The following is a 51,842-nucleotide window of genomic DNA, read 5'->3' on the forward strand; positions in this document are numbered from 1 at the left end:
ATATATATATATATATATATAATACTTTTTTTTATAAAGAATTATAAATTCATTCTTTTTTATTTTAAAATTTTGTCTCCTTTAGAATTTAAGTTTTGATATAAATATATAAAAAAATGATTTTAAAATACATTATACGTGTGGTTTGAATTATGTATACATAGCTCCATTAAACTAGTTAATTTGAGTTTAATCCAATCAATTTAAATTTAACTCAAACTTAGAAAAATAAGATTAGATTAGACTTGATTGAATACATCAATTTTAAGATCAAATTGGGTTAAACTCAAATAATTTATTTTTAATTTGAATTGAACTCAAGTTTGCCATCAATCCAACTAAATCCAATCAAGTTGTATTTCTGCTTTGATGCAAAAATTGAATTTTGTTTATAGACGTGTTGGATAAAATTATTATAGTTAAATAAAATAAAGCACATATAGAAATATTGGCTCAACAAAATGACAAAGAGGTATAATTTCACTCACTTTTTTTTCTTTTTATTTTCAAAATTTGGCTTGATATACTTTAATCTCATTTATTATTTTGACTTTTGAGTGGAAAAAGGATAGGTAATAAAAAATTTAAAAAAAATGATAAAAGAGGTATTTGATAAAATTATAAACTAATGAGAGTCAGATATATTTAGTTAATAGGAAAAATGAATGAAATTAACCATTTTATTCTAACAATTACAATATATCGAGGATGGTAACTAAGTACATAGAAAATGAAATGAAAAACAAAATATGGTATCTAAATCATTTAATTGATATAGTGCATAAATCTTATATTCCGACTTTATACCTTAAATGTTGTATTTTATTGTTGAAAATTTTTTAGGAAAAAAAGAGGGTAAAAAATAGAAAAATGAAAAAATAATAAAAATAAAAAATATATATGTAAAATTAGTAAATAATTTTTATCCATTATTTCAAACATATTTAATTTATTTTAAGTCCTTTATATATATATAAAAGTAAAGAATTTAAAAATATAACAAATTTTCATTCATTTTAATTATTTTTCTTTTATTTTTTTCATTATAAAATTAAATACAGAAAAACAATTTTTTTTAACCATTTTTTAAATACTTTTCTGGACCCCATCATAACCAAAGAGTCACCCTTGCGTATATTTTTGAAGGTGTGACGTGATCAACAGCTTCTCAGGATTCCCATCAAGCGGTCGCAATGTTGAAAAAAATCAACACCGTCAATTTTAACTTGGTGGTTGACGACCGGAAATGGGAAACGTCATAACTTTTTGGCTCCACCAGTCTAGGTGAGACACCACCGAATTCTAGTACCACATAAAGAAACATCAAACATCAACCTTTACCACATTAGACAAACCTTTCGTACCTTCTCTTTTCCCACTGGGGAGATGCCCAACTTTGAGCATGATTCTAGATGAGGATCAATTTAAACATCCTATACTTAAAATTTAGAAATTCAATGGTTCCAACTCAGAAATACAGCAGTAGAGGGTGCAGAACAGGTGACAAAATTATATAGGCCTACTTAATTATTTGTTCACGTTTTGCATGATTTTTGGTCCCCAACCCCATGCGTTCCGATTTGTGGCAAGGAGCTACGCAACTTTTAGATGAAAACAGCCCAATATACCCGGAACATGACTGGAGGAACCCAACTATTTCAGACTGCTTCAAGGAACTGAAGCCACATTATAAACGCAAATGCTTTATTCCTAACTAGATGTTACTAGAATCTCATGGTCCCCCCATGCATTGCTGATAGTTGGTCCATCCAAACAATCCCTTGTGAACTGGGAAAGGCAGCTAGCTACGAGGTACATCATGGACCCCTTTGGAAAAGGAAATTAAGAGGAGTTGAACAATGAAGTTCAACCTGGATTTGCTTGGAGATCCCAAAACCTTTTTTCTGTCAGTTAAATGAGTTTCATGGTGTTAGATGGATTGCTTGTATCTATATATTCTCATCCGGAAGTCATCAACTGTCAAATAATACGTTGTTTGGTGGAATGATTTCTACTGAACCCAGGAAGGCCAGCTGCACCCAGATAGAGTAGTGCTCACTAACTCAAATATTTTCGCTATTTTCACCATTTCCTCTCAAACTCGACCTAATTACGCCTAGTTCCCTTGTTTTACAAAATTATACGTAGGTTTTTGTCAAGTCCTACCAGCCTCCCAAGCTAACCTTAACCTTCATCTGTTGTTCGTTTATGAATATTCCTCCAAGGGAAATATAAGCCAACTCTGGGTAACCTTTATGAGCATGCACCAAGAAAAGAAAAATCTTGAACTATATCCTCCATCAGTTTAGAAGGGTTTGGTGCAACCAGTTAGGAGCTCATAAACCTTTCTAACTTCATGTATGCCCGTGGATTCGTGGGTTCATATTTGGATCATATGAAATTTACAGGTGATGTTGCTATCTCTGAGTTGCGTTTATGAAATTTGTAACCATTTTCCACTGTATCAACTTTTGGGTTAATCGCTTGGTAGCAGTTAATCAATTGATTCCATGATGCCTGACCACCAGATATATTTTGATGGTCTCCTGCAGATAAAACCCTATGTCCCAGGTGTCAGCTACCAAAATCTATCAAACCAGCAACCTTGGCCCATGGAGTGTCTTGAATTGGTCAAAAGAGCAGTACAAGGAACGTGGTAGGGCATGAATTTTAAAGCACAGCCAATTGTGGAGGAATGCTAAGGACGAGATCACATGTGAGCATTTGACAACTCCAAGGTGTTTGCTTGCTTAGTTTGCACTGTGGGTTTTGAATGCTTTTGGAATAGTGACGTACGTTGTGGTACAACTGGGTATTCCTGTCGACTCACCAGCTGGTTCTGATTAAATAACCGTGATTTTGTGGTTGGGCCCGTTGGGGCGTGATGTCATTGGCCGATTCTTCTTGGAAATTGAACAGAATTGTAAGTAATGTGCCTTTTTTCACCCTTCACTTTACAGGGTTCCTTCTACATGACTGCGATATCGAAAATACTCGATCCCACTAACCGATCGATAAGACATCCCAAATTCAAGCACCGTTGTATCCCACGTTATCAGAACTTTTCTTTTGTCTTTTTTTTTTTTATATAAAAAAACAAGAAAGATGAGTAGAATGGAAAAGTTTGATACCATTTTCCAATACTAAAACCAAACACACTTTTTGTAAGTATTGATGGAATATAATAGGATTTAGATCAAATTTAGATCAGACCAAACACACTTTTTATGTTTGACTCATTTTAAATTTATTTTTAAATAAATAAATCCATTGAGTTATAAACATATTTAATTAAAATATTAATCATATAGAGTTATATAAAATTTAATTTAATTTAATTATTAAATAGAATGACCTAATTATTAAATGAGTTACATGATATGAACTTGTTTAATAATTAAATAGTATTTGAGTTTATATTTTTTATATGATTTTATTTGTATTGGGTTTATATTGATTTATGTAGTAAAATATTTGGAATTTGATATGATACACACACGACCTCTCAACATGAATCGTTACCCCTACATGGTAGTTTGTTAACCCACGATAAATAATACTATGACCAAGTTTTAAGTATGAAGGGAATTTCTCAGTAAGAAATGCAGCGGCCAGAGTACATAACAGCTAAGAAAATGAAATTTTATGTTGGCAGGCTGGAGAGACTATCCTCAATTCTTCCTCAGGGGTCGATTTCATGTGTACCAGTGTGTGTCAAGAAAGGTTGAAAAAATAGGAGAAGATCCACCAATTTTGGGCCAATGTTTCAGATATGCACGATCTCTAGCATGAAATAAGGGGTGGTCGACGTCCTCTGGCGTGAAAAAAGGCAAGGAAAGTCAGACCAGCAGTTATCACTCTGATGTTTCGTGAAACACCATCGACATGGGCAAAAATTTGCTAGAAGAGATTGATGATTTTTTAGCCTTTTTTAGATGAAATTGCGAGAGAATATAGGGGGAAAATTGTGGATTTTTGGTCCGACACCAACTTTATTAGTGCTATTTTTCACCAACCTTAGATACATTCATGTATTGATAAGGATTTATCACAAAAATAAATAAATAAAAATAGAAATAAAAAAATAGTGAAAATCTTTAGGGAAGAATTACTATTTTGAATTTAGAAAATATTTTTTTCTATTAAAGAGTTTAAAAATAATATTTAAGATTTTTAAAAATAATTAATTTTTTGAAGGAAAATATTTTATAAATGTTAGGTGTAATATGTTTTTTAAAAAACATACCGATCAAGGTGTAAATACAAAAAATAGAGAAATATAGGATGTTTCTAGATCTAATAATTGTATTTGTTTTTTTATCGTTTATAATACATTTTATGATATAATTATGGAATATTCTTTTTAATATAAAGATCAAGGATGAAAATATCGGTGATAATGTAAAAATTAATGAATATTGTAAAAAAAATTAAGAAAAACTCTAAAAAATTTCTTAGTAGTAAAAATAGATATTTAAAATAAAATTTCTTAAAAAATCATATATATCCTCTAGGTTGATAAAAATATAAATTTTATAAGTACATATTTATTAGTAAGCTACATTATATATTATTTTACAATAATATCATGATAACATGTCTAATTTTAAAATATATTTAACATTAAAATTATGATTTATTTTAACTTAAATGTGTTCAATGATATTAAATAATATATATATATATATATAATTTTTATTATTTATATTTAATAAATATATAGATTATATAAAAAAGATATATTAAGAAAATTATATTTTTATATTTTGGTAATAAATTAAATCAAATCTAAAGATAAAATAATTAGAATTAATTTATTTAATAATAAAAAAATCAGTTAAATATTGATAAAATATTCAAAAATATTATAGAAATAGGGGTTGATAGATATTTCTACCAAAATTTGTATGGGGACCCACCACTATTGGATATATCCCAAACATGGTCCCCATGTGTGCATGATCCTCAGGTGTGGCTTTAGTTTCACGTCTTTTTTAAGGAAAAATGTGTCCAACACATTCCAAGCCGAGCAGATAACAAAACCATGAATTTGACGGTGTTAATATTGGTAGCTCACAAACTTCTAAATTTTGTTACCTATAAGTCTTCGACGGTGAAATAGTTGGTTGTTTGGTGGAATGTGCAATTGCCGTGGGAAGGGCAGCTGAAGAGAGAGCTAGCCCAGCTACTAAATTATTTTCAGATCTCTACCAACCATTAGTATGTGGACCAGGTTACGGCCTTGTATTTCAACTTTCTAAGTCAGATTTCGTAGGATGGGGGACCATTCATCAATATTATAGTTAGTTGTTGCTTTCATAGATGGGCTCATTTAGGATGGCAATGGGACGGGTTCGGGACGAATCACCCCATTTCAATCCTGTCCCTTTTGTTCAAAATAATTTTTATCTCTGTTCCATTTTAAAAAATAAAACAGGGCAGGGCGGGTATGAGAAATTATCATACCCTCCCGCCCATTTAACTTGTTTTTTGAAATTTTTTAATTTTTTTAAAAAATTTAAATTACATTAAAATAAATATATTTTATAAATAATTAAATTATTATATTTTTTATAACTTATTTTATTAAAAAATATTTTTTTATTATCAATATATTAAAAAGAGTAAAATAAAAATTAAATTAAATTAATTTTAAAAATTAATTTTATATATAATCGGAGCGGAGCGAGACGAGACAAGGTAATACCCGAACCCGTCCCGAGTTTTAAAAAAATTCTCAAACTCGTTCCATTAGGGACGGGGCGAGACAGGTACTCGAAAAAACTCACCCCATGGTCATTCTTAGGCTCATTCTAAAGACGTTTTGGAGTTTCATTAAATTGATGAGTGGTATGGCTTGATTCTTATTCATCTCTCATAAAATGATACAATATTATAGTCTACAATCCTATAAAAACCAGAAAAATTAAGATTGCCATTAGGAAATAGAAAGTCATTATATAAAATATTAGACCATGTTTGTTTATGTTGTTTTATGTTTTTATTTTTAAGAAATTGGGTCGAAAACCATGTGTTCATGGTATTTTTTTGTTTTCATTTTTTTTAAAAAAAATTAAGTTTTAAAAAATTACTTTTAAAAAAGGCGAAGACATTCTTGTGATTTCAAATTTCTCTTAAAAAAAACCTAAAAAATTAAAACATCACATAGGATATTTTGTTTCGGCCCATAATACAATAAGATATTAATATTAAATTTATAAAAAAATTTAATAAGACTTTTTGTCTATGATTACATCTTCTAATGTTGTTTCAAGCTCATGATTTTGTTCTATAAATGGTTAGTAAGCTTGCACCCGAGCATTCGGGCTTTTTTTGGGAAAATAAGAACTACTTTTATTCAGAAACAAAAATACTATTTATTGAATAAGTCATTCACTTTAATTTCTAAGAAATTAAAACTTTTTTGTCGAAATCTTTTATCTCATATTCTTTGGCCTTATAGATCATATAATGTCTTTTATGGTCCATGCTTCTTTAGTCCTAAATCCACCACTATATATATCTTGGAGATGCTTCCATGTTAAACTTTTCTTCTAGGTCAAGGAGTGCAAATGAATGTTTTACTGTAAACTTTATTGGATGAAAAACTTGAAAGATGAGATAAAATTAAGTATGCAACTATTACCATTGTCACTCCTACCGTCAAGATAGTAAAGCCCCTCCTAGTCCATGATATGGCCAATCCGTCCTAAAAGACACAATGGGATGAGAAAAAGATTTCTTCATAGTTTAGATCTTTAGTAACTGAAATTGAGAAGAGATTTACCGAGAGTTGCAACATTTAGGGAACAAGTTGTAAGGTTAATAATCTCTTATCCAACCATAATACTAAACTATTTTGATTTTTTTGGTTGAAAAACAAGAAATGATGAGAGTTATCAGTACTCGTGTGGTCGGTAGCATGCACTCAACTTTAGAACCCAATTTTCATGCCTCAAAAGAACTAGTCACGGGTTACTTATAACCTGATTTGGCCAAGGAGCATGATGCGTTGGCTTATTTAGAAATGTGAGGGAACTTCGTAAGTCTCTCAATTCCTTCCTTTTCAAGCTGCTCAAACTCTAGGATGTTTGATTCTCATGCCTAAGTTTCTCCTTCGAAAGTGTCATATTTACAAAGCTTTCTTACTTACCTGATTGATGCTACTTCTATTAAAAAGAACTTTAAGGGATGACATAATGATTAATTCTTTCTAAGGAACAAATTCAAAGAAGACCATTCCAGGCCACACTTATTTTTGACAATCCAATGATCTCTCCATAATATGAAGTTGAAGCTAGTCCATGTTTATGGTGGTTGTATTTTTGTTATTTTACTATTTGTTTAGATTTTGAGTTAATTCTTTTCTTGTGTTATGTTGTATTTGAAGGCTAAGGACCTTAAAGTTCATCACTTGGATGAGAATAGGCCAAAGAGAGAACCATTGGACACTTGAGGAGGAAGAGACAAATTATGATTTGGAAGTTTGAACTAAAAATGTCAGCTTCTCTTCCCATCACCAGAGTGCATAAGGAAACAGCAAGCTTTTCGGTAAATTCCATTCCAAAGAATCCACCAATTTCAATTAAGGTGCCACGTACAAAATATAAAAACTCTTATATTAAAGGCATAAATTTAAAACTTTTTCCCAAGTTAAAAAGCTTAATAGAAGTAAAAAAAAACTTTCTATTTTATAGATGAACGAGTAAACACAGGTTGCGGAATTAAAAAGAAAAGAATATATCCAAAACGGAGGCCGTCGTGGAGGATGTCCCATGAGGAAGAATATTCTAGAGAGGTCTGAATTGTGGCGTTGGTTATGGAGTAAAACTCGGGTGTACGTTGACCATATGCATGTAAGTAATAAATGGGGCTGCGGTGTGGTGATGGTGAGGGTGGAGGCCGTGGGTGATTCCGTCAACGATGAGAATGCGGGTTAGTGAGCGTGGGCAATGAGATGGTGCCTGCGGTGTGATGCCGTGAGTGTGTCTAGGTGTTGTGACAGAATATGAGACGAAAGGAAGGCTAACAGCTGTCCAAAGTAGAGGATTGAGGAAAATAAAAAGAAAGATGTTGATCGAGGCTCTATCTTACCTATTCAACACGCTATAAATGATGCAATTCTGCCTAGAATTACGGGTTCGGAAAGAAGATTGGGAATTGCTGACAAACGAATACAGAGAGGATCAAATAAAGTAATCATCTTAAGACTGCAAATTCTAAGTCGTGAATTTGTAACCTTGACGAAAACTTCCGAGTCAATAGATGATTATCTGTCTAGAATTGCTCTTTCTGTAAATCAGATAAGGTCTTTGGGTGAAAAATTATCTAATAAAAAAGTTAGTGGAAAAAGTGTTGATCAGGAGTTTAAATCCCAAGTTCAATGAAGGGTTGAGGAATCCAAGGATTTAGAACAATTATCTTTTACTAATCTAAAGGGCTCTTTGAAAATACACGAACAAAGATTGAATGGGTTTGTTGAAACCCTAGATGAGCAAGCATTCCAGTGCAGGATTGATTTTAAAGAGGGCACCGGACAACAAAATTAATCAAGATGAAAGTATGAAGGTGAAGGCATAGGGAAATGACCTCGATTCCCAAAAAACCCCTCCTTTACACTTGCATGGACTGATATTTATACAAGTGGCTTATTTGTCCACGTGGTGGGTTTGTCAGGTGCTTTTCAGCCTTTTTACAATAGTATAAAAATGTCTTTTGACATAAAGATAGTTTTTTTGCGGATACCAGGTGTGTCATGTGATTGTCTATCTAGATGTGTCAGATGTCATATTGGTCGTATTGGGCTAGAACTTAACATACTACAAATTTAGAGTATTTTGATACTTTGTGCTCTAAGTAGTTGCATCGCTTCTAACCCATGAAGTAGGGCTTCATACTTTACCTTCTAGTTAGAGGCTTCGAATCCAAGTGCCACACTTTTTTCAATATTTCCAAATGGAGCCTCCAGTGTACTCCCAAGCCTACATTTTTTTTACTAGAAGCACCATCCACATAGAGGTAAAAGACTTCATACTAAGGTCGGGTCGGTTCCACATCTTCCCTTAGTTGATTAGTTTTTGGCACCTCTTTAGTGAATCCAGCTACAAAATCTGCTAATACCTGCCCCTTGAGCACTATTTGTGGCTTGCAATTTATATCATACTCACTCAATTTAATAGACCATCGCAGCATCCGACAAAAGAGGTCGAGTTTGCAAAGCACATTCTTGATTGGGTAAGAAGTTAGGACAACAATCGTGTGTGCCTGAAAATAAGGTTAAAGCTTCCAAATTGTCACTCATTTCTAATTGGGTAATGTTAGGGTTCCAGTAAACATCAAAAATTTTCTACCATTTATTTGTGCAAAATTGAATAGGTAATAGCAACTAGCAGCAATAAATAAATAAATTCATGCAACAAAAATAAATCAGACATCAGAATTTTTACGTGGAAACCCTCCCAATGCGAAAAGAAAAACCACGGGACCTAGTCCAGTTCAAGCTTCCACTATCAACAATAATGGGTTATACTTGTCTTTTCTAGAATAATCTCTAGAGGCAGCCAAATACATCAAGAGTACATATAGTCTTGGATTATACAATCTCTCTTGGCAAAAGAAACAAAAAAAAAATTAGAGAAAGTATACCCCAAAAACGTCATTATTGTTCACAGGCAATAACACCATGACATACATCAAGCTACGCACGACTGATACATAGGGCACCTTTCTTTTTTTTTTTTCTCACTTGAAGGACTTTGTTTGGAACTTAGCTTTAGATGAATTCCAAATGGAGAACTCACTGGTTTTGCCTTGCCCATGTTGAACTTGTCTAAAACCTTCTCAATATAGTTTTCTTAAGATAGCCACAATTTTCCATTTGTCTTATCTCGAGAGATATTTATACTAAGAATCTGACTTGCAAGCCCCAAGTCATTCATTTCAAAGGACTTGCTCAATTCCTTTTTCAGTTTATCAATTTTACCAGTATCACGACCAACAATCAGCATGTCATCCACGTATAGCAAGAGAATAATAAATTCTCCATCAAAGAATTTCTTCACAAACACACAATGGTCAAAAGCAATTCTATCATACCCATACTCAACCATGAAGGAATCAAACTTCTTGTACCACTATCTCGATGCTTGCTTGAGACCATATAAGCTTTCTTCAATTGACACACTAAGTGTTCCTTGCCTTTGATTGTAAACCCTTCTGGTTGCTCCATATATATTTCTTCCTCTAAGTCACCATGGAGGAAAACAATCTTTACATTAAGTTGTTCAATCTCTAGATTCATATTGGCATCCAAGCCTAACACAACTCGGATCGAAGACATCTTAACCACGAGCGAGAAAATCTCTTCAAAGTCAATGCCTTTCTTCTGACTAAAACCCTTTACAACTAATCTTGCCTTGTACCTTGGTTGTGAACTATTTGGTCCAGGCTTCCTTTTCAGTACACATTTGTTCTTCAATGCTCTCTTACCCTTAGGCAACTCCATCAATTCATAAGTGTTGTTCTTATGCAAAGATTTCATCTCTTCATGCATAACTCTCAACCACTATTTTTTCTCATCATGCAATAGAACCTCTTGATAACTTTATGGCACCCCTCCATCAGAAAGCAACAAATATTCATCACTAGTATACCTTCTGGAAGGTTGACGCTCTTTAGTAGATCTTTTTAACTGTGTTTCAGTAGGCAACTCTAAAGTAGCTTGTTTTTGTTGCTGTTCTAGGTCATCATTCTCAACTGTAGGATTTTCTTCTACATTGTCAACTGCATACTCATCATTTTTGTCAATTGTATCAACCTGTTCTTCTTGCACAACTTTCTTGTGTTCATTATGTCCTATAGAGTTAGGAGAGACTAGACCCAAATCAACTTATTCTTCACTGAAACGCTTTGGCTTCTTAATGGTTTGATTTTCAAATAAAACAACATTTCTGCTTCTTATAATCTTTTTGGTAGTTGGATCCCATAACCTCTACCCAAACTCTTCATTTGAATAACCCAAGAAGATACATTGTTTAGTCTTGCTATCAAGCTTGGACTGCTCGTCTCTGGGAACATGAACAAATGCCCTACAGCCAAACACTCTCAAGTGCCCAAAGGAAACAAATTTTACTGTCCAAGTTCTCTCTAGAATATCACCCTCTAAAGGACATGATGGAGACAGATTAATCAAATCAACAGTTGTCCTCATGGTCTCACCCCAAAAAGACTTAGCCAATTTTGCATGAGAGAACATACACCTGATTCTATCATTGATGGTTTTATTCATCATCTCAACTACATTTTTTTGTGGGGTCTTAGGAACCGTCTTCTCAAGTATGATGTCATGACTTTTGCAGTATTGCTCAAATGGCCCCCTATACTCATCACCATTGTCTGCTCTGACATATTTTAATTGCTTGTCAGTTTGCCTCTCAACCTTCACATGAAAATCTTTAGATACATCAAGTACCTGGTCTTTGGATTTCAAAGCATATGCCCACACATTTTTTGAATGATCATCAATAAAAGTCACATAATAAAGTGCACCACCAAGAGTATTACTTTGCATAGTACAAACATCAATGTGAACTAAATCAAGAATATCTAGTTTTCTACGTGAATGAAATCTACGAAATGCAACTGTACTTTGCTTTCCAGACAGACAATATGTACAAGATAATAGTGACGTACCTTTAACTGGTAGAAGTTTCTTTTTGGAAAGAACTTGAAGTCCATTTTCACTTATGTGACCAAACCGCTTATGTCATAGCTCAGTAGAGGCTTCATTCTCAACAATGTTCGCATCTCCCTTGACTAGCCTCGCTTCTGTCTTGTAAAAAGTATTATTTTTCTTTCCCCTAGCTAAAATAAGAGAACCTTTAGTAAGCTTCCACTTACCCTCTCCAAGGTAACTATGGTAGCCCTCATCATCAAACTTCCTAACAGAGATCAAACTAAAGTGCATTTCAGGAACATGTCTAACATCTTTCAGAGCCAATTTGCACCCAATGCTAGTTTTTAGTTCTATATCTCTCATGCCAACAATTTCACATTTTGCTTCATTTCTCATCCTAACCCAACCAAAACTGTCACTAGTGTAGGAAGAGAAGAAATCTCTACGTGCATTGATATGAAATGACGCTGCTGTATCAACCACCCAAGTGGAATCCTGGCATGCAAGGTTTACACACGCATCACCATAAAGAATGATCATATCACCATTAGATACAATTGTTGCAATGTCTTTATCATTTTTCTGTTCTCACTTTTTCCTTTAAACTGTTCTCTTCTGAATTTTCTCCATTCTCTCTTAATGTGCCCTAGCTTGCCACAGTAAAAACACTTTATATCTTTTCAGGACTTTGACTTGTCACGATTATAATCACTGGAAGGTTTTCTGCTTTTACTTTCCCTGCATCTCTATAACAAGTGTTTCTATATTAAAGGAAATACGTAACTCTTTTCTTCTTGCCTTTTCATTAAGCATGTTGTCTTTTACCATGTTGACAGTTATTACACCATTTGAGGCTGAATTACTCAAGGATATCATCAAAGTTTCCCAATTGTCTAATAAGGAACTCAACAAAAGTAAAACATGTACCTCATCATCTAGCTCAAGCTTCATGGTAGACAACTCATTCAATAGTTCCTGAATATTACCGAGATGCTCTACAACACTATTAGCATCCTTGTACTTTAAATTCACAAGTCTTCTTATCATAAAAGTTTTGTTTTGTGCAGTCTTTCTCTCATAAAGACTCTCTAATTTCTACCAAAGGCTATATGCATCAACTTCCTTGGCTACATAATGGAAAACACTTTGATCAACCTACTACCTAATATGTCCAATGGTTTTCCTATTTAATTTCTTCCACTCATCCTCAGTTGTAGTAAGTGGCTTATAACTCATGCATTCAATTGGCTCAAACAACTCTTTGCAATATAGAATATCCTCTATCCTAGTCTTCCAAATTGAATAATTGAAAGTTGTGAGTTTAATCATTCCACTGCCAGCATACTCCATTTAATTCACATAAGAGATCCCACTACTAATCAATTTGGCTCTAATACAACTTATTAGGGTGAATTCACAATATTTCAACAAACACTAAAAATTTTTTTATCATTTCTTTGTGCAAAATTAAATAGGTAATAACAACTAATAGCAATAAATAAATAAACTCATGCAACAAAAAAATAAATCAGACACTAGAATTTTTACGTTAAAAACCCCCAATGCGAAGGGAAAAACCACAGGACCTAGTCCAATTCAAACTTCCACTATCAACAATAATGGGTTACACTTGTCTTTTCTAGAATAATCTTTAGAGACTGCCAAATATATCAAGAACACATATAACCTTGGATTATATAATCTCTCTTGGCAAAAGAAACAAAGAAAATTTGGAGAAAGTATACCCCAAAAATATTGTTACTATTCACGAGCAGTAACACTAGTTCTCAAGCTCAAAATTTTGATCTCCACCATTCAGATTGTAGCTACTTGAGTTTCAAACCTCTCCTCCAAATTTCAACTCGATCGAACCACAGATGAAGCAGGATCAGTTTGTTGATGAAATCTGGGCAAATGCGTTTTTCCTCTCTCTTTTTTCGATATATATTTTTTTTTTAATGTAACTGACTTGGACCCCAAGCATATGGGGCCCACTCACTCACATACAAGGGAGCCCAACAGGTAAGAAGTTAGGATAACAATCGTGTGTGCTTAAAAATAAAGTTTAAGTTTTTGGGTTGTCACCATGAGTGCCAAGGTAAGTTGTTCCAATGAAGCATACCTTCACTCTACTTCCAGCAATGCTTTACTTACATAATAAACAGTTTTTTCATCATTTTTTTCACTTCGAAACAAAACGACTCTAACTGTATGCTTGGAGACTGCTAAGTAGATATAAAGAATCTCACCAGGTTGTTGGGTCAAAAAGATTAGGGGATGCACCAAGTGTTCCTTAAGTTACTCGAAGGCATGGGCGCATTTTTTATCCTACTTCACGTTCTTCTTCTTTTTTAACAAGGTAAAGATAGGTTTACACTGATACGTTGAATGAGATATAAAGCGAAACAAAGCCGCCAACCCACCCGCTAACTTTTGCATCTCTTTTTGGGTAGTTGGTGTCTTCATGTTTTGTATGGCTTGAATTTGATTAGGGTTAGCTTCAATGCCCCTTCTAGTAACAAGATGCCCTAAGAATTTCCCACAAGTCTGTGTTAAAGGTACATTTGGTTGGATTTAACTTGATCCTGAACTTACATAATGTGGTGAACACCTCTATCAAATGCTGAGGATATTGGTTCTCTTTCTTGCTTTTAACTACCAGATCATCCACATAGACCTCAACTTGTCTTCTAATATGCTCCTCAAGTACACAAATCATCATCCATTGGAAAGTAGCCCGTGTTTTTTAATTCAAAGTGTATTACCTTGTAGCAGTACATTCCTTGCGTAGTGATGAAAACCATTTTTTTCCCATATCATCAAGGTGCATAAGGATTTGGTTATACCCATTGTAGGCATCCAAAAAAAAAAAACAACACTTCATGCCCAAAGATTGAATCCACCAACTGGTCTATTCGTGGCAAATGATAGTTGTCTTTGGGGTAGGCCTTGTCGAGGTCGGTGTAGTCTACACACATTCTCCACTTCTCATTCTTCTTTGGCACTATTGCCACATTGGCTAACCAGGTAGGGTACCTTACCTCCCGTATGAATCTTGTTGTAAGTATCTTATTCAATTCCTTCCGTATAATTTGTTTTTTGAATGGAGCGAATCACTGTTACTTCTACTGTATAAGTAGGAAGTGAGATTGGACATTTAACCGATGTGAAAAGATTTAAGGGTTCATGCTAGACATGTTTTGAAGTCTCTAGGAAAAAACATTTTTGTGGGATCGTAAGCATTTCTCTAATTGATCTTACAATGCATCAATGATCATTTTTCCAAGAGTCATGGTCTGCTTACTTTGAGTGTTGATCATTACCTTCCAAGTGGACTCTCCTACCTCTTGTTGCTTTAGGTCTTCATTTGGCTAGGAAAAGAGGTGTCTCTTTAATTACTATTTATCAATGGGTGTCTCACTTTCTTCAAGGGTGCTGTTCATTACAGACAGCTAGCATTAGCGGGCAATGAGCTGCTCACCCAAAACTTCTACTACACCAGTCACGGTCAAGATCTTAATTTTCTAGTGATAAGTTAAAGTGACTGTTGTTGTTGTATGTATCTATGAGTGTCCTAAGATTGCATTGTTGGGTGAATTTGAAGCTTCTACTAAGAAGAATGTTCGTACCCAAATTGTTTCTGTCACTACATTTAGGGCCAATTGTCTAGCAACATGGATAACCTTACCATTAAAGTTAATCAAAATTGTATGAGAAGGCTCAAACTTTTTCATGTTCTTGCTTCATCTATTGAATTTGGTAAGCCTTAATTTTCATCATGACCACCAAAGGGTCATTATGTGGTACCGCATGTTGGAGGTCTTGAGTGGTGAATTCCACTATGGGAGCTGCGATTGGCTGTAATTCAAGATACTTAGACATTGTTGTGCACTAGGTTGAACTTTCTACCAATGTGTAAGTGCCCTTTGACTTTGTCGTTTTCTCTTTGAAGGTTTTTCTTGTTGATGGGGTACGACTCAATGGCATGGATAACCAAGGTGGGTTTTTCCTCTAACTTGGGCAACTCTTCCTAGTCTTTTAGTTTATCGTCTATTAAGGAATTGGTGCATGGCTCGTCCTTTTTCACATACTATTTCAGACTTTTTTTACGAACTAGATTCCCAAGATACCATTGCAGAGCTTTATAATGATGGGTTTGATGCCCGTGGATATGGTGGTACTGCCAATTTTTAGTTTTTTCATGTTGTTTTGAAGGTTGTGCAAGCATTGGTGACCACCTAAAGTTCAGGTAGTCTTTTAGCTTGAACAGTAACTCTTAGAGTGAGGTTATGAATTCTACCTGAGGTGCTACGATTGCAGCCTAGTTGAAGGGTGATCTTTCACATGTCCCACTTTTATTTTTAGCTCCTGATCCCCTTAGTCTAAGGTATGTTTGACTTGTGAGATTTTTTTTTTTTTATGATCAGTCAGACCTAGTTTTTTCTCCATGTTTACATAGCAATTTACGTTAATCAATAGCTCTTTCATGGTTCCTAATCCATTTTTAGTTAAAGATTAGAGTAAGAGGTTATTAGGAAACAGAGTTTTCTTATAAATATCTGATGAAGCCCAAACTATGTGATTGAATAAATCCTTCGAGACTAGTCAAAGTCATACTCAATTGGAAAATGACGTTATCCAAACGCATTTAAAGTAATTGGAGTAAAACCCAACTTATTGCCCTTTTGGCTTTTCCAGCTATACGAAATGTCACAATTGCGATTGTCTGGTCATTACTCTCGACCTACACCATCTTGTTCATAAATCAAGATGTATGAACTTTCGTAGAGATTCATCCAAGTTTTGTTTTAAGTTAAACAGGTAGTCGACATTTCTTTGCAATCGAGTATTACAAGCATACTACTGCATGAATTGCTCACATAGTTGGGTGAAACTTGTGATAAAGTACGAAGGTAGCTGGTGAAACCAAGTCAAGGAAGGTCCCCACAGGTTGGCAAAGAACACTCGACATAGTAGCCCCTCTCAGTCATCCACTAGTGTCATTAGCTGGCGAAAGTATAGATGTGCTCAATTGGATCTCCCGTCATAGAGATTAAACTTCAAAGGTATATAGTGGGCAAGCAGCTCTTCTTGTAGCAAATGTAGGGAAAGTGGTGATTTTAGCATATTCCCCCAATTTCATGTAATTCCAATGGGGAAATTAGCTTATCGCTTGATTTGTTGTAGTTCAGCCACCAATTTCTCATACTTCCGCTCCAGTTCTCCCAATTTATGAGTTGAGAGATGGTTGAACCTTCCTTGTGCTACCTAGGTTGACGGAACTTTTTGCATGTGATTGGTTATGCTTTCCTCCGGGTGCAATCCTTGCCAAACCGATACGTGTGTGTTGACCAAGTTGTACCGCAATTGGTCCATGAGGTCATCTTAGCAAGCCAATATACTTTCTATTTGTTGTTGATGTTTATACTACTGACGTTCTAGTTGATGTCGTAGTTGAGAAATCTCATTATGCACCACAACTTGTTCGTCTAAGTTTTCTTCTAGAAGATGATGCTCTTCCATGGCTACACTATCAGCTTCCATGGTTTTTTTGTTTGTGACAAGAAATAAATCTTCACAAGGATATTCGCACTGACGATGCCAATGAAGTCGATTCCAAAAAAACCTTATTTACACTTGCATGGACTGATATTTATACAAATGGCTTATTTGTCCACATGGTGGGTTTGCCAGCTGCTTAATTTTCAGTCTTTTTGTAAGAGAATAAAAATGTCTTTTAACAAAATACTAAAGGTAGTCAGCTTTTAAAATATATTTAATATTAAAACTATAATCCACTTAATTTAATTGTATTAAATGATATAAAATAAATGATAATATATGTGTAAGTTTTTAATATTTAATTAATCTATTAATGATATTAGGGATTTATTGCCTCCAATCAATATATCGACGATTTTTTGGCGATATTTACAAAAAAATTCTCATTTTCGATATATTACCATGATATATTATGTCCAAACCTTCCGATACACGATATATTGCGATATTTTCATCCCTATTACCAACAAATCATTATCAATATAAATTTTTTAGCAACATAGTAAGTGTTACCAATGAATTAAATTAGTTAAAAAATGCCAATAATTAAAAAAATTTCTTCCATCATAAAATGTTTAATCAATTCATTTCAAAACATAAAGAAGATTATATTCATTCCTTTGTAAATCTTCTCTCTCATTATTTATCTTTTCATACAACACCTAAGATAAAGAATAAAATTTTTACATCAATTTAAAACCTTATAAATTATAAGTATATAAATCTTTTGTATGACATAGGAACAAAATAAAATTAACAAATAAGTTATCAAACTTTCATAGTACAATAACAGTACTTAAATGAATCCCTTAACTTTGTTTACATCCCAAGAAAAGTTTAGACGGGCTTTGACAACTATTTTTTAAAATATTTTTTTATCTGAAAAAAAAAAAGGGGTTTGACAATCAAAAAATAAAAAACAATTTTTTTGTTTTAAAAAAATATAAAGTATAATGTTTTCAGATAATATCTTTTGATTTTTTACTTGTTTTTATTAATCAAATCGCACGCATACATAAATAACAAAAAAAAAAAACAAAGACATAAATTTTAACTGGTCCCTCAATCAATTCATCCCTATATCCGTGGAATTTACTAACATTTAAGAATCCACTAATAAAATAATAATAATAATAAAATGATAAAGTATAAAAGGATCAAATATATATATATATATATATAATAAGGGTAGATTCGTCATTTATTAATTCCCATTAAACTCAACCTCGACTTTCTAAATGAAATGCAATAAAATTGATTTAGGTTTTACTATTCAATAATTTTCATTTTTTATAAATATGATTTTAAAATATAATTATAGAAATATAGAGGATAGTTAAAAATAAAGTAATACAGATAAAGTTATTTTTATAATATATTGAAAAAGATAAAAATAGGCGAATAACATTTTAAGTTTGGAATACATCCTAATTTTATGCAATTGTTTTCAAAACCACTTCCGACTGGGTTATAAAACTCTTTTTCTCTAAAATAAATATATAAAGGAAACCGTGTCAAATTCTTAACGTGGAGCTTCATTATGGGAAATCTGGCCATAGAGCCGCGTAATTCATCTGTAATTAGATCGAGGCATTGTCTTTACTGGCCAAGCTCTGACTAATGAGTAATGACTCGTGCGATGCGCTCACATCCATTTTCTTGGATTCATTATACTCCTGCTGTTCCATGCTTTCTCCCCAACTCTGACACAGCTTTTACATTTAAATCGGGGCACTTCGTCCTTGTTTCTTTTGCCTTGATGCAGGCACAAAGATTAGAAGGCAAAATTGCTAATGTCAGGGCACCTATTTTATAATAGAAGATCCAAACTTCAATATCAAGACTCACTTGGTCAACTTGGCCATTCATCCAAAGGCCCAGTCATCAGCCGTACGATAAAAATGCAGCACTTTCACGTAAATCCAGCTGCTAAAATCCACGTCACTCCTTGGCGTTTTGCCCAAAGGCCGGTGGAATATCATTACTCCTTACAAGAAAAGAAACAAAAAGACGCTACAGATGTATAGTCCAACCATATAACGACGGTTGATGTATTACTTAATTAACAAAATTTCCCCAACCCCTTTGTTTGGGTTAGGATCGAAAGTGGCGTACCGTTGAATGTTCAATTGTGGGTATTTAGCCGAATGGCCGTCCAGAGCACCAAACAAACACAAACAGCCAGTTGTTGGAGCCACGTCTTCAATTAATTAACAAATCCGATGATATATACCCTTATCTTACCTAGAAAAAGAAGAATAATAATGGCATTGTCTCCATCCTCGTAAGATCACCTCTACATCACCAGATATACTCCGTACCCTTCAATACGTTGATTACAAGGAAAGGAAGCTGATGTTGATGCATGTAGAAACAGTTCTCTCGTTCCAGCTAGCTCTTGATGGAATTTGTAAAAGGGGATTGAAAAAGAAGCACTTCTCATGCAAATGTATAGCCCCTGTTACTTTTTCGGTCTGTTTGGGTGGTAGGAAAACAAACAACTTTTAATAATAGTAATAGATAATAAATAAACGAAAAGGAAATTGGAGTGAAACAGCTTTACAGCCACAAACCCAAGAGGAAAAAGGTGTAAAGTAGTTGAAATCCAATTCACAGAAATCAGAATCCAACTGTACTCCCTTGTTTTCTTGTATTGTATTTTATATTTGTATATATTGGTTGGGTCCGAGAATCTCGGTTTCGGCAATCTCCTTTTCTCTTTCTAAACCCATTAATCAAAATGAAGGCAAAGCCAAACATAGCCCAATTCCTAATCAGCCCTTCTTCATCGCCATTCTGCTAGGACCGAATAAGGTCGGCACCACGTGCTCCCTCCACGTGGCAATGGACGCCGGCGGCGAGCTCTTGGCCCTCGTGAACGACGTCGTGGGGGTCTCCGTTGGGTTTGGAGGTGTGTTCAAGCGGGATTGCACGGATCTTGTCCGTAGGATCGCGCTTTTGACGCATTTGTTCGAGGAGATCAGAGATTTCGGGGCTGGTTTGAGGCCTTTGGATGTGTCGACTTCATCGGCGTCTCCCTTGACTTGCCTGTCTGAAGTAGCCAATGCTCTTCAGGCTGCTAAGCGCCTTCTGTCCGCCGCTGGAAATTTCAGTTCCGACGCCTTTTCTGTGAGTCGCGATTCCAATTTCTTCGTTTCTTTATTTTCTGAAAGAAAATTGTCAAGCTTCTGTTTTTATGATGTTTTGGTTCGCGGAAAATGAAGGACTAACCTAAACTGAGGTAACATGGAAGCCCCATTGTTGTCTCTAGGTCCCAAATGACGAAAAATGCAGATTCCAAGATTTTGCCATCTTGTATTTTCCCACATTTTCTTGGAAACCAAACAGAGCATTTGGGAAAATATTTAACTGATTTCTGTTTTGAATTTGAATGACACACATGGGGTTAACTTCAGTTTGTACAACTACTGGGCTTTAGTGCAGTTTGTTTAGTTAATTGTATAATGTTGCTTTTGATTCTGAATCTTTCTGGGGCGTGTGAATTGTTTGGATAATCTGATCAAGTAGGGTTTTTTTTTTCTTCTTTTTTCTTTTTTCCCATCAACTGATCTGTAAATGTTGAACCTGAGACCCTTATTATTGCTGTTGCAAATACAAATTTTGATAGATCGCAGCAATATCACGGATGATTGCAAATGAACGGAATTGTTATAGTTATGAATGGCATGAGAGTAACTCATGATTTGTCAACCCATACAAACCATTTTCTGCAACAAAACAAAGGCTTGCTGGAATGGATTGGATTCAATGTACAAAAAGGAAAGCACAATGAATCGAACTAAAACTATTTGCAATAGCTCTTGACAATTCATCATCTAAAGCATGCTTACTATTCATCTACTTTGCTTTTGCACAAATTTTGGTTATAGCTACTTCATACTTCTCCTAAAACTCATTTGAAAGGTATGCTCAAGTAAGTGTTGGTACCTTGGCCTAATGCAAGTTTGCTAAGCAATGCTTACAACCCAGAAACTGCAATTTTCCATGCACATTGTTGGAAGTATACTAACTAATTTCTATGTATTACAAAATTGCACATGGTTTGGTTTTCATAATACTGATTTCTACATATTGCTAGATACACAAGATTCTGAAAAAGGAAAAAAAAAATCCTTTGAAAAATCATTTTGTCAATAGACCACCTCCTGTATTTAATGCAGAGGCGGGCCTAACCACATATATCATTATGTTTGGTTGTGGCAGGTTTTGAGTCACAAACAAATTGCATAAGCTGGGTGGTTAAGCAACTTGTGCTCTCTAATTCCTAGTCATAGGGAGTTATGGCACTTGCTTTTTTTTTTATTAGGAGTCCTATGGCACTTGCTTTTTTCTTTATTAGGAATCCTTTCTTGTTTAGGGAGAGACCCTCTGAAGTTGGCATTACAACTTGGTGGGAAGAAAGCGAGAAAAGGTTTGGAGAGTTATCCCATTGTGTATTTTTTGGGCTTTATGGAAAGAAAGAAACCAAAAAGCTAATGTCGAGCAATTGGCTCAATCATTAAAGATCTCATATGTTAAAAGTTTGTCGACATGGGTTAAGATGTACACAGTGGAAGCAACAATGCCTTTGATCAATTTTGTAGATGGGGTGGGATCTATCCAAGGGAGGGAGCACTTTTGGAGTTTCCTTCTTCCAGGCCATGCCATTTGTTTCCCTTTGTACAATTTGTGCACCTTGTTCTATAGCTCTTTTTATTAATATGTATCTTCTCTTTGATTACTTGCCAAAAAAACGAAAAACTTGTGCTATTTAATATCATTTCTCAGTATTTCTATGTCAAACCTCCACTAATTGTTGTTTGGTTGATACTAATTTTTGTTGCCTTAAATTTAATTACAAAATGTTAATTATTTTTCTGTACACTCATAAACGAATTCTATGTTATTGTTTTGGAGATTAAAGTGTGGGGTTTGATCTGGCTGATGTTTATTCTTGGAAGGAGAATGCTTCGATTTTGATCTCCTTGTTGAACTTAACCTGACGAAACTGTATTGTTGTTATGCACATCACTTAAAAATGTGTAAGCACTCTTTTGATTTTTTATTTTTTTTTCTTGATTTAAGGATGGAGCTGCCAAGAAAATTACCTTCCAATTTCAATGTGTTACATGGAAATTGGAAAAAACATTGGGAAATCTACCATATGATCATTTTGAAATCTCAGAGGAAGTTCGAGAACAGGTACAATTTGAGCACTGCAAAGCACATTTTTCTTGACTGAACTTGCACTAACATTCTCTTTTTTACTAGGTTGAATTGGTTAGAGCACAGTTGAGAAGAGCAACAGAAAGATATGGTCCTCTGAATTCAAAAGTGGTATCTTGTGCTCTATCCCTGCCATTGGACAGAGAAATTCATCCTCGACAGTCTGGAAACAGGGTAACTGGAAGCTTTCATATTGAGAATTTGGGTAACATAAATCCAGAAGCTAAGGCCAAGATGGACAGTGTCCCAAAATGTAACGATTCTCACAGCATTACAGATCAGTTTGTTCCTGAATCTGGAAGGCTAAGTAACTCATCTGCATCAGCTGAGGCCCATCTATCGAATGACATTGATGCAGAAAAAGGTCACAAATCAGCTACAAAGAGTCTAGAGGAAATTAAGAAGCCTGACTCTGTTGTAATTCCCAATGATTTCCTATGCCCTATATCCCTCGAACTGATGAGGGATCCTGTTATTGTGGCCACAGGACAGGTATATTTCACTATCTTGAATGCAATCCTACGATTTTTATTTTTTTTGCATTTCCACAAAAATGAAGGTTTTATTGAAATCTCAAAAAGATACTATCTTTGTTGCTTGCCATCTGACCACCTGTCTTGGTTCTGCAGACCTATGAGAGATCTTACATACAGAGATGGATAGATTGTGGCAACTTAACATGTCCAAAAACACAGCTTGAGCTTCAAAATCTGACACTCACCCCAAATTATGCTTTGAGAAGTTTAATTACTCAATGGTGCACTAAGAACAATATTGAGCAACCAACTGGATTAGTCAATGGGAGGATAAAAAAGAGTGATGGGACATTTCGTGATGTCAGTGGAGATATAGCAGCCATTGAGGCATTGGTCCGCAAACTATCAAGCTGGTCCATTGAGGAGCGCAGAGCTGCTGCTACTGAAATCCGATCACTCTCCAAACGAAGCACGGATAACAGGATACTAATAGCAGAAGCAGGAGCCATTCCAGCTCTAGTCAACCTGTTAACAACAGATGATGTGGTAACTCAAGAAAATGCAGTTACTTCCATTCTAAACCTCTCCATTTATGAGAACAACAAGGGACTTATAATGCTTGCTGGTGCCATTCCTTCTATTGTCCTAGTCCTTAGAAGTGGAAGCATGGAGGCAAGGGAGAATGCTGCCGCAACACTTTTTAGCTTGTCAGTTGCAGATGAGAACAAAATTATAATAGGTGCCTCTGGAGCAATGCCGGCTTTGGTAGAACTGCTCCAAAACGGAAGCACGAGAGGAAAGAAAGATGCTGCAACAGCACTTTTCAATTTATGCATTTATCAAGGAAACAAGAGCAGGGCTGTGAAGGCAGGGATCATTACTGCATTATCAAAGATGCTCACAGATTTAAACAATTGCATGGTGGATGAAGCTCTCACAATACTATCCGTTCTTTCTAGCCACCAAGAAGCTAAAATTTCCATAGTAAAGGCTAGCATCATACCAGTATTGATAGATCTTTTGAGGACAGGTCTGCCCCGCAACAAAGAGAATGCTGCTGCCATTTTGCTTTCCCTGTGCAAGAGAGATAATGAGAATCTTGCCTGTATTAGTAGGCTTGGCGCTGTCATACCCCTTGCTGAGCTTGCTAAGAGCGGCACAGAGAGGGCCAAGCGCAAGGCTACTTCATTGTTGGAGCATCTTCAAAGATTACAGCAACTCTGACAAATGTACTCATACCATGATATTCTTGTATTTTTTCTCTTTCTTGCTTACACTTCCTATTATTTGTCAATGAATGTTACTCTCTATTTTGAGGGTGAAACTGAGGATATGAGCATGAGACAACAAGTGTTCTCATTGCTTCTCTGTATTCATTTTTATCCCTTTTTTTTTTCCCTGTATCGAGTGTGTTAGAAATTCGTTTGATCTTTGGTTTGTTATGAAAGCCTTGGGGAAATTTCTTTCTTTGGCATTTGGTGTATTGATGAGAATGAAAAGCTTTGACTGTGGAAACCCAACACTGTGCTAAGCATGCATTCCAAAGCCCCAGCCACAGCCAATGTAGGTGGCTCAAGAAATCCGTTTGGCAGGCCCACTTCCATCCAATGTAATTCGTTGACTCCTCCATCTCATGGTTATATCCTCAATTTATTTTTTTTTGAAAAAAAAGGGACGTGATAAGGCACGTTTTGCATAGAAATCATAATCCATTTTTTCCAATATGGTAAAAGCTTATCCCCTGTACATAGAAACACGGCCACAAAGCTTGTCACACACAGCTCACTATGCTCTGCAACTTGACTACAGGCCCCAGCCTTAGTTAAAGTTGGAAAAGCAAAAAGGTGGAAAAGTTGTTAGGGGAACCGCACTTCTTGTTATTAAATTTGTGAGATTAAAACTACTTGGACGTTGCTTTACGACTTTTGAATGTCAACAAAAAACGATAATTAGACTATGACGAAGAAGCCGTTATTGGGACAACATGAGAAATGGAAAAGGAAACGTGCCTAGAGTAGAAGCAAAAATTCATGAGTTGGGTATCGAGGGAAACAATCTGGAAAGTTTATGTGTGATACACATCTCTATTCCATGTGACTTCACTCCTTGCCCTGGGAGTTTCTTACAAATTTGAGTGTGTTACAAAATTATTACCATTTCTTTCAACAATAATTAGGAAAATGGAGTTGTTGGGAAAATCCAAACTGGTTTCAAATGGACATGCTCTTCCTTATGGGTGTTGGTCAAATTTTATTGCTGAGTATGGACAGAAACGAACTGAAACCCACAGGGCCACATCATAGCAGTTGAAAAGGTCTTCAAATTTCCCCCATAACTCATGGGAAGTATTAATTATGTTCTAAAAACGACCATTAATAGGAATGTAGAAATATCTATGGGCAGCGAAATTTCATCGTTCGTTGAAGGTATTGTTTGAATATCAGCAGCTTCCACGTTGATGAGCGCGGGATACGAATATCGACTGAGTCTGTAATTCATACAGGAGCCTAGTCTGACGGCCTTTTACTTTTCTAAAATACTGAAGATAAAAGAAGCAGCCGTACGGGTTTATTGGAATATAAAAGATTATAATAGGGGTTGGTGGAGACCATAGTTCTTTCCATGCGAAAAAGAATCCCAGCGTGATGAAATTGAGTATTTGCAACTTGATCACCAAGTCAAATCCCACATGGCGACCATGAAATCCCAATGAAATTTCTTGAATCTACACCGTGATTATCGCGAAATAATACAGGCCATTGAAGAAGAAAACAAATATGATTATGTCATCATCTCTCCCCATACATCACGGGCCTACAAGGCTTTTGGGAGGGACCTTTTCCTTGTTGGCGAAAATTTGTTGTTGAAATGCGTATAATTTAAAGGCATAATTGGATTCAAAACAAGCAAAAGAACGAGTTCAATTATTTTATAACGAAAGCGAAAGCCTCCCGTATTCCCTTTTTGTCAAGCTTTCACATTCAAAAATTGCCTTCCATTTTTGACCTCTAGCGCTCAACAACAACTACCCAAAAAACTATATCTTTTATCTTGCACCCACCATTGTCATTTGAGCTTTAGGTGGGATAAAGAGGGGCCCTAAACGATATCATCAACCAAGAAAAAGCTCATTGTGTTCGTTATCTATATAATTCCAAAGAGAAGCCACATTGTAGGAAAACAACGCCATGGGGAACAGCTTAGGAGGGAAAAAGATTGCAAAGGTGATGAAGATAGATGGAGAGGTGATCAAGTTAAAGACTCCGGTGTACGCTGGTGAGGTAGTTAAGGACTACCCAGGTCATGTCTTGTTGGAATCGGAGGCGGTGAAGCATTTTGGCATTCGAGCAAAGCCCTTGGAATCACAACAAGAGCTTAAGCCCAAAAGGCTCTACTTCTTGGTAGAATTGCCCAAGGGTGCGGAAGAGAAAGTCCCTAGAAGGGTTCGGTCGGGGATAAACATGAGCGCCAAGGACAGGCTGGAGAGCCTAATGCTGTCTAGGAGGTCGGTTTCGGATCTTACCATCATGAAACCAGCTAGCATTGTACACCAGGAGCCCAAAGAAGCATCGGAGAGTGGAACAGTAAGGATGAAGATGAGGCTTCCAAAGGCCGAGGTCGAAAAGTTAATGAGGGAAAGCAAAGATGAAGCGGAGGCAGCTGAAAAGATTATGGATCTTTGTATAGCAAACAAGGGCGCTGGAGCCACTGCTGGTGGGGCAGTGCCTAAGAGGGACGAGGCCCATGAGGGCATGTTGCTGCAGCAGCAACAAATGCATTGGAATGGTGGTCATACAAGGCTTGGGGATGGTCTCAAGGCCCGCGAGGTATGTTTCCTGAAACAGTGCTCCATTTTTCATGCCATGTCCCCTGGGCTTGACATTTCTTTTGCTGCCTTAGTATTATTATATTGCTATTCAATTTTGGCAGTTGGATTGCATTTTAACATGTTAGACTATCTAAACAATAACCTATGCTGGATTCTAGGAAAATTAAGGGAAGATACGAGGGAAAAAATAGAAATTAAGAAAAAAAATTAATTTTATTTCATTTATTTTTTTTCCCTTTTATATACAAATTAAATATTTAAAAAATACATAACTTTTTAATTAATTAATTTTTTTGTGATAAATCTGAAAAAATACTTTTAGCAAAAAAATCTTTCTTCAAAGCAAACATAACATAAACATTAACAAATAAAAATATTGGCTTTTATTTCTTGAATAAATGAAATCTGCAAGAAAGGGGAATCCTTTTTCAATCTTTATAAGTAGAACTGTATGGCTTCAGCATTATAAGCAGGCTTTTTTTTTTGGTGGTCATGGTTTTTAATCCGGGATTGTGTCAAATTTTTACTTGATATGATTCCAAGTTCAGTATAATCAAATATTTTTCTGGGTTTCAATAAACAATCGATGACTTTTAAAACGTTGAATGCTTATTATCTTGCTTTTCCAAATTCTATCAAGTTTCTGTCTTGTTTTTCTTCTTCTTCTTCCTTGCTAGAACCAGATTTTTCAACCAAAAATCATGTGCCATTTGCCAAGCATCTGTATCTAGAAAATGATGAATAACCACCACAATGTTTTTTGAAAAAGTTCACCTACCATCGGAACTTTAGCTGAGGTTTCTTTATTGGTCGTAAGAGTAATCAAGTTGAGCGTAAAATCAGTCAAGAGCTCGAATACGAGTTTGACATGTTTAGGGTAGATGATGTCATCTAATTGGAGCTATTCATAGGATTCTTTTTCATCTATGATGAAGAGTTTAATCAATCCCTGAAACAAGTAGTGAGCTTGGCTCCTTGTGGGCGACCCTTTCAACCAACTGACCTCACCCTGCCACTGATTCTCAATTTGTCATGACCATCACATATCCCCACTCTCATATTTTGCTGATAATAATCAAACTAAATGATGACAGTCCAAAGCTAATTCACCTCACCATGATCCATATCCTTTTGATCACACTGATAAAACAGCCACTGTCGTATTATATATACTCGAACTACTTAACAAATTAAATACATCCAAACCTCTAAATCCTTTCCTAACAAAGTTGGCTCATGGCACAATGGCACCATGGCACCATCTCTTCTCTTACATAAGTGTCGGGTTCCAAATTTCCGACCTACAATGGCCTATTAGACCTGCTCCCCTAGAATTCGTACCCGCGTTCCTTACAAATAGTGCAATAGTAGTGACACCAGCACTATACATTGATGGCAACCCATACCCAACAGCAAAGAAGCCAAGCCTAGAGATGCTCACCTAGTGGTCATGGATGGTCATAGTTTTGGTTAGGGCTTCCTTTGTGGTGGGGCTGGCCTTGCTTAAAGGTCAATCCAAGCTCAACTCTTGCAGTTGAATAGGTAGGCCACGATCCACTTTTGCATATTTTCTGCAGCCACTGTTTTTATCCTCTCGAAATCCATTTATCAGCCATAAGTTGTTGGGATGTTTAAAGCCCCCATTCAAGCCTAATCCAAATTGGATTAATTTTGTAGCCCGAGTCTAGCTCCAGGTGTAAAAATTTTAGTCCCAAGTTTACCATCCAGTACAAATTTCAATCCAATATGAAAACATGTGAGATTATTTCAATACTCCGGAAAATAACAATCCAGTAAGATGGGGCCAACTGGGTCCTAGAGCCAAACACAGACCTATTTTAGATTGTATAGTAGGACAGTCGAATTCGCATTCCGCCTACGCCCATTGAATACCTTCATCATTTTTTTCATGACCAACAGCCTCCCTAATTTTCACGTGCATGGAAAAGATGAGTTGAGGTTGAGCACAAATTTTGACCACCAGAGTGTCATCCTTTGACATCGTGCCACAACATTATTGCATTTAGAAGGAGTATCATTTAGACTCAAAATTTTCAAACCAACTTTTCCTTTCGGTGGCAAAATTTCATACTCAAAGCTCAACCCTTTAACAAGGGTCAATGGGCGGAAAAGCATAGCTTGAGATTTCAATATTCAGAGCCTCTTTTGAGGACAATCTGATCATACTTGACTATTCATTTTTTGCCTGAAGTCAATTCATCGACAATACAAAACAAGAAATTTGATGCAATTGACCAATCGAACCCAACTTTGTTTGGCCTTTTTTTCTCTCCTTCTAGGAACAAGTGAGTCTTATTGACCATTGAGGATGTTTGAAAGCAACCAGACAAAATCGGTTGCTCAAGAAAATTTGTATTCTTCTTTAATAACTTCCTACTTTCACCGTTTACCCCAAAATACTCTCCAGAATGTGTCTTGATTTTCCTACTTTAATTATGTTTCTCTTGCAGAAGCGAGTGGGTTTCTTGCCAATTGCTGAGGGCGAGATTCAATTAGCTGTTGCTTAGGTGACCACTTCGAAATAAATTAAAGAGAAGCAGCAAGCAAGACAAGATCCATAATTACATGTTTTTACCTTTCTCTCTACGACTTCCTGTGGTTTCTCAGTAATCAAACAGTGTTTCATATGGAAGGCGGAGTTTTGAGGTGCTGAGTATTACAAGAGAGGTTTTGATGAGAGATTGTGAAGGGTAGACAATGTTACTTTTTGGTGACTCTGGAAAGACTTCAATGATATCTCTGTATCTCTTGCTGCCTCTTTTTGCATAATAAAAAGTTAAAAACCGCAATTCTGGATGCCAGAACCGAAAAAGAGTAGGGAAACTTCAAACTAGCATGAACTGATTCCGTATCAAACCGAATTACAATTATGACCCATGTGCCAAAATCTGAACTATTAAATTAACCGATAATGAAAATAAGATTTTATGGGAAAAAGTTTAAAAATCTAAATTAGGGAATCTCTCGAGGGTGAATAGGTAAGAATCTTTTAGTACAAAATTAATTATTTTTAATTCTTTAACTTTTTCCTTTTATATTGGAAGAGAATAAATAAACTTAATCTAAAAGTCATAAAAAATTTTAACGTGAAAAACCATCTCTCAAATACTATGTGGATGTAAAAATAAGATAATCAAAGACTTTTAATCATAAATCCATTATTTGAAATAATAATATACAGTTTTACTTGATAGAAGTTATTCCTAAATTTTACTGTCTAGCCCCTATATTAAACTTTACATTTGCAATGCAACACCATATGTACTCTCAATGAATTTTACCTTAATACTTGAGGAGATATAGATTTTCTTCAATGCAATGGTCAAAATTAATGAGTACTCCATTAGCACTTCACTTCAAATTTTCAAGTGTTTGATCATCTTAGACCAAGGAAGAGGCGAAGCATATATCACATATTGTTTATGCTAATAGATTTGGAATGATTATGTATGCTTTGTTTTGCATTAGGTAACATTTCACATGCAGTTAATATGATGAGCAAATATATGGATCACCTTGGAAAGATCCATTAGCAAGCAGTGAAATTAATACTTCGATACTTGAGAGGAACATCACATGTTAATTTAGTATATGATAAAAGTAGTGAAATTTTTGGGGAAATTGTTATGTTATATTGGTTCTAACTATATTAAAGATTTAGATGGAGAGGATTTTTAATAGGATATGTATTTATTTTATATGGTAGTGTTATTAGTTGAAAAACAACCTTACAGTCTATAATCGTTAAGATTACATAGTAACCACAAAAGTAGTGAAAGAAGTTATTTACCTTAAGGGTTTGATTGACGATTTAGGCTTACAATATGAATTGACTATTGTGTATTGTGATAACTAAATAACCATATATTTGACTAAAAATCAAATGTTCCATGAGAGGACTAGACTAATTAATGATTAAGTATGTTCCTACAGTTAAGTTTAAGCATTGTTTGGATTTAATTGGTGTTAGTAATATCTAAAGGTCCTTTTGAGGTGTAGAAACATAATAACATGGAAGACTTTCGAGTTTATTTAAATCTTGAGAATTTGAGTTACGGTGGAAATAGTTGAAAAATGTCTCAAATTTATTTTTTTGAGTCAATTGGAAAGTCATTGATAATTTTCTAATAGAAATTATTCTTGTAAGGGAGTTTCCTATTATTATAAAGGAAATATCATATTGTGATCTTCTTTTAGGAATATGCATCTTTCACAATTATACAATTAGTTTCCTGTACGAAATCTTCTTATGTAGTTAGGAAAAAAATATAGGAAGAGACCTTGACCAACAAAAAAAAGTGAAAAGTGTAATTGGGACTTTGAGATTTGAGAAGTCTAAGGTTGTAATCTTCTTCAACAATGGTGAAAGTTGTTTTTTGTCTTCACCTATGGATGTAGGTTTTAGGTCAAAACACGTAAATCGATGTGTGCTTTGTATATTTTTGTTTTTATTTTAAGCATTGTTTGGATTTAATTGGTGTTAGTAATATCTAAAGGTCCTTTTGAGGTGTAGAAACATAATAACATGGAAGACTTTCGAGTTTATTTGAATCTTGAGAATTTGAGTTAAGGTGGAAATAGTTGAAAAATGTCTCAAATTTATTTTTTTGAGTCAATTGGAAAGTCATTGATAATTTTCTAATAGAAATTATTCTTGTAAGGGAGTTTCCTATTATTATAAAGGAAATATCATATTGTGATCTTCTTTTAGGAATATGCATCTTTCACAATTATACAATTAGTTTCCTGTACGAAATCTTCTTATGTAGTTAGGAAAAAAATATAGGAAGAGACCTTGACCAACAAAAAAAAGTGAAAAGTGTAATTGGGACTTTGAGATTTGAGAAGTCTAAGGTTGTAATCTTCTTCAACAATGGTGAAAGTTGTTTTTTGTCTTCACCTATGGATGTAGGTTTTAGGTCAAAACACGTAAATCGATGTGTGCTTTGTATATTTTTGTTTTTATTTTAAGCATTGTTTGGATTTAATTGGTGTTAGTAATATCTAAAGGTCCTTTTGAGGTGTAGAAACATAATAACATGGAAGACTTTCGAGTTTATTTGAATCTTGAGAATTTGAGTTAAGGTGGAAATAGTTGAAAAATGTCTCAAATTTATTTTTTTGAGTCAATTGGAAAGTCATTGATAATTTTCTAATAGAAATTATTCTTGTGAGGGAGTTTCCTATTATTATAAAGGAAATATCATATTGTGATCTTCTTTTAGGAATATGCATCTTTCACAATTATACAATTAGTTTCCTATACGAAATCTTCCTATGTAGTTAGGAAAAAAATATAGGAAGAGACCTTGACCAACAAAAAAAAGTGAAAAGTGTAATTGGGACTTTGAGATTTGAGAAGTCTAAGGTTGTAATCTTCTTCGATAATGGTGAAAGTTGTTTTTTGTCTTCACCTATGGATGTAGGTTTTAGGTCAAAACACGTAAATCGATGTGTGCTTTGTATATTTTTGTTTTTATTCTCTTATTCTTTTCTTCATATTATTACTCTTTATCGGGGTTTTTCACAACAATAACTCTAGCTAAGAAATAGGTTATTATTTTCAATATTTATTATTTGATTTTAAATTGATGCCTTAAATATGACACTATTATTTTTTAAGTATTTGCCTTTTAAACATCAATACATTAATTTGATATAATTGTTAAAATAATAAGAAATTGTCTCTTACAAAGAAAATGATAAAATCTCATTTAACTCTTGCTTTCCACTTCTTTGATAGAGATGGGTGTTGCATCATGGACATCTTCCCTAATACACTTAATAAATACCATCAAATTTCAATATTTTATTTTATCATGTATCATCAAAATTCAATTAATTGCCCTTGACAAACCTTAGGCCAACAATATTAAACCCAAAATTAGTATATCTTAATTCATATTATATATTTAAGAAATTAAAGAAGTAACACAAAATTAAATTTTTAAACTTCATTAAGTGAGAAGTGACATGATTGGCTTTCTAAATTTAAGATAAGTTGAAATTTTCTATGGGATAGTTTCTAGTAACGATTGTGTACACATAGAAGATGCAATTCGGATTATTGAAAATATATGGTAAAATCTAGGTTGTTTAATAAGGGTACCAATAAATGAAAACAAAGTACATATAAATGAGATTGATGTATAAAAGAATGATTAAAAAAATGAAAATTAAACCAAGTACAAAGTATGAAATCTAAAATGTATATATAGCATTTTTTTTTTATTAGTCCCACTTTTCAATGTGTTGATTATGTATTAAAGTGGTAGCCCCTATCTAATTATAAAATGAGTTATAATAAGAGTAGTTGTGTCTTAAACCAAATCCAAAAATATCTATGCAGCCAACTTTTCAAAAGATTCATAACAATTTCACAATAAAATTAAGAATTACTTGTAGGGGGAGACAATTTTCATACGACACGACAACACAACTAAAAAAGGAGATGAAATTTTAGCAAGTTTGAATTAGGTGTAATTATCTTTGTGTCACAATCATATCATCTTGTATAACTAGTTTCGTGAATAGGTCATGTTCATGTTTTATTGTTTAACTCATTTAACTCGTTTTACTCATTTGCTTAATTATGTCAAATTAACTCTTTATGACTTATTTACCATAAAACTCATTTACATAATAATATCAAACTGGTCCATTTATGACTGTTGTATCAAAATAATCTATTTATGATTCAACACATTTAACCGATATAAATTTATTAATTTTATATATTTAAAAATTTTAAAATATCATAAATAAAAAAACTAAAAATTAAATAACATTTATATATTTTATTATGAAGATAAAAAACATCTTATGATTAAAACATTAAATAAAATAATAAACAAATGTAATACTAAAATCTCTATATTATAAACAAATTATAATCAAAATTACATATATTTAAATTTTAAAAAAATTAAGCTTTAAAGGTAAAGTAACTAAAAAGATTTTAAAATAAGACATTTATAAATTTAAATTTTTAAATAAATTTATAAATAGGATAATGGTATTAACAGGTTTAATAGGTTAAAATTGTATTAACAAGTTATTTGTTTGAATTCGCCCAAAATCCAACTTAATACATTTATTAAATGAATTAAATAAATCGTATTGTATTATCCATATCATAAAAAGCTCATTTGCATTACACAATTATGAAACAAAACAAACCGTTTTCTTATCACAACATCATACCAACACGATTATTAAATAAATTGTATTCGAATTGAAAATCGCACTTGAATTAAATAAATTTTCACTATTTTTTATCACAACATGATACCAACCCGGCTTACTCGTCGTCACCCCCTACTTGGCTTATTGCCCCCTACTGAACAGAGTGATTATAAGGAATTTGAGAGCTTTCCTAGAATTTTAAGACAAGTTTCCCATCAGTATCAGGTGTTGGGCAAAATTGGGTGTCAGCTTTCAACTAACCATGCTCCTAAGGGACCCCATCATCAGTGATCTTCAACTTTGAAGCTTCTATGCTCCAAATAGACTCCTCCCACATTGCTAATACTTCAGAAGTTGTGCTTTGGGCTGCTATGCGTACTATTTCGTGTAACCCATCAAAGCAAAATACATTGTTTGATTCAGCCATGCACTGCTTAATAAAGCATGCTTCCGGCAACGTGCGAACCTAACGCATGGCATGCCCATCATTCTTCTATATGGCTTTAGTTGAAAAGCAGGCACCACAGATCGCTTTGATTTTTCTTCCTTTTCTTTTCTTTTTTTTTTGACTTTTTTCAGGTTATCAGCCCCTCAAGAATTGCTTAACGTGCTAAGATGGAACACTGATCAAGAAGAACCATTATGTTGAATTCAATAGTTGCCTTCCAACACTCTAAAAAGGAAAGTTCTCCCCAGAAAAAAGACTTCCAATCTGAGCAACCATTTTCATTCTCGGCTTTTTCTTTTTCTCCACAAAAAGAATACAAAGAAAAACGAGGGGGGGGGGGCGGGGGTTGGGGCCTTACAAGCATATCATGTGAAGGTATAGCGTGCACATGTACAAAGAGGAAGAAGAAAGAAATCTCAGAGGGAATATGTGCCCCATCCATGTGTAAGCCGCCTCTAGTTGGGCAACATTGCTGCCCATACACAAAAGGGATAAAAAAACAAACCAATCAGGACGAGGGATCTCCATCCTCTCCATTATCAGCAATAGCAATCTCTCATTTCCTTATTAAAGAACAGAAGCTTTGTGAATAAATAGAATGAAATAATGCAGTTCAGGAAGACCATTGATCAGGTACTGCCAGAAAATATGTAGTCATTGCTTTCCTGAATCTTCTCTTGTATTGTATGGGAGAAATAATAGTTGGCGGAGCATTCTTTGGACCACCAAGTATACCTGATGCCTTCACCCATGTCTCCAAGTGCTTGTCCCATGTATACTGCCTCATGAAATCAATGATCCCTAAAACCAGTTCTTTGCGCTCATTGTCCACCCCAACCAACAGTGAATAGTCCATGACGTCAACAGACTGGAGAAGCATAAGAAAACTGAATTAAAAACATGTACGGCCTAACAAAGCATGCCCATCGGTAGGTCTTTGAAGACATTCATGATTTTTCAATACAAATCAATTCTGAAAATACATGAAAACCACATATATTTCAGCAACCTTGACAATTTCTCTAAATCACACAAATCTCCCTTCATGCTTTATATTGTCGACCACTCATCTGTAGCCTTTTTCAAGTGAAACCTTTTGTTATAGACCAATTAAGAGACATGTACAATAAGTTTCAACCTTCTAACAAGGTTCGAAATACACGGACAACAGGCGAAAAGTAAAAGTCAATTTAAAATAGTGCTAATAACATTCAATATCAACAAAAGAACATATGCAGAGCTCTAGTTTCAGAAGTCTAGAATAGGTCTCGTAATTTACCAACAGAATTTCCAGTGTGATAACCAAGAAATATTTCTAATCTTGCTTTAGTTTCATGGAGAAAAATGGATGTCAAAAGATTCTAAAGCAAAATTAGACTAAGCTTTGATGCATAGTGCTAAAAAGTTTACCGCCAAAAAGGATGTATCGTTCCAAATAGCTCTCTCTAGGCTTCTCTTCGCTTTGCTTCCAAGAAATATGGGTTTTGTACATAGTGTTTCCAGTAGATTCGTATCTAGCAATACTTTGTTCGCCCCGGTTGTATCTGCATTGTAGCGACATCGTGCAGAACCCTTAAGATCATAGACTCTTGAGATATTTCTCTTGAAAAAAAGGTTCTCCATCACCATCAAATCCATTTTTGTTTCCTTTCCACCTTTCAGATTTTTGACAGTGACCTGCCATTGGACCAATAAATCAAAATCACAAGAGAACAACATTAGTATTTGCACACCACCCATGTATCTACATGTGCAAATATCAAAGAATGGGCCTAACCTGATAAATACCAAGAATTTTAGCAAGGCAAGTTGGGCTTCCTGAGCTAAGAGAATGTGTCAAATATTTGAAGTACTCGTGTGCAAATTTTTCAAAAGAAACCAACTCTGTTTTCGTGACTTGTTTTATAATGAATCTCTCATCCAATGACTTAGCAAAATACACATTGCTCTTTCCCCCTTGCGCGCTCCACCTTTTGCAACGGCTTAAGGAACGTACAAAATCCACTTCATTAGGGCAGCATTTCTTTCTAAGTGTGTCAAACTGCTTTGCAAAATAACAGGTGACAGAAAACTTAACTTTGCCTCCAGCATTTGAAGACTCATCCCCAAAGGAAATTCTTAGGTGAGGAGATTTTTTGGTGTCTGTAAACAGGGTCCCCACTGCTGATAAAGAATCTTCAGACCCATAACTTCCATAATGGATATAATCCAAGTCTAGAGGGCCAAAAGACGACCAAGCCGAGGTGGAAACTGAAGAATCTTCTTTATTGCTTTCGTTGGCACTCCAACCTCCTTCATGCTCATTTAACTTATCAGCAACCCAGTCCTCATACTTCTTGGAACTAAGGGCATATGATATTATGCTAGTGGGTTCATTGTCATAAACAGCAATAACTAAATTACCGTGGCCTGTTTGCGGAAGGAGCAGCCTGGCCCCTTCAGCCACATGAGATGAGGAGAAGAATGAGGATGTTGAACCTACCTTTTGTGCTTCCCGGGGAGATAATTGAGAGTAAGTCCTCATTACACTAGAAACAGGATCCCTGACCATATTCCTATAGTCACCAGAAGCATGGAAGGACCTAAGCGTAGACAGATGCAAAGAAGAGGGGGGCAATCCTTTCCGGATTCTTTCCTGAACTCTTACTGCAGAATCAAAGGAATAGACTCTCACTGGTGACATTGGCCTTCTAAAAGGTGGAGTATCTATTTGGTTTATTTGCCTGACAGAACCAGCCTGGTTCCCATCTGCATGTAGCGTATGAACAAACTGAGGTTTCATCAGAAGTTGATCTGTGCCTGTCCATGCAGAATCTATCTTGTCAGACAGATTGGATGCAGGGGATGGGATGCTTTCCAAAAGTGTTTTGTTTTTTTCATCCACATATGCTTCCTCCTTTCTGTTATCATGACCTGAGGTTAACATAGAATTTTCAGGAACCTGGGGCTCAAATAATGATGGATTAATCTCTTCCTTGTGCTCCAACAGCATATCATTCCTGTGGGAATCCTGTATTTTTGAAGACTGGGTAACATTTTCTTCATGATAATGGTCAAGCTTGCTATTCATGAGAAATGAATCAGTACTACAGCCCTTCATTTCAGCATGAGATGCCTCCCCCTGTTTGTTCTTGGAAATAGAAATCCTTGTTTCAAGGAGAGAATCCAATGAACTGAGCCGCTGATCCCAAACATGTGAACCAATGAGGAGAGAACGTCTCAAGCAGTTGAGTTCCAGAATGTCTACTGCCACTTGACCTGATGGTGAAGCTCCTACACCAGATGGTTGCAGCAAATTCTATTTACAAGCAAGGAAACTAATCAAAAGCAGATGGACACATTACTCTAAAACATGAATTGTAAACAGAAAAAAAAAAAAAAGGACAAATTTATATAAGCACTTTAGAGGGTTGATATTAACCAGGAGTCCTATGGTAACAAAAATACATAGATATATAAACCAATCTCTAATCTGAACTTACGTTGTAATCATTTCTTTCCCTATTCAGCAGATCTTTCAGGTCCATGATATGGTTATGCAACTCACTTTTATCTGAAGATTCATTTCTGAAAGATGTAGTTTTCTGTTCAATTCTATCGAGCACATCAGATATCTTCACATACACAGTTTCTATTTTACTCAAAAGCTGAGAAGGAAAAAGGCAGAAGATGGTTATGAAAATAGATATACTCAAAGATATGCCAAAAGTACTGATTAGTTTTATAGTTAGCATCCATCCAAAGTAATCGGGGGCAGAGCAGTCTTAGATCCATAATAGTACCTCTGAAGCCTCTTTTCTTATCCACTCTTGTTGAACCTGGCCATTGAATTCAAGCATTGCTGGGGGCAAATGGACAGACAGAATATCAATGGGGGAATAGCGAAAGAATGCAACCATACTCCCAAACCTGTAAGAAAAATGAAAGCTTCCAACAATCATCATAATCACACCCAACAATTAGAAAATTGACATCGAATTACAAATTTAATGGCATATACCCATAGAAACGGAGGCAGTCCCTTTGTAAAGAATGACCACAAGTTGCAACACGATTAGCAGTTGCATGGTTTGAAAAGCTAAGCTCCAAGAACTTTCCAAAAGAAAGTCCCCATGCAGCATCAGACATAAACACCCTACGAGTTGCTGGTGGAACTCCATCTATTTGGGCACATCTTAGGCATCGATGCCACATCCATATTTTTCCATCCCGCTCCCCGGGTAGCTTCATGGAGGGAAGACATTTTACATTGATTGTAAGACTTCCTTGCTGATGGGTATAACACTGGACATGGGCATCAGCAGGCTCTCTACAGTATGAACAGCAAGGTGTCTGGAAAAAATGAGCATTATTAGCTTATAATAACTAGCATCACAAAATAAATAGCACATAGAGAAACTGAAATGACTTACCTGATCAAAGAGATCATCACGAAGATATCTTCCAAGAGGCTTGTCAAAACAGCCATAAAACTTAATACGCATAAGTCTAGAGCGTTCACATACAGTTCCTGTCCGCACAGAACGGCTTGAAAATGACACCAATATGCTCTGATGACTGTCAGTGCCAGAGAAGTATTCACTTGACACTTCATTTTCATCAGCCTGTTCAGGCTTGGCCAATTCATGAATTTCCCCAGGTTGCATCTCCTCTTTAATCATGGTATCCTGCAAGTCAGGTTGGGAATGATCTTTAAAATCAGCAGGAAGCACAATGGCCCCCCTTAAATCCATGAATTTTTTCAAAGAATATGATTCCAGACCCCCACTGGATGCCAAATCATCATTGTGTGCATCAGTGGGTATATTTCCAAGTCTACCATCCATTGAGTCAGGAGATAAAGGAGATATGGGACCAGGATTAATATGCTCAGATGAGGACTCACATCCTCCAAGTTCTGTATTGAAACCTACAGATCCTTCCTCCCTAGCAGGGGCATCGATGGCTGCTTGACAAACGGTAGAAGCAGCAGAATGAGGGATTGATGAAATGACATTATCAGCAGTTGTCCTATCTGGTATAGTAATAGAGGGTTTCAGTGTCATCTTGGGCAGACTAGCACCCTCATCAGCAAGGAAGGAAGTCTCAAGGGATAAATGATAGGCTGCAAACACTGCATATTGAACAACATGCTTAACTTTCTTCAGTTCTTCACGACATGCACCCTTCAGCAAGACCTACATAAGGATGCACAATGATTTGTTAGAGACATATAACCATCAGAAACATCTACTTCACTAGACCAGTAGATGGAAATGCAGAAGACTAGTTAATGTATGAGAAAAAAAGGGCAATAACAAAATAATGACTACAAGCTTGCATAAATTATTACAGTCCGTGCTAGTCTGGACAGGAAAAAAAACCATCATAAAAGTTTATTGTCTCAGGGGAAAATATTGGCTCCTTATACAAAACCAGAGATCCATATCTCTACACATGTTAATTCAATTTAAATAAGTTATATAAGTTTAGAAAAATTTAAAACCGTGCTCCCCATCCCATTAGGGATATACACAACTATACATCTTTATTATATATACCCAAAAGAATTTTCTTTGGTTGGAGACGAAGAGGTCTATAAAAGATGGTCCCTCGACCTTAGTTGATTTTGTTGGGTGGGTGGCTTCCCGTTAAGGGTGTGGATAGGGTGGCTCTTCGTTCCTTGGCAGGCTGCTAGGGAGCGTGGGGTGTTTTTCTTTCTTTTTCTTTTCTCCTTCTTGTACTTTTTGCCACTGCTTCGGTGGTTTTTAATACAATCTCTTTATTTATCAAAAAAAAAAAAAAATATACCCAAAAGAAGACTGCTATTGAAATATTGTCCCTCTTATTGTTTACTAATAAGAGAAAACGGTATTCAAACCCAAAAGAAGATACTGACAACAGATCACTTGGGAAAGCTCTAATATTACACTTTAATTGTATGCTTTAAATCCTTGTTTCTTGTGGAAATCTGGTGATTTGAGGGGTGATTTGTAGGATATTGTGGTAAAAAATTGAGACCCCAATTGTGGCAAATATTGTGGTAATTTGTATGATTTTATTTTTTTCCATATTTTGCTCTCTGTATATATGTTAAATAGGGACCCAATTATGTAAAAAAACATAAGATTTTTTTTTTTTTTGATAAGTAAGCAGATGTTATATTAAAAAGGCAAAAAGCCACACAGCATACAGGACGTATACAAAGCAGCCAAACCCAAAAGCCACAAAAAGCCCACAATCCTACCTACCCTCAATTGGACGCGAGCCACTCTAGAAAACCTATGAGTGAAGAGGACTCCTCTCCAATATACACCCTAGCCCAACTCCACAAAATACATACAAAAGAATTTTTGAGTTTCTGTATAGATAAGAATCCCCCCCTAAAAGCTAATCTATTCCTTTCCTTCCAAACCGTCCAAAAAATACACAACGGGATGGAAGTCCAAACCTTTTTCCTTTTTTTCCCCACAAAAGAACCCCTCCAACTGAACAACATATCTTTAACCGTTTCAGGGAACACCCACTGAATGCCAAACAAGACGAAGACAATCTCCCAGAGGACCCGGACCACTGTACAATGTAGAAGAATATGATTTACAGTCTCCTCTTCACACCCACACAAAAAACATCGGTTGGGGAACTGCCACCCCCTTCTTTGTAGCCTATCCAAAGTTAGGACCTTTCCCCACGTGGCCTCCCAAGCAAAAAACACAACTTTAGTTGGGACCTTGTCCACCCAAATGCCCTTATTCGGGAATACAATATCATTCGAAGCAACAAGGAGGTTGTAAGCCTCCTTAACCCTAAAAATGCCACTTCCCCCACCTTTCCATAACACCGAATCCTCTTCTGAAGAGATTTTGTAATCCCTTAGCATGTACAGCAAATTACCAACCAAATCCACCTCCCAATCGTTAAAGTCTCTAGAGAAACTGATATTCCAACTTCCTTGGCCAAAGCTAGGGTCCCAAACTTCGTTCACCGTTGCATTCCTATGAGCTGCCAAATCGAATAATAGAGGGAAAGTTTGGGACAGCGCTGCATTGCCGCACCAATGGTCAGTCCAAAACCTAACTTTGGTCCCTTTACCAACCTTGAACTCTATGTTATCCCAACACCAATCAGCTTCCTTCAGAATCTCCTTCCAAACTCCCACTCCAAACGTCCCACGAGCCTCATTAGTCCTCCAACCAAGACCCTCTTGACCAAACTTCTCCATGATCACCTTCTTCCACAGCTTATCTTCTTCAAAGGCAAACCTCCATAACCATTTTCCCAACAAAACCTTGTTCAAACGGGCAATCCTCCTAATGCCAAGGCCCCCCTTCTCCTTTTGAGCACACACCGCCTCCCAGTTAATTAAATGGACTTTCCTTTCCAAGCTTCCCCCTCCCCAAAGAAAGTCTCTTTGGAGCTTTTCAAGCCTTCTTGCCACCATCTTGGGCATTCGAAACAGGGACAGTTGGTAGATCGGCATGCTGGCCAACATGCTCTTAATGAGGGTAACCCTCCCGCCTTTGGAAATGTATTGCCTCTTCCACAAGGCTAATCTCCTCCTCATCTTCTCCTCCACCCCATCCCACATCGAGGAAGCCTTGTGAGGAACCCCTAACGGCAGCCCCAAATACACATTGGGCAAAGACCCCACCCTACAACCTAGCTCCACAGCCATCTCCTCAATCTCTTCCACTTCGCCAACTGGAATTAACTCACTTTTGGCTAGATTTATCCTTAACCCAGACGCAGCCTCGAACCAAGCCAGAATCCAGCTTAGAAAAGTCATGTTTTCTTTCCTTGCTTCACAAAAAATAATTGTGTCATCCGCAAAAAGCAAATGAGAAATATTTAGCTCCATCCTGCCCCTCCCCCAAAATCTGCAGCCTGAAAAGAATCCCCCGACAGCCGCCCTTCTTAACAGTGCACTGAGCACTTCCATACCCAAAACAAAGAGGTAAGGAGAGAGGGGATCTCCCTGACGCAACCCCTTGGTGCTTGAAAAGAAACCTGCTGGCACACCATTAACAAGAACAGAGAACTTGGCAGTAGAGATGCACCACCAAATCCACTCCATCCACCTAGACCCAAAGCCCAATTTACGCAGAATCTTCATAAGGAAATCCCAACTTATGCTGTCATAGGCTTTTTCAATGTCCAACTTACAAATCAACCCTTTCTCCTTACGTTTTTGCCAAGCATCAATCACCTCGTTAGCTATAAGCGAAGCATCCAATATTTGTCTCCCCTTCACAAACGCATTTTGGTCCAATGAAACCACCCTTCCTAGGACCTTCTTCAGCCTATTTGCCAACACCTTTGCCAGAATCTTGTAAAAAAACATAAGATTGAAAATACAATTGAATGATTCTTAGTTTCTTCATGGTATCAGAGCACGGATTGCTCTAAAACCCTAATCAATCCATGGCTGCCCAAAAAGAAGACAGCCATGAGTCCAGTCAATCGGCAACCCATGAAAGAGAGTCAGAGATAAACTCCTCAATGGGCTCGGCCGGTGCATTCGACAACTCCCCACTCCATCTTACTGTTGAAAAATTGAACGGTAAGAATTACAAAGAGTGGGCACAAGCAATCAAGCTTATTATTGATGGAAAGGGAAAGCTAGGGTTTCTTATCGGCGAGACTTGGCGACCACCTCTGACTAATGCAGCAGCATCCCAGAAATGGCGGTCCGAAAACTCCTTCATCACCTCATGCTTGATTAACTCCATGAAGCCAGCCATTGGCAAAACGTATATGTTCCTCCCGAAGGCAAAGGATGTGTGGGATGGGATAAGGGAAACATACTCTGATGCCGAGAATGCTTCCCAAATCTTTGAACTCAAGACGCGGCTCTGGAAAATGAAGCAAGGAGATCGGAAAGTCACGAAATACTACACTGAGATGTTGGGTTTGTGGCAAGATCCCGATCTCAACTGCAAAAGGAATGGGAGTGCACAGGTGACAGTGTGCGCTTCAAGAAGAAAATGGAGAACGAGAGAGTCTTCGAGTTTCTAGTGGGGCTAAACTGCGAGCTTGACGATGTCAGGAGCAGAGTTCTCAATCGTCGGCCACTGCCCTCCATCAGAGAGGTCTTCTCTGTGGTGCAACAAGAGGAAAGTAGAAGGAGAGTGATGTTGAGGGAACATCTCACTTTTGGGCCCGAAGCTTCAGTCCTTATAACCTGTGGGTCTCACGCTGGATCTGATAGGCCTCACGTTGGACCTGGCCCAAGACAGTCTAAGAGGGCTTATTGTGAGCATTGTAAGAAAATAGACCACACTAAAGATACTTGATGGACTTTACATGGCAAACCCGTGAATTGGAAGCCCAGACAACCCAATAAAGCCCATAGTCATCAAGCCTCCACCAAAACCCAGGCAAACAAAACACCCACAGAAATTCATCAGTCAATTTCTAGTGTGGGGTTTAATTCCGACCAGCTTGTGAAATTATATGAGCTTTTTTCTAATTTCCAAGCCTCTGGTCAGTCTTCTACTACTTTGTCCTCTGATTCTTTAGCCCACAAAGGTACTTTTCCGGCAGCACTTAGCACCATGTCTCATATTACTCCTTGGATTATTGACTCTGGTGCATCTGATCATATGACTGATGCTCATCATTTATTTACTACATACTCTCCTTGTGCCGGTAATTTAAAAGTAAAAATTGCATACGATACTTTATCCCCAATTGCTGGCAAAGGGAGTATTCGCATTTCTGAGTCTATCACTCTCAACTCTTTCCTACATGTTCCTAATTTATCTTGCAATTTATTGTCTATTAGCCAATTAACCAAACAGTCTAATTGCTCAGCTAAATTCCTACCCTCTCATTGTGTTTTTCAAGACCTATCATCAGGGAAGACGATTGGCAGTGTTAAGGAATGTGAGGGTCTATATTACTTCGACGAAATTGATGTGCATGGATAGTGTCCTCCTACTGTTTGTAATTCTGCATCTCGTCCTAGGGAAAGTGAACTTTTGTTATGGCACAAAAGGATGGGTTATCCTAGTTTTCAGTACTTGCAACATTTATTTCCTTCTCTATGTTCAAATAAAGCTTCATGGGATTTTCAATGTGAAGTGTGTGAACTTGCCAAACACCATCGCGTGTCTTTTCCTAAATCTAGTATAAACCATCTATACCATTTACTCTAATTCATAGTGATCTATGGGGACCCTCACGTACCCTTAATAGGACCCATAAAAAATGGTTTATTACTTTTATTGATGATCATACTCGCCTATGTTGGATATATTTGTTGACTGATAAAACTGAGGTTCAATCAGTCTTCATGAACTTTCACTCTATGATACAAACTCAGTTTCACACCAAAATTCAAATTCTCCATACTGATAATGGTACTAAGCATTTCAATCACTCCTTGAGCACTTATCTACAAGAAAATGGTATTATCCATCAAAGTTCTTGCATTGACGCCCCTTAGCAAAATGGGGTTGCAGAACGGAAAAATAGACATATTCTTGAAGTTGCTCGTGCCTTGTTGTTTACCACTCATATGCCCTCACAATTTTGGGGTGACTCCATTTTGACAGCCACATACCTTATTAACTGAATGTCTAGTCGAGTCCTATCTTCTGTCACACCCTTCCAGAAATTCCAAGAGTTTTTCCCCATTCTAGACTCGGTGCACATCTTCCACTTCGTGTCTTTGGGTCCACTATGTTTGTCCACGCTCACACATCTAAGCAGAACAAATTGGATCCTAGAGCGCTTAAATGTGTCTTTCTTGGCTACTCTTCCACACAAAAGGGCTACAAATGTTATGACCCAATTTCACAGAAGCTATATGTTAGCCTATATGTCACATTCTTTGAGCATACTCCCTACTACTCGCTTCAGGGGGAGTCCATGAGTGAAGCTAGATCACCCTTAACCTTAGACTACCTCGATGTTACTGTATTCGAATCCACTTCACCAAATACAGAAGGACACTTGAACTCAGGGGGAGATACGGAAATACAGACAAATAGGGAAACATCCATCTACTCGAGAAGGCCAAAATCGAAGTCCAATGAGACACTCATTTCCGAAACACTAAAAGAGTCAGAACCGGTGATAGTTCAAAGCTCTCGAGAGTCTGGCTCCAATCCTAATCAGGTAACAGATGACTTACCCATTGCTCTTAGGAAGCAACCTCGTTCATGTACTCTCCATCCTATCTCAAAATTTGTCTTATAATGCTCTTTCTGCAAAGTTTCGTGCTTTTACGACTAACCTTGATAGAATCCAGATTCCTAAAAACATTCAAGAAGCCTTGGAGATCCCAAAATTGAAAGAGGCAGTGATGGAAGAAATAAGAGCATTGAAAAAAAATGAGACTTGGGAAGTAATGACTTTGCCAAGAGGGAAGAAACCAGTGGGCTGTAAATGGGTATTCACAGTAAAATATAAGGCAGATGGCACAGTAGAAAGATACAAAGCCTGCCTGGTTGCAAAGGGGTTCACTCAGACCTACGACGTCGATTATACCGAGACATTTGCACCAGTGGCAAAGCTAAACACTATACGAGTTCTCTTATCCTTGGCAACAAAACTAGACTGGTCCTTCCATCAGTTTGATATCAAGAATGTCTTTCTAAATGGTGAACTGGAAGAAGAAGTGTTTATGACGCTACCACCAGGGTTTTGTAAGGAAGAAGAAGAAACCAAGGTATGCAAATTGAAGAAATCCCTGTATTGTCTCAAGCAATCTCCGAGAACATGATTCAATAGATTTGCAAAGGTAATTAAGAATCAAGGATACCAACAAGGACAGTCAAATCATACTATGTTCTTCAAATAGTCCAACGATGGAAGGATGACCATCCTAATCGTGTATGTCAATGACATCATTCTCACTAGAGATAACACAGGAGAAGTGGAGAGGTTGAAGGTCTTAGCCACAGAGTTTGAGGTAAAAGATCTGGGTCAAATGCGGTATTTCCTAAGAATGGAGGTCGCTAGATCAAGGAAGGGAATTAGTATTTCCCAGAGAAAGTATGTACTTGACTTGTTGACTGAGACTAGCATGCTTGGTTGCAAGCCAAGCGATATCCCTATCAAGGCAAGAAAAATGATGGAAAACCCATGGATAGAGAGAGATATCGGCAACTAGTAGGTAGACTAATCTACCTTTCTCACACTAGACTAGACATTGCTTTCGCCGTAAGTGTGGTTAGACAGTACATGCATTCACCAAAGGAAAGTCACCTGGAAGCAATGTATAAGATCCTCATATATTTAAAGGATTCTCTAGGGAGAGGACTATTCTTTAAGAAGGGTGACAGTAAGAAGGTAGAGATCTATACAGATGCAGATTGGGCAGGATCAACAGAAGCCAGAAGGTCTACTATCGGCTACTGTACCTATGCCTGGGGGAATCTAGTAACATGGAGAAGTAAGAAGCAGAGTGTAGTAGCCAGAAGCAGTGCTGAAGCTGAATTCAGAGTAGTTGCACAAGGTATGTGTGAAGGACTATGGTTGCAGAAACTGTTGAAAGAACTACACATTACAATAAAGCTCCCCATCAAACTCTATTGCGACAACAAAGTCGTCATTTAGTATTTCTCATAATCTTGTTCAGCACAACAAGACCAAACATATAGAAGTGGATAGACACTTTATAAAGGAGAAAATTGAGAAGGGAACTATTTGCATGACTTATATCCCTACAAGAGAACAATTGGCAAATATATTCACCAAGAGGTTACAGAAATTAAGCTTTGAAGATTTTATTTACAAGTTGGACATGATTAATATCTATGATCCAACTTGAGGGGGAGTGTGGAAATCCGATATGATTTGAGGGGTGATTTGTAGGATATTATGGTAAAAGATTGAGGCCCTAATTGTGACAGATATTGTGGTGATTTATATGATTTTATTTTTTTCATATTTTTTTATTTTTTTTTCCATATTTTGCTCTCTATGTATATGTTAAATAGGGACCCGGTTATGTAAAAAACATAAGATTGAAAATACAATTGAATGATTCTTAGTTTCTTCATTTCTTATACTGATTACGAAAAATACTAAAAACTCACTCGAAAATGACATCTAATGTATATGTTACATGCCAGAATGGCAAATGAGACACGTAAAGATGATTGACACCATTTATAAAAAATCAAACATACAATTAAAAATGTTGAAACTCCATAATTTAGAAATATAGATTGTGACGAAATATGATTGAAAAAATTAGCAAACCTATTGGGATAGACATAAAATGCAAGAAGAATATAAAATTTATAAATTATTTTATTTTTCATTCAAATATAACACAATAATCAAATAAACAAAAGCTAGAACTTGGGGAAGAGAGAGACACACAAAGAAAAGACTCTGAAACTGAAGAATAGATTTTATGTTTGTCATAATTTTATCTTGACTCGATTCATGCAAATCCCAAACTTAGTCCATTTAGATAAACCTTAGGAGAATAGTTTAATAGTTCTGAGAAGTTAGAACACAGTCAATGGTACGGTATATCATGGCAGAATAAAATGGAACTGGTAACTTTATCAACAGTGGATTCCAAGCAACTAAACTTTATAACTCTTCATGATGCTCAAACGTTCACATGATAGGGGCTTCAAATAAAGTGAAACTATTCACATATTCCTGCTCAAAGAAAATATGTACACCTCAATGAGAGCACAATGACAAATATCTTATTTTGTTCTCATACCTTCCAAATTTCAAATGCAATGAGAATTTTAAACAATAAATTGAGATAAAGAAAACAATACCGTGCAACCTAAACGCCTTGGACAACCCTCAAAAAACATCAAAGTTTTAGATGGTTTCTTGTTGGATTGATTAGCAGTCTCAAGTTCTTCTGACACTCTCTCTACTCGGAAGAGTTCACAGTGTCCCAATCGTGTCATAGAAATATCATCAACTGATGGAGTAATTAGAGCACCAGTGCATCGAGCTATGCGCTCCAGTAATGGCCTTTTAACATTTAAAACTAACGAAATATCCTTTTCCAGCAGATATTCTTGCGCATATGAAGATACACTTTTTTCTACCAGAAGAACATTTGTGCGATGAGCCTCTATCTTTGAAACAATCATCCTGAGATGATCCATTTCCTGTTAAAAAGAATTAAAAAAAAACCATTTCAATTATTCTTATCCTTATGTGAAAATAAGCAACTTAGAAAGTCAAGAAAGGAGACCTGTTGCAGTAGAGTATTAAAAGACGCCAACTGGTTCGGAACTCGCTGGTACTCAAGTGCTCCTCCTAAAATAAGTAATCTAGGGGTTTTGTATTGTGAAGTCATGCGCTTGTGTTTAATGTTTTTTGTACAAACTACTCCCTTAACGAGGGTGCTGCACACAATACACTCCACAAATGAAAATAAAAAAAAAAAGACAAAAAAAATTACTAAACTGTTCAAAGACATGAAGCAGTAATATATATGGAGTCTATTAAATATTTCGGGCATATCATACCTCTCATGTGGACTTCCTGATGCTATACACTTAACCTTTACATATGCTCCTGGATCCATACTGCCTCCTCTACTAGTATCTGGTTTCACAAAATTTGCAGCCTGCCAAGCCACTGTTGCAACAATGTCGAGCCACTCGTCAATGTTATCCTCTTTACCCACCTTGATACCCTCTCCCTGTAATAGCTGTGACACAAGAGCCCTAAAATGCCCCTGGACCACAGCCCTCAGAGGCTCCTTGTGTCCCTCATTCTGCTTCTCCTTTGCTGGGAACATACTTGCAAGGCTAGTACTAGATGAGAACATTGCTCCTGATTCTCCAATATCATCATCTTCATCGTCATATTCAAAAAAATTGTTCTCTTCCTCATCATCCTCATCATCTGCTGGTGGAGGAAACCAAATGAAACCATTGTTTTCAAAATCCAATGGCTTTTGCAGCTTCTCGCATTGGTCCTGAAATATTGCCAAATCATCTGAGCAATCATCAGTATTCTCTGGATCCTCAGTCCCATCCCCAGGCCTTCTTAAAATAGCCATAGAATCTTGAACAAAGGAACCATCATTTGGAGCCCTTGGGCTTCTCTCTCTCTCTTGCTGTACAGAGTGCCCAACTCTATTAGAAGTAAAATCAATCCTAGAGGGGCTGTCTGAAGGACTTGATCCCACTGACTTGAAACTGTAAAACTCATGTCTAGCACTAACACTACTTGTATCTATATCTGAATTATCTTGATAATATTCACCAGACAGGCTGAAGAAGTGCTTCCCAGAATCCTCAGCCTCTTCTTCATCACTCCTACATCCATTCAACAGATTATTAAGAAGAAACTAAAACCCCCCCCAAAAAAAAGGTGTAAAACAGAAAACAAGTTCAATATAGACTAATGGGATGTCTTGAAACCATTTGAAAAACTTCTAACCTCAAGTTCTAAAGTTTTGGAAGGCACCAGTTGCTTATGTAAAATAGAATTGTCACTAAAAGTATCACAAAAGATATAATTAACGCTAATTATTTGAATCTTGAGAAAGAAAAAAAAAACATGTTACCAATAATCATTTAAGATGACAGGAAGAACAAAACAAAATAAAACTCATTTCAAATGTATTCCCTTCTGTACAATTTTCAAACTGCCCATCGTAAATATAGCAACAAGAATACAAGATTGCAGAAGCATCACATATAATCTGGAAAAGTTTTCAACATTATAATTAACGACTTTCTACATGTGTAACAAGATATTTACCTGCTATAAAAGCGACGAACAGACACTGGAGATGGATAACCATGGTTAGAGGTCACAGTGCTGCTGGTTGCAGCACGGGGAGAATAACCATAATCCCGGGCTTCAAGAAAGCAGGCAAGCCGATCACTGTGAATCAACTCACTATTCACAGTACCATCAGTTTTTTCACCACCAAAACAAGGAGAAGGTGGTTCAGGGCTTTCTCGAGGAGAGGCGGAAGGATGGATTTTCTCACTATTCTTTCTCCCACCTTCGCGCCTCAAACTAACCTCGGAACAAAACTTGCAGGAATTAATATTTTCTTCACTGGATGCAACAATATAAGATTCAAAGCCCCACAAACATTTCCCACACAGCACCCGACCACAGCTTTGGCAGTGATATCTAATCCAGTACTCTGAAAATTTTATATCACACCCGCAACACATTTTGCAACTGTTACCAGGCATCTCGTTTTCCCGAGACAAACAAGGCCGATGACTTCCTCTCCAAGGAATCCAAGACCCAACCTTCTCTATCAAATCAAGTAGTGAAGTATCAGGTATTCCCATAGAAAGCAATGCCCCCAACAATTATAAGAACCAGGTCAGCCCCTCGGACCAAAAACCATTTTAACTACTCTACTTCTAATCAAGCTTTGTTTTTTTTTTTTCCTTTTTATCTTCAAAAAAATCTACACCTCGATGCAAATTGATCCGATCCTTCAGTTTGAAGACAAAAATGAAGAGAAAAAGTGAAAACTATATAGAACCCACAAAAAAAAATAAAATAAAATTGGTGGGTACGATTTAAACTCTTATGGGAACTGAGTTTGAGTTTCTCTTTTTACTTTTTTTTTTCTGATTTCCTCCAGGAATCACAAAATTATCCCACGGGAGAAAATCAACTACGAACAATCCTACCTATATACACCAAATTGTCCTCTCACCAGTTATCAAAAACAACAACAACAACACACAGAGAACCACGGATTAAGCTACCAAAGCGATAAACTCATTCATAGACGCCCTTTAACCAATCCCAGAATCATCCAGAATGCAACATGAGATGTTATCCAGCATTAAAACCCAAATCTAAAGTAAACTCAAAACTCCCAATGGTCAACAAGAAGAAATCAAAGTCGAGATCTGAAGCTTTTGAAAAAAAGGGTAGAAATGGAGAAGAAGTAGAGAAGGAGGAGGAGAAGAAGAAGAAGTAAGAGTGTAAGAGAGAGCTAAAGAAGCGGAAGAATGAGAATCAAGAGAAGAAAAAGCAGGAGTACAGAGAAGCTTCCCTTTCTACCGGAATCGGCTCTGATCTCCAACAAAGCAACCATCGTCTTCTTTTTCATCAATCCTTTGCCCCCCCCGCTTCCAACCTCTTCCCCAACCCCTACCTCAACCCACCATTATAATATTATTATTCTTTTCTTTCTATTATATTAATTATCCCCTCTTGTTTAAGGTTTTAATTACAATTAATTAATCGGGCCCTTTTTGCCCTTTTTTTTTTATTCTCTCCCCCTGTCATTGGTCACATTTCACAAGTGTGCCATTAGTCAGCATCAGTGTACAGAGAATTAAGACTTGGGCTGCCAAGTCAGCACCAGTCCATGGATTTGGAGGACGGGTTCTTTAACTCCTTTCCCTTTTTTTCTTTTATTCCAACCCTCGTTTATAGCGCGTGCACACCCGCTCTGGTGCTGTCTACGGTAGCGGAGCTGTTACCCGGCGGTACATGGGGTTGGTGGGCGTG

At 36.2% G+C, this 51,842-nt stretch overlaps 3 protein-coding genes across 3 annotated transcripts; 2 read left to right on the top strand and 1 right to left on the bottom strand.

The window, feature by feature from the left end:
• Positions 1 to 19,550: 19,550 nt before the first annotated feature.
• LOC100264511 (U-box domain-containing protein 11) lies at positions 19,551 to 24,412 on the top strand. Its single transcript, XM_002280484.5, has 4 exons — positions 19,551 to 20,365; positions 22,322 to 22,438; positions 22,508 to 22,954; positions 23,092 to 24,412. Exons 1-4 carry the CDS (start codon positions 20,081 to 20,083, stop codon positions 24,160 to 24,162), a joined length of 1,920 nt encoding a protein of 639 aa, XP_002280520.1. The 5' UTR covers positions 19,551 to 20,080; the 3' UTR covers positions 24,163 to 24,412.
• A 1,548-nt stretch (positions 24,413 to 25,960) lies between these two features.
• On the top strand, positions 25,961 to 29,589 carry LOC100256093 (uncharacterized protein At1g66480). Its single transcript, XM_002284153.5, has 2 exons — positions 25,961 to 26,765; positions 29,239 to 29,589. The coding sequence occupies exons 1-2, from the start codon at positions 26,127 to 26,129 to the stop codon at positions 29,293 to 29,295; spliced, it is 696 nt and encodes a 231-aa protein (XP_002284189.1). The 5' UTR covers positions 25,961 to 26,126; the 3' UTR covers positions 29,296 to 29,589.
• A 5,008-nt stretch (positions 29,590 to 34,597) lies between these two features.
• Positions 34,598 to 51,534, bottom strand: LOC100259334 (putative 1-phosphatidylinositol-3-phosphate 5-kinase FAB1C). The gene is made up of 11 exons (XM_003631130.4): positions 50,109 to 51,534; positions 48,863 to 49,660; positions 48,586 to 48,739; positions 48,155 to 48,499; positions 38,834 to 39,598; positions 38,422 to 38,753; positions 38,204 to 38,330; positions 37,904 to 38,068; positions 36,199 to 37,719; positions 35,832 to 36,098; positions 34,598 to 35,289 (listed from the first exon to the last, which is right to left on the bottom strand). The coding sequence occupies exons 1-11, from the start codon at positions 50,657 to 50,659 to the stop codon at positions 35,035 to 35,037; spliced, it is 5,280 nt and encodes a 1,759-aa protein (XP_003631178.2). The 5' UTR covers positions 50,660 to 51,534; the 3' UTR covers positions 34,598 to 35,034.
• Positions 51,535 to 51,842: the final 308 nt, after the last annotated feature.

This window comes from Vitis vinifera, chromosome 1, assembly GCF_030704535.1.
Source record: "Vitis vinifera cultivar Pinot Noir 40024 chromosome 1, ASM3070453v1".
In the NCBI taxonomy this organism is placed as follows: domain Eukaryota; kingdom Viridiplantae; phylum Streptophyta; class Magnoliopsida; order Vitales; family Vitaceae; genus Vitis; species Vitis vinifera.

Coding starts and splice junctions, on each gene's coding strand:
- LOC100264511 (XM_002280484.5), top strand. CDS start 20,081: ATGGACGCCGGCGGCGAGCTCTTGGCCCTCGTGAACGACGTCGTGGGG. Junction 20,366..22,321: donor TCAGTTCCGACGCCTTTTCT/GTGAGTCGCGAT, acceptor TCTTGATTTAAG/GATGGAGCTGCCAAGAAAAT. Junction 22,955..23,091: donor TTATTGTGGCCACAGGACAG/GTATATTTCACT, acceptor TTGGTTCTGCAG/ACCTATGAGAGATCTTACAT.
- LOC100256093 (XM_002284153.5), top strand. CDS start 26,127: ATGGGGAACAGCTTAGGAGGGAAAAAGATTGCAAAGGTGATGAAGATA. Junction 26,766..29,238: donor ATGGTCTCAAGGCCCGCGAG/GTATGTTTCCTG, acceptor TTTCTCTTGCAG/AAGCGAGTGGGTTTCTTGCC.
- LOC100259334 (XM_003631130.4), bottom strand. CDS start 50,659: ATGGGAATACCTGATACTTCACTACTTGATTTGATAGAGAAGGTTGGG. Junction 48,740..48,862: donor TCAGGAAGTCCACATGAGAG/GTATGATATGCC, acceptor TATTGTGTGCAG/CACCCTCGTTAAGGGAGTAG. Junction 38,754..38,833: donor GTGATGATCTCTTTGATCAG/GTAAGTCATTTC, acceptor CATTTTTTCCAG/ACACCTTGCTGTTCATACTG.